Genomic DNA, 53988 nt, shown 5'->3' on the forward strand with positions numbered 1-53988 from the left:
TATCACCTTGGTCCAAGGAAAGCTTGAAGGAGTAATCAACATGCACAAGTCCTACCACCATGCACGTTCGACCAGCACTTGCATGGGTAGTCAGTAAGAGGTGGATCAATTAGCTAGAGGAGACTAAGTCAAGGTTCCCAGAGACAGCTTCAACAACATACGCGGGAATCTCTCATTCCTCACTCAAATTGATGAATTAGTTATATTTTAAATATAACTTGTAATATAAATATAAGATGAATAATAAAATATCCCTATCTAAAGGGGATATCAGTTGAGTATCCCAGGCCTATAAATAGAGGGCTTATGGGATTAGAGAGGGGTTCTTCTGCTTCTTCTTTCTAGAGAGAGAAAATTGGGACTGTGTATTCTAGAGAGAGAGAATTGGGACTGTGTATTCTAGAGAGAGAAAGTGCTGATATTTGAGAGAACTCTTGTATTTTCACAATCTGTACTGAAGAAACTCAGTTGGCTCAGTCCATCTGATCTTGAGTATAGGTCTATAAATCACAACTCTAAGTGGATTAGGCTATTACCGACAATCGGGGCTGAACCACTATAAAAATCTCTTGTGTGTTCTTTATTTTCTTTATTATACCGTCTGTGTCGTTTACATTCTCTTGAAGGCTTGTCGTTATTAACGTTCTCACGTCATTGGCTAAAAAGACAGTCAACAACATTAATAATGATAATGTCAATTATCTATAAATTAAAATGATAATAAAACTCTATTATTTTTCTTAATGTTTATAACTATATTAATTTATTTTAAGATTTGTGAGTTAAAATTTTTAGTATTTATTAGTAGGTATTCAAATTCTAATAATTATCAATGATATAATTTTGTGTAAAGTTGTAGCACCCACATTATTTTGATATATATAGCCAATAATCACATGATTGCATTGCATTACATATCATACAATATGTATAATTTGAGCATATGCATATTCTTATAAGTGTTTTCATGTATAAGTATAAAAGTTGTGTATGTGATGTCTATATGTATGCTCAATATTATTAACCTTGTGGCATTTGAGTTGTCTTTTATGGGTGTTTGATGTGCTCAAGATATAAGAAAGTATGAAAAATATGGACAAGGCATGGAATTAAGTGTTGAAAGTGAGATATAGAAGGCAAAATAGGTTAAGTAGTGGAAAATAGTACAATGTCGATTACTAGTATTTCGGTGTAAAATTGAGTATTTATGGATTTACCAAATGTAATCGAGGTATGATTAAGGTCTCATTGATGATGTAAAAATGGTTTTAGAACCATTAGATCAATTCTTGATGGGAGGTATACATAATCAGTGGTATTGATGCAAAGTCAAAACGAGCTTAGCATAAGTGCGCTACGCTCGATCGGGTAAGCATAACTATTGGGTATGAAGTCATATGGACCTAAGGTTTGGTATGAGTGTTTTACACATAAGGATAATAGGCCTAGCATATGATTAAGTCAAAATTATTGAAGTGATAAGGTTTTCATAAGTCAAAAGGTGAAATGATGAGATGAAAGGTGTCAACTTTTGACAATAAGGCTAAATCATTGAAAATAAGGAATTTTCATCAAACCTTATCACTTTGCACGACCATTATTCTGAAAAACAGAGAGAAAAGAAAACCAAAAACCATTTCTTGGCTGGTTTGAAGAAATTCTAAGGAGATCCAAGTGAAAGCAAAGCCAAAGAAGTAGATTAAGCTTAGTTCTAGCCTTTTTATGGTAAGTTCTTGTACTTGGAAGTTAAACTATGTTTTTGAATTTTTCTGAGAACTTATATATGGTGTTTTATCCTTTTTAAGATATTTCTTGGGGTTTCCAAGTGGTTTGAGGTTTAGAAAAGCTTGAAGAGATTGTTTTCGCCGAAAAGTTGCTCGGTAAGTGAAATTTTGTGTTTTATGAGGTTTTTGGGGTTCTTGGAGTACAAGATGATTTTTGGTTATTTGATTGAGTTTATAAGAGAGTATATATGTTTATAAATGTTTGAATATATGTGGAGACTCATTTAATTTGGGTGATGATCTAGGAGATAAGAATTTTATCAAAATCGGTATATGATAACTTTATGATGAATCATGTTGGTATTTGGGATATATGGTTATGGCAGGTTAATTGATGTTGATTATTGGTGTATTTTGATATTTGATGATAGCTAAAATTAAGGGGAAACTCTGTCAAAATTTCCCCAAATGTCTAAGATAAATCTAATGCTCGATCTAGGTGGTTTAAGGCATTTTAGGCATGTTTTGGGTATGAAATTTGATATGAAGTCTTATGGGTATTTTTAAATGAGAGTTCAATGTATTACTGCCATCATTATGATGAGAAATCCATGCTATTGTCAAGATAATCACATCAATACCTAAGACATCACTTGTTACACGGTGAAATATATTGTGGACAAAAGGTAAGTAAAGTACTCAACTGCAACACAAGAATTATGTGTTATGTGAAAGTATGCATTATATGAATATTTTGTGAGTAAGTGGTATTAACATACAGTGACACTTCATCATAAATTTGTATGCATGGCATAATAGTGATATGGTAAATTATTATATGATAGAAGACCATGCATGATATTATGATGATTAATTATATGATGCCTTTGCAAGTTTTGTGCAACATAAAAGAAAGTTGTAATAAGAAGTTTAAGTTCAGTGCCACTGTTTTGAAATGGCAAATGAAAGTGTTAATAAGTGTAAACGGAGGCCTATAGTAGGCTTATAGTGGCTGCCCAATAATTTGGGCTAGGTTTAGTGAACCAATTATATTGTTTGCCATATTTCCGTTTTTATTTCTCCTCCATATGAGTTATTGTTGTATGTATTGACACCACAGTGTGTGGCCGCCTTAACTCTTGAGCCTGACGGGGCAACGATGGAATAAGGTTTTTAATGTGCCCTACTGTGGTGAAGGCTAGCCGGAGGAGAACCCATGGGATTTTGTATTATATGTGTAACAAGCCCTGCAGGCATTGACCAATTCAAACAGTGTGCACAATATTAAGGGGACCAAAATTTAAAAAGAAGTTGTATATGTCCATTGATATTGGGTAATCATTAGCATTGCATGCATTACTTTGCTTACTGAGCTTTAGGCTCACAGTTGTCTTGTATTGCAGGTAGAGAAAGAAATATGTGAATGATATGAGGAGAACTGAAGCATGGTCCTGACCCTGATTTGTACATATGAACACATCGACCTTTTTGTGGGTTATTTCAGTTATCAGTGAGATGTTTGTAATAAAGTGTGAAGTTATGTTTTGAAAATAAATTGGGTTATTTAATACTTATGTATAATATGTTTGAGACACACTTTATGTTTAATGTAAATAATGTGAAATAAGTTTTCAAGTTTTAAAAAAAAAAAAAAAATGTCCAGACTTCCGCAGAAATAAATTATGATATAGTTTTAAAACGTAACACCTCAAATATGGTTTTTAACTAAAATAAGTGAGGGTGTTACAAAAGTATTGTTGAAAAGTACTCTTTCAAATATGGGATGGCCCGGCCCGGCACAAATTTAAATACAGGCCCGACCCGAATTATTCGGAGGCATGAAAATGTGGGCCGAGTCGGGCCAGCCCACATTTACAGCTCTAGCTAGGTTGGTGCTTGGTCAGATGCCCATGCGAGGGTGCAAGCTAGCGAGTATGCTTATGTCTATTTTGTACGACAGTAGCATTTCGTAAATATCTTCAATATTGCCCGGAAATGGATGGGACTTGGTAGGTTCCATATTGAAGGGTCAATGAACGCAATGGTACAATCAGATTTGGGAGATTCGGAGAATTGGCGAGCTGAGGGTCATATATGTCACCGAAGCAAAAATCATATATGTTCCTGGTAGAACGCTAAAAGCTTAGAAGGCTCTTTGTAGGGGAGCACCTGGTGTCAGCTCTCCACCACCCCCTGGCGCAAGTGCGTCAAGTGAGCTACCACTAGTTGGGAGGACTACTAGGGCTAGCATATGAGGACCACGAGGGGACTCATATGTCTACATGAGTAGGAGTACTCGTGAACAGTTCCAGTCCGCCTCGGTAGTGCGTCGAAGTGTGCTGCCTGAGGTTTATGGCCACGAGTCTCAGAACGAGATGGCACGGGAAGTTATTCATGGGACTTGTTAGCATGCAAGCATTGGAAGGTGCATTATGCTTGAGTAGGACAGCGGTCTAGTGTGTGCTACTAGTCTGGCAGCTAGTCTCGAGGGCCTGCCAACCTGAGTGAAGGCACAATGCCTTGAGGATTGAACCATGGACGTATGGGAGTCCTTGGGCTGCGATGGGAATTATTCAAATAGTATCAAATGGAGCATGACGAGAGGCGTTGGCACGTTAGCTTGGTGTTGGCTCTTGGCCACACATGCTACCTTGGCTTATGAATGTCTGGGTGAGCATCGGTGTTAGAATTTGGCTTTCCATACTGAGAACCTATGGACAATGTGAGTGTCTTGGCTAGAGAGTCTTGATGCACAAATGCACTCATAGATGCTTGAGAGGATGACTCGACAGGAGTTGTTCGAGAGACAAAATTGTGCAGAGGCACACGATCTCGCAAAAAGTGTGCCCATTGTTATCCGAACAGTTGGAAGGTTGACCTTGGCTCAGAGGAGTCAAGGTGCCGCACAGGCATTTCTGCTGTCAAAATGTTAGCCCGTGACATGGCGCACCCAATTAGGGCCACGACGCTCCCACACTTAGAGTCGCGACTCTCCCCAAGTAGATAACCCATCCCAACATCCTCTGGACACGGGTCGCAACACGATTGTGGTTCAGGCAGTTGCCCAAGCTCCTGGGTTCGTGAGGGTCGCGGTGCCCCAAGAATAGGGCTGCAGCGCGACCCTGCAAACCCAACTTTCTTAGCTCCAAATCCACCCACCCGAATTCTGCACCAAACTCACCATTCAATCTCACAACATCCCTAGAATGTCCTAGGCCACAAAACTCGCCATTCAAATGGATTAAAAGCTCACCGAACCATAAAATCCAATTCAAAACTTAAGAAACTTAAGGAAATGGAAACTCATAAATTCAAAACTTAAATTACCTCTGATTATGTCATTTTTATAGCTAAATCCTCCGGCTATCAAGCTTCTAATATTTCCTAGAATCGTTATGACTCTAACCTCGCTTGAATCTGAGCTCAAAAACTCAAGTTTCCTTCGAAAATGCTAATGACGTCAAAAAGAGAACGGGAGAGAGAAAAAGTGTTTTGGACATACTTTATGTTTCTGTTAGGTTACTTCGAGCTTAAGTAACCTTAAGCAATTCCCAAAGCTCGAGGTACCCAAAAACGTCCCCAAGGGTAGAATAGTCAAAATCCCCATAATTCCCTCATAATCTCACTAACTCCGAATATATCTCCAAATATTCATTCTCATTACCCCATAACTCGGTAATGTACTAAATACCCAAAATACTCCTTGACTCTCCCTGAGTCAAGTATTGGTCCCGTTGTGACTTTCTCGCTAACTTGCTCCCAAGGATCGCCTCGTGCCGAGTAACCCAAATATATCCACATAATGATGTGGTCCCACACATATATCACACATATGCCAAATATACCCATAACGAGCCAAATGAAGAACATTGATCTTTTAATCAGAAATGAGTCCACATGCATATTTAATACACCTAAACATGCATATCAAGTCATGTTATAATATAACTTACATAATCATATAATGATACACATATATATCACATAACACATAATTTACATAATTTGCCTTCCAGACCCCATAATCAAGGCCCGAAGCCTTATTAAGTAATTTGGGACGTTACAGGAGTCAATTGAGTTTTAGAAGCAGAGACAGAGGATACAAAAATAGCTTTCGATCCTTAGAATTATCTTAAAGTAAAGAATTACTACGTAAAAAATAATGAATTCTTGGGTCCTCTATTTATAGACTCAAGAATGTATATAGATGGGTCATGGGTCTTGCATAACTTGTGCAACAAGTAAATATAAAATAATAGGTGAATAATACACTAAATACAAATATCTCACAAATATCTGCATATTAAACTAACTCTGAACTTCAACTATTTTTTTCCAAGCAACTCTGATCGCATGTCTTTTGTTTACTTATTTTCCTGCTACTCCGCATAAGTTATGAGTTCTTCTGATAACATGTTTTCTTCTTCTATCTGGTAGTGAGTCGACCAATCCTCTGTAAATGTCTCGTCACGTATCATTCGTGTGCCTTATGTTTGTGCCACATCATGATGCTAAATTTTTGGAAAACACATATTAATAAAATTAGTAAAAAATTATGATTATATATTATCATAATAATATTTTATAACATTTAAATTTATATTAATATACTTCTTAAATATATAGTCTTGTAGTATATATTATTATAAGAATGACATTTTATAACATTTAAATTTGAATTTGAATTGATGTTAATATAATTATTATATATGTGTTTACCCAAAAATGGCTTCTGATGACGTGGCAATAATTTCTCGCACGTGGTTGGCATGTGGCAGCGTCAAAGTGAAGAGGTGTTGTTCGACTATCGACCAGCTCCTTGTTGCTTCATCAGATCTCGTGATTAGATGCGACCAGCCTGGTCGCATGTTTCAGTTTACTTCCTTTAAAGATATGTAATCTTGTAATAACTACATTTATTATTTCCTCTTTATTGCCTTGATACACTGATATTAAGGATAATTAAGGCCCATTGGCCCATGTAACCCCCCTTGAGCCTATAAATATGCATAAGAGGGCTTAAGGAAGGGACTTTTTAAAACCATTTTTCTAAATACTCATAGAAAGAGCATATAGTGTGATTATCCACCAAAAAGTTGAAATTTTCCTAAGGCTTGTGAAACTCAAGAACCCTAGTTCTTTGATCACGATATTAGGATTCAACACCAATAATAACACTAAGTGGGCGTAGGCTGTTACCACATTGTTGGGGCGGAACCACTATAAATCCTCTGCGTCATTTCTTTACCATTTGATTCCATTCTTGACTATCATCTCATTTCTTGTCGTAATTCTGACTCCGTGTCGTTGGCCAAATCGAGGGCCAACATTATGGTGCTTTCATTGAGAGTTTGGTCAAGAAGTTTTAAGAAAGTTCAAATGGAAAAGACATCCAAGAGAGCTGGACAGACTGCTGGCGCTGCATCATCTCAACCTCCTCCTCCAAATGTGGCTGAGAATGAACCACATTTGGAATTCGAAGAGGAGGAATTAGATTCGGAAATGTTGAGAGTTCACAATGGGTGAAAAAATGTTTAACCATGCAGGTGACATCTTTACCCACATTATCCCAGTGGTGCCTGTAGAACGATCCTTGCATTCCATCGGGCCCTGGTGCCTTGGCTGGATTAATACAACGAAAGTCCTCTAAAATTTTTGTGTCACTTGGAATTTCTGTAAGCATCATGTTCTGAGTTTGAGATGTACTAGGAGAAACCAAACCGTCCAAGTCCAGGGGAAAGTGAGTGCCCGGCACAGTAAAAGTGTCCCTAAACTTTTCCAAGAAACAATCGGCAATCTCTTTGCTAGATAATAACCAATTACCATGGGAGTCTTTGATAGTACAAATAAAGTTCCTCCGCCTTCTAATAATGGTCGAGGCATGGAAAATTTTGGTGCTTTTTATCCCCATCCTTGAGCCAATCTAATCGGGATTTTTGCTTCCAAAATATCTCCTCTCTCCTCAAGGATTCATTCAGAGACATTCTCAATGTAACCTCCTCCATCGAGACATGATTGTTAGAGCATTCAGCCTTCAAGAGTCGATTTTTGGCCTCTAAGATTTGGTTAGAAACTCTCCTAAATTGAGTACGATTCCAGGCAGTCGGATCAGTTCTCACTTAACACAGCTTCGCTTCAAAATTCCTCATAGGATTGGGATCGTGTACAGATTGCCAGGCTTTGCGCACCACCCATATACTTCGCTTGTCATGATAGAACATGTTCTCATATTGGAAAACTCACGACCTTTTCACTTTATCCCCCAAGGTGTCCAAAAAAATAGGGTTATGGTCCGAGGAAGTTGTTGGAATGTTTGTAACCATCGTTTTTGGCAACAGAATTCTCCACTCAGAGTTAACCAAATAGCGGTCTAACCGAGCATACTTGAGAGAACTAAGACCAGTTGATGTACAACTTTTCTTTCTCTTAGTGAACGGGGTGCCACCCGCTCCCAGATCAATCAACCCTGTCATAGAAACCATTCTCCTCATATCAAAAGAGTAGTAGGAAGTATTACCCGATTTCGCGTAATTAAGACTCTCTAAATCCTTTAGCGTTCCGTTGAGATCGCCAATGATGAGAGCTGGGGCAGAAGATTGGATGATTTCCACTCCCAGATCTCGCCAAAATTCTTCACGGCCAGTAATTGAAGGAGGTCCGTAAGTTGCATAAATATGCCAGTGAGTATGGCCAGGATCAGATTTAATTACCCCTTTGATGCAGTTCTTTGAGGAATGCAATAACTCAAAACTCACTCCTTTTTTCCAATACATACTGAAGCCACCCGAAAGACCCACAGGAGCAACATAAATATAGTGAGCAAAATGCAATTTCCTCAACACGTTTGAAAAATGTTCCTCTTGAATTCTAGTTTCAGACAAAATAAGGACTTCATGATTGTAAACTCAGTTGAGTTCCACTAGTTCACGAACTGTCGGTCCGCAGGTTAGACCTCAACAGTTCCAGGCTATGATTTTCATGAGGACCGTGTGGGCTCTTCTGGGCCAGCCTCCAAAGCCCCAAACTGAAAAACATGGGTGGTTTGTGTATGTTCTTGTACTGATGGGAAGGCAGTTCGGTCCTCCTCCATGGCCGAGTCCTGACTGCGTTCAAATGTTCCTTCAACATGCTCATTTCCGTCACTCCTCAATTCTCTAATAAATTCTTGAAATTCTTTTTGTTTAAGTGTTTCCATTGTGTCTAGAGTTACCTCAATAGGCAATCCTAAATCTTCCTTGTACACCTTACGGGGACTACCCTAGCTTTGCCACTAATAGGAGTAGATTTGGATCCACTTGGTCGTGTAGGAGTTTTAGCATACTTGTGTTTCCTGCTCACTTTCACTTTCAGCACTGCTTTAATGATGGTGTGGGACACTCTCTTTTTTGAAAAAAAATTTCCTACTGGGAAAAGTTTTTTTTTAAAAAAGAGTGTCCCACACCATCATTAAAGCAGTGCTGAAGATGGCATGGTTATCAATAAAAGGGTGGTCTTTCAAAGAACTCCATGATGGGCTCCTTATGTTTCGGTTTCAAAGTAAAAATGATGCACAAGGAGTGTTGGATCGCCGGCCTTGGTCCATCAGTGGGGCTCTTCTAGCTTTGCAGCCATGGCCTATCGATGTGGGGTATAATGAGGTGGAGTTTTCAACTACACCTATCTGGATTTTTGTACTTGATCCCCATTGGTTTTTGGAATGATGCTAATCTTCACATGGTGGCTGCCAGGGCAAGCAAAACTTATGTGATACCGGATCATGCATTGACTTACGAAACTGGTACTCTATAGTTCAGAGCTGTTATTATATTGATAAACCCCTAGTCGCAGGTTTCGAGAGAAAATATGTCCCCATTATGGCTACAATTTAAATATGCAAGGCTTTCAAAAATAAGTTTTAAATGTGGCATCATGGGTCATGACATGAAGCAATGTTTCTGTTAACCAACCTTGCTGAAGAACTACGAGCCTTCCGATGTTCGGCGAATGGATCCGAGCGGAAAGCTGGGAACGATCGCCATTCCACTCTGTCCATCCCAAGTGGTTCCTCGACTGGGCAGCTTCAAAATCTGGGTCCAATGTCGACCAGCGATGCCCTCTCGCGACGGGTGAAGCCCCACCTGAGAGCCCAAGTCTAAGATCTCCTCCGCCGAAGAAGAGGGCTGCTCGTCCGGAGAAGGATGCTCATGGTAGTACGTCGGCGACCTCAACCTTCATCACAACAGATAGAGACAGGTCAATGGTTGCTCAGTCAAGGCCAAGCCACTCTGCAATGACTCAGACCACGGTCAGCTCGTGTCCAACTACGAGGATTTCTACTTTCGGTGAGGCATTTCAGCGCCCAAGACAAAAGGTGGAAAAGGTACCCCATTTTCCCTCCTTATTGTGCAGATCGATACCTGTGAATTTTGAAAGTACCATGCAAAAGAAATATAGCCAACACGTGACCAGTCCTGATGGTTTGAATACCATTCCAGAGGAGGAAAAAGCCCAAATTCTCATAAATTTCTTTGGGCCCGAATCTGTTACTATACCGTGGCCATCAAATGAATGTTGGACTCAAGCTTTTAAGCTTTATTTGGGCCAAGAGACCATAAATAAGTTCTGGCCCTCACAAGAGCATCTAAGGAAGAGGAAGCTGGCTGGGCCCATTACTCCTTTACCACAATCTGGTATTTCTCCAACAACGCCAGGAAGTAGTTTACCTTCACCCACCACCAACGCGAGTATTGATCCACCCGTGAGCTCAACAGAAGCAATTCCTCCATCCTTGATCAAAGTTCCAGCCTTGCCCGTGCCCATTCAGAGCTTCTCTATTGGCACTGAAGAAACCCCAGCAAGCAATCAGATATCTAAAGGTGTTTGTTTGGTAGGAAACTGAGAACGAAAGTAACAAAAGTAGAATTTGGATGGAGTGCGTGGTTCAGGGAATTGTAGAGACACAGGTAAGACCCACTCTCCCATCTTAATGCTTTCTTACCAATAATTCTCTTGGAATTTAGAGATTTTCTTTTTCAATTTTGTACGAGATTTGAAGTTTGGAGGCTAACCGTTGAGAATGCTGATCTATTCATTGTCCGACGATAAATAATAAAGTTTCAATTATTTTGGTAATTTTTCCTTTTGTTTGAATATGTAGTTAATGGGTACATTGGCTTAACAGTTAAATTTATTTTTATTATTTGGTATAAGAAATCAGAAGAATGAAGGAAGAATAGCACGAGGAGCAAAAGTTTAATGGGTTAAAATAAATAAATAAATTATCTGTATACATGTTTTTGTACTTCTAGTGTAGTTTTATCATTTATGAAGCCTCTCCTGCACTGTTTTGATGTCATAACCTATCCCAGTATCCCACCTAGAGTCATCATTAATTTGAACACGAACTTAACTCTTTGGCCTAACTCAATCAGGCATTTCTTGCAATTGCTTCTGTTTTCACATGATTGGCATACTATAATGAATTGATAGAGTGCCAGTGTAATTGCTTAAGATGCTTTGAAGTTCCCATCACTCATTTCTCCTTGCATATACTCATGGAGTACTCATGATCTGTGTGTGTGTGTGTATACTTTAAAGTTTAGATTGCTATCTATATTGTTTCGTTGGAAAAAAAAATCCCTCAACAAGAGATTTCTCCGTCTTTTCATGATGCAGCATGTTGAGGCTCTTGAGATTCTTCTTCAGGGTCTTTGTGGCGTTCAAAGAGAACGGCTGAGAATCCACGAGATATGCCTTAAAAATGGCCCTAACCTTGGTAGGATAATTGCCTGACTCAGATGTCAATTCGTTTTTGAGATATACTGAATACCACCACATCTTATGCATGATAATGAAATTTATATATTGTTCTGATATTTTCCATCCAAATGGGAGATGCCTTGCTGACTAAGAGATGGTATCCTATTTTGTAGGGATTGTATCTTCTGAGGTTCGACTTCTATGTGACCTTGAACAGGCCGAACCAACATGGTAATTCTGAAATTTCTTCTCAAATTTATTAATTTGTTTTGTCTTTCTTCTTGAATATAAGCTCACGATAATGTTCAAATCTTTAGGACTGTTAGGCATGTAGGGGGTTCAATGAGGGGTGCAGGTGCTGATCAGATTTCAATTCTAGTCAGGACCGTGGTGGAAAGCAAAGCAAGCAAGAATGTGCTTCGCTTATTTTATGCACTTGGCTACAAGTTGGATCATGAGCTACTGAAAGTGGGATTTGCCTTCCATTTCCAAAGAGGTGCTAAAATTGCAGTCACTGTTTCATCAGTTAATAAAATGCTAAAGCTACATGCTACTGATGAGGCTGTTCCTGTAACTCCTGGAATACAATTGGTTGAAGTGACAGCCCCAGCAACCTCTGAAAACTATGCTGAAGTTGTTGCTGCAATGTCCTCTTTTTGCGAATATCTAGCACCGTAAGATTTCATTGTGTTTCATTTGCTTTTCTTTTTAGCTTGCATTTTAGAAATACTTTTTCTGAGTGCAGCATTCTCATATGATTGACATCGTTTAGTTACACTTACATTTGAAGCAAACAAGAATAATTCATTCATGTCAATTTTACCTAGCAATTGGTAGCCCCTTATGAATCCTAAGAATAAGAAGGCATGATTGGCTGATCACAACTGTCACTGAGTGTCTGTTGTTAAGATAAATATGCGGAGATGTGATTCAAACTAGAAAAATTCATTGGATCGATTAAAGATCCAGTTTATCTTGACCTCGGCAAGTAGATGAGGCAAAAATTGACCTCAGCAAGTAGATGAGGCAAAAATTGATCTGGCATAGCAGTATATATGCGTGTCTTCTTTTATTTAGTTTGATTTTTCAATGTAAATTCACACTTCTGGTGTTTGCTTCTCAGGCTCCTGCATTTGTCAAAACCGGGTATTTCAACCGGGGTTGTTCCAACTGCGGCCGCTGCTGCTGCATCTCTTATGTCAGATGGTGGGGGTACAACTTTATAGCAGAAATTTTAAAATCATTCGGAATCTTGTTCTTTTTTTTCTTTTTTTTTTTGAGGTGGGCTAGTTAGTGTATGTAACTTTTATCTTCGCCAAGATTCTCGTGGATGAAGAGGAAACATCGTTATAATATATAGTAGTTGAACTATGAAGTGAATTGTTGAAAGAAATTGTTAGCAATACAGAACCTTCATTTGAGATGTGTGCTCCAGTATCATCATACTATCATTAAGTTCAACTTTAGTTTGATACATCATCATATGTAATGGTTGCACAGAAGCTATTGTATATTTGCATTCACTTCTTGTAAAACGTAAAAGAGAATGTAGACAATGAACAATCCCTTAACAAAATGTTATCAATATATAACACAATTTTTTAAAAAAAAAATGTACTATGAAATATAGATTAATTTTAAAACTAATTATAATTGCATTTTTTTTCGCAGTAATGAATATTTCATTATTATAATTGCATCTTAAAAAAATGACATACAAAAATATTATAGAATAAAATGAGATAAGAATTCAATATAATACATTAAAAATAACACTTCATGAAAAGTTCTTGTATTTCAAAAAGGGATATTGGCGGAAAAAGTTCCCATTTTTAAAAAAAAATTGTGATCTATTTTATGAAAAATGCATGCATGTGGGTCACATTTCATTGTAAGGGCATTTTGGTAATTTGGCCTGCTAATGGCATATTTGTATATTTTCATGTATGTTGGTGAATTATGAATAAGACCACATTATATGTGGATTTTTTCGAGATTTTCGGCATGAGACGATCTCATAATGCAAGTTATCGATTTAGTCATAACGGGGTTTATTTCGGGGCTCGGGGTGAGTCTTGGGGTAATTTGAGGATTAGTTCATTACCAGGAATAAAAGGGTAATGAGATATGATTTATTAGCATTTGAGAATATTGGGAATAACGGGAATTGGAGGGCGTTAATTATGATTAGCGGGATTAGATGGGAAATGACTATTTTGCCCTTGGGGGCTGTTAAGGAAAGAAGATAAGCCTAGGGGCATTTTGGTCATTTGACCAAGGGATATGTTGTAATGCCCCAAATTTCCTAATAAGGTTTAAGACCTTGATTAGGAGGCCGGGAGGGCCATAATTGATTTATTATGATATTTAATGATTATATGCATGTCTATGTGAATTATATTATTATATGATGGTGAATGCATGCATATGGGCTCATATTTTAAATGCAAGGGCATTTTGGTAATTTGGCCACTGTGGGCGTAATTGTATATTTTGGGTGCATGGTGGAGATTAATTATAATTTTACCACATTGTATGTGGATTGGTTCGAGCTTTTCGACATGAGACGATCATGGGATGAAAGTGTTCGGTCTAGTCATAACGGGCTTAAGATCGGGGCTCGGGGTGAGTCTCGGGGTGATATTAATGATTAGAGCATTACCGGGAATTAAAGGGTAATGAGATGTGATTAATTGGTATTTGAGAATATGGAGATTAGTGGGAATCGGGAAGCGTTAATTATGATTAACGGGATAGGCGGAAAGTACCAATTTTACCCTTGAAATGGTTTAGAGGCTTTTGTTGGCTTAAGGGTATTTTGGTCATTTTGGGTTTTGGATATATATAACATAGGAAAGCTGTGGAAAACAGAACAGAAACAGAGTTTATCTTCATCCTTCTCCCTTCCTTCCCGTACAAGTCTTCCTCCACCATTTTCTTTGAGTTTTGAGAGCCTATCTTGAGGAAGCAAGCTAGGGAGTCAAGCTTGGGGAGGTTTAGCTTCAGTACAGCCATTGGGAAGGATTCATATCGTGTTGGAGGTAAGTTTCTATCATTAATTTCTGGTGCATACCCTGTTTTGATACTAGTTTTCAGCTTGTGTTTTTATGGAGGGTTGTTGGAATTGATGGAAGTTTTAGTTGGGGTTTGTCTTGGGTTTTGCTAAGGGTGTGGTATAGAACAATTTTATGGATTGTATTGGAGGTTTGAGTGGTGTTTAAACTGGGTTTGATGGATTGGTTCCAAGAGAAATCGTAGGGGAAGAAAACAAGGGTTTTGGCTGAATTGGGGGTTGCGCCGCGGCATGGCTAGGGAGAGCCGCGGCCCTTGGTGTAAACTGGGTTTGGGCGCCTCTGTCTAAGGGGCGGGCCGCGGCATAGCCAAGGAGGGTTGCGGCCCTTAAGGTCATTTTTGCCAGAATGGGGTTTTTAGCTTGGGGATTCAAGCCTTAGGCCTCGGGGTTGAACCTACTGCCCGGTTGTGTAGTATTTGAGGTCCCGGAGGTTAGGTTTTGGTTTGGGAATATTTTATTATTCATTTTATTGATGGTACTCTATATGTTTGGTTATGACTAGGTGACCACTAAAGGACTAAAAGCTGATCGTTCTCAAATGTCGTTTCTTTTATTAATTCTCGCTCGAACCCAAGGTAAGAAAACTGCACCCCGTGTGTGACATGCATGGCTATGATTGATGCATGTTTGATGTTTAAATGTAAACATTGATAGCATAATGAATGCTTGGCGATCTTGCCCATTTGCATATGATTATTATTGAGGCATGCTGGGTGGTTAAGTGTGATGCATGTGATGCACGAGAAACATGTGATTAGGGCATGCCATGAGTGATGAATATGAGATTGGCCAGAGCTTGAGTCTCTGAGTTTGTGCATGATCATGATTAGGCTAGAAACTGTTTAGTAAGCATGCTGAATGCCCTATTCTTGGATAACTGGCATACGATACATATTGATAGCATTGCTTACTTGGTATGGTACTGACTAATTAGTCAGATCGACAAAAGTGTTAGTATCAGCTGTGAAGCTGTGACTTATTTGTCAGGTTCGGCAGTGATACTGGACACAGGTCAGGTAGCGCTGATTTATTTGTCAGAACGGCCTTAGCGTGAATCACGCAAGCCAACAGAGATTAGATCTAATCGACTACTAGCATTGAATGACTCAAGGAGCATTAATGCCTGACCGACCCTGAGGGTCGATGAACAAAACAGAGCTTGGAGGCTGGTGGCTTACCTAACAGCTACTCTCCCGCTACAAAACAGAGCTTGAAGGCTAGTGGCTTACCTATCAGCCACTCTCTCGCTAGAAAACAGAGCCTGGAAGCTAGTGGCTTACCTATCAGCCACTCTCTCGCTAGAAAACAGAGCCTGGAGGCTAGTGGTTTACCTATCAGCCACTCTCCCGCTAGAAAAGAGAGCTTGAAGGCTAGTGGCTTATTTAACAGCCACTCTCCCGCTAGAATTATGTGGTGTGCACCCATTGGTTTGAAAACTTTATGTTCAGTGTAATTATAATGATAATCATTTGATAATGTTTATGAAAAGTGTTATGTTTTCTTGCTGGGCTTCGGCTCACGGGTGCTATGTGGTGCAGGTAAAGGCAAGAGGAAGCTAGACCATCCTTGAGTTGGAGAGCTTAGGTGATGACGTGTACATATGCAGCTGCTCGACCGCCACGGCCGAGGTTTAAAGTGGAACTAGGGTTGAACCCTGTTTTGCCGCTTAGAACGACCTGTTGTAAATATTTTCTGTAATAAACTCTTAAATTTATATTTTTGGGATCCCAATGTATATATTAAACGTTCTAATGAAACGTTACATCTTAACCAAAATGTTTAATCCCTAAACCGCTAATCATACTTAGTTCACGATTTTGGCCAAATGACTCGATTAACGAGTTTAGCACTGTTTACAAGGCACACCGTAACGGTCCCAGGAGTTGGGGCGTTACATATGTGTTATGTATGAAGGCTGTAGAAGGAAGCTTTAGGTAGCAGAAAACAGAGTGTTTCCTTCCTCTCCTTCGCCGATCATCACCTTCTCCTTCTTTTTGAATTTTTGAAGCTCAAATTGAGGGTTCAAGCTTGGGAGTTAAGGCTTAAGGGTTTAGGTTTGTGTTCACCCATTGAAGAGGATTCAATTCGAGTTTAAGGTAAGGTTTTAGTTCAATTTTTTGGTTCCTTGCTCTGTTTTTGTGTTAGTTTTGAGATTGGAGTTTTGGTCATAGGAATGGGAATTTGAGGAGGTTTTGAATGGTTTAAAGCTTAGGTTTTGTTGGTTATATGATGGATAAGTTGTGGTAATAATTGGGAACTTTGCTTTGTGGAATTGGAAGTTTTTTGATAGGTTTTTGAAATGAGTTCGAAAAGGAAAAACAAGGGTTTTTGGCTGGGTTTCAGGTGGGGCCGCAGCTCTGTTCTAGAGCGTCGTGGCCCAAGCTTATTGAAGATGAAGGGTGGTGCTGAAGGGCCATCGGGCCGCGACATGGGGATGTAGGGCCACGGCGCGTGCTAATGGCTAGAAGGTGGCCGCCTATGTTTGGGGAGGCGGGTTGCGGCATGGTGGAGTAGGGCCGCGACCCTTAGTGGCATTTTTGGCCAGAAATGTGTTTTCATCGTGGGAATCCAAACCTTAGGCCTCGGGATCGTTCCTACTACCCGGTTTAGTAGGATTCGACGTCTTGGAGGCTAGATCTTGGTCTAGGAACCTTTTATTTATTGATTTTATTGATGGAGTCCCATATTTGGTTATGACTAGGTAACCGCTAAGGGATCAAAGGATTGATCGTTCTCAAGGGTCGTTCATTTGTTATTCCACGCCCGACCCAGAGGTAAGAAAACTGCACCCAGTATGTGATGCATGTAATGCATGAGAAACATGAGATTAGGTCATGACATGAATATTGAATATGAGATTGATCAGAGCTTGAATCTCTGTGTTTGTGCATGATCATAATTATGCTAGTGATTTTTAAGTAAGCATGTTGAATGCCCTACATTTGGATATTTGATATATGATATATGTAATGCCCCGAAATCCCTAATGTGGTTTAATGGTTGGATTAGTAGGCCGGGAGGGCCATAATTGATTTATTATGCCATTAAACTGTCATATGCATGTTTATGTGAATTATATTATAATATGATGTTAAATGCATGCATGTGGGTCCACATTTTATGATAGGGGTATTTTGGTAATTTGGCCCGTTGAGGGCATAATTGTATTTATGTATGCATTTCGGTGATATATTGTTAAGGCCACATTATAATGTGGATTTGTTCGAGCTATTCGGTATGATATGATCTTTGAATATCAAGTAGCGGTTTAGTCATAACGGGATTAAGTTCGAGGCTCGGGGTGAGTCTCGGAATGTTTTAATGATTAGAGCGTTGCCGGGAATAAAAGGGTAACGGGATATGAATTATTGGTATTTGAGAATATCGAGAATAGCGGGAATTGGAGGGTGTTAATTATGATTAACGAAATAGGCTAAAAAGGACGATTTTACCCTTGGGAGCCTTTAGAAACTTTTAAATGACCTAGGGGCAAAATAGTCATTTCACCCCTAGGATATATATGACTTTGGTAACCTGTAGAAAATAGAACCAAAAACAGAGTGTTGTTCTTGCTCCTTTCGTTCATCATCTTCCTTTTTTCTCCTTTGAAGTTTTTGATCCCAAATTGAAGAATTAAGCTAGGAAATCAAAGCTTGGAGGTTATAGACTTAGCTCATCCATTGGAAAGGACTCAAATCCAACTTGAGGTAGGATTTCATCCAAGAATTTTAAGCTATACTCTGTTTTTCTTTATAGTTTTCAGCTTAGAGAATTTGATGTGGCTAGTTGGGAATTAAGGGATGTTTTTGTGTAAAATTGATTGGGTTTTGATGAGGGTGTGATGTAGATGAAGTTTAGGGGTTGAATTGGATGTTTGGGTGATGTATGGGATTGGTTTGGAGGGTTGGTTTCAAGGGAAATAGCAAGGAGGGAAAACCAGAAAGATTTTGGTCTGTAATTGGCGCAGCAGCGCCATTCCAGGCGCAGCAACGCTAGGCAGGGCAGAGAGTTGGGCCTCTCTGACTTGAAATAGCGCCTCAGCGCCATTTAATAGGGTTGCAGCGCTGGTCCATTTTCCAGCAAGCCTGAGCTCGAAATAACTTTTAAGGCTCGGGGATGGGTTCCTTTACCCCGTTTGGGTAGATTAAGATTCCCGAGAGTGCGGGATTGATCCCAGAAGAGTGGTGTTAGATTATGAACCTCTTATCGATTTACTTTATTAATGGATTATAATTGGTTATTGTTAACCGAGATTTTTGGCAACTCAATTAATGGGTAATATTTACTGATAATAATAGTGAAAAACAGAAGATTGACATGGGGTTTTTACGTGGTTGGGGCGTTAACTAGCCTTAGTCCACGAGTCTATATTATTAAAGCTCGAAGAAGCTCTCTATATCTTGACAGAGTTTCTATCTTTTTCGTGAATAGGAGACCCTGTTTACAGTGCTCTGTAGCTTATATTTATATGCTGATGGGAATACCGGGTCTGGGCCGGATCCGACCCAGGCCCGTCGGGGAAACGGATACAAGTGGCCTTTCTAGTGGAGGCCCAATACAAAAAGATACAAAATACACGAAATCCAAACCAACTAAGGCCCAATAGGTTGACCTTAGAACTACGTCTCGCCCGACAAAACAATGCTTTGGGTATGATCACTTCGAGTCACGAGGCAGATTCAGGAGACAAGACCAGTCAGAGTACTTGGCTGCGCAGTCCTGACACATCGGCGTGCAATCCCGAGGTGACCTTTTCTGCAGGTGAAAAGTGGGACAACGCCCACGTGGAATGAGGCGGCTTCAGGGTCCTGGACGCTTGGCCCCTTCAACTGGGGGTAAGGTGATCCAGGTCCGTTTACCATTGTCCTGCTTCATTTACCACAGGCCCGGACCGTATCATGGTCCGGGACCAGGACGTGTAGGATGCGATGGTCCGAGCACCCTGGACATCGCCCGGACTATCCTTGCTGAGGACGGACCCGGAGGGACATCCCGGACCCCTCCAATGGGCCCAGTCTTGAGTCCCCGATCCATACCCGTCCCCTTGGGCATTCTCCATACCAAGAGACCTTGGGCCGGGTCCACGCGCTAAGCTGGCCCTCTGACAGCGGGCCAAGACGAAGGCCCCGAGCCCATGCAGGAAATGGGGATAACAATTATGATTAGGTAACCTCTAAGGAATCTAAAGGTTGATCGTTCTCAAGGGTCGTTCTTATATTATTTCTCGCTCGAACCTGAGGTAAGAAAACTGCACCCTGTGTATATGACATGCGTGATTGTTATAGAGGCATGTTGGTTGTTAAATGTGGACATTGATTGCATATTAAATGCTTAGAAAATCTTGCTTACTTGTGTATGGCATTGGTCTCGTATTACTGACCTAAGAGCCGAAAAATGGCATAAGCGTCATGAACGCAGGGCCGATAAAAGATTAGATCTAATCGATATCAACGTTGAATGACTCTGGGAGAATTAATGCTGGACTGACCCTAAGGTCGATGAAAATTATAAGCGCTTGACTAGTCTAAGTTAGTTACTCAGAGCCAGGGCCTAAGGCTTAGGTGACTGCTTGTCACATAGCTAGGGAGCGGAATCCCACGGTTATGACTCTATGGTCATGCGGTAGGTTATATTGGTGACTAGTTCATCGAGCACCTATCTTCATAAGCTAGTGAAAGGATCACTTATTTATAAAGCCCAAGTGACCCTATCGTCATGTGGCTAGAGGAAATGGAACCCACCACAGTGACTTTTCAACTGTCACTCATTTGTTTTGGACTGAAAGTCCTGAATGATTATTATGATCATTGTTGATATTATATTCATGCTATATTGTGTTTTCTTGCTGGGCTATGGCTTATGGGTGCTATGTGGTGCAGGTAAAGGGAAAGAAAAGCTCACCCAGCCTTGAGTGGAGAGCTTAGGTGGTGCTGTGTGCATATGCGGCTGCTTGACCATCACGGCCAAGGAGTTCTCAGAGGAACTAGGGGGTTTACCCTATTTTTGCCACTTAGGTTAGCGGGTTGTAAATTTAAATAGTAATAACCATTTTGGAGTTGTAAATAACTTGTAAATGTTTTTTATGGGCCCATGAACAGTTTTATGTTTTAAATAAAATATATCATTTCTGTTATCCCAAAATTTGAAAAGGATGATGTGGCAGTAAAATTGACGCGTGGCATGGATTAGTTGGGTGATTTGGCTTAGCAGTAGCCCAATGCATCAGTGAAGAATTTGGATTGCTTAAGAGATGCCATAGTCAAGTCAAATACACCCGAGGAGAATACTTGGGCTAAGGTGTGCTTGGCTCGAACCCTTGTCCGAGAAGCCCAAGTGTTTGGTTCAAATCCAAGTCTAAGGAGCTTAAAGAATGGGTTTGGACTTTGGCTCGAGGGACAGAAGCAGCAGGTCTGATCGGACCTTAGCTTGAGAAGCCCCTAGATGCTTGGCTCGGACCATGTCCGAGGTAAGCTTCCAAGATGTTTGGCTCGGACATGTCTGAGGTGAGCTTCCAAGATGGTTAGCTCAGACCAAGTCCGAGGAGAGGTCCCATGCATGCCAAGGGATGGACTTAGATTTTGGCCAAGGAGAGGCCACAAAAGGTCCGATCGGACCTTAGTTGGAGGAACCAAGTGCTTGGCTCGGACCTATCCGAGGTGAGCTTCCAAGATGTTTGGCTCGGACATGTCCGAGGTGAGCTTCCAAGATGGTTGGCTCGGACCAAGTCCGAGGAGAGGCAAGGGTGATTGCCTCGGACCCTAGTCCGAGGAGAAGGCAAAAATAGGTCCGATCGGACCCTAGTCCGAGGAGCCAAATCACTTGGCTTGGACCTTAGTCCGAGGTATGCTCAAAGAGGTTGGCTCGGACCATGTCCAAGGAGAGCCAATGCATGTGGCTCGGACCTTGGTCAGAAGACGATAATCATCAACAAACAAACTAGACTACGTCAAATTCCCGGAAACTACTTCAGTAAGAATCGGTCTGGACATCGCGGGAATCTCTCATTCCTCACTCAAATTGAGGAATCTGTTGTATTTTAAATATTTCTTGTAATTTAAATATAAGATGAATAATAAAATATCCCTATCTGAAGGGGATATCAGTTGAGGATCCCAAGCCTATAAATAGAGGGTTGATGGGATCGTAAAAGGACTTTTTGGCAAATTGAGAATTAGTCTGAGTTCTAGAGAGAGAAAGTGTGTTTTTCTTGAGAGAACCCTTTTTTGTATTCTTGAATATTTACACTTAAGAAACTCAGTTGACACTGGTTCATCTGATCTTGAGTGTGAATAGAGTAATAAGATCTCTAAGTGGATTAGGCTATTACCGACTGATCGGGGCTGAACCACTATAAAATCTCTTGTGTTATTTACTTTCATTGATTAAACTGTATGTGGTCGTTTACATTCTCTTGAAGGCTTGTCGTTATTGACGTTCTCACGTCGTTGACTAAAAACACAGTCAACATTTTGGTGCTTTCATTGAGAGCCTGAAGAGAAGGACAAACAGTCCCGGAAGCTATATGGCGCCTTAGAACACTAATGCGGCCTTAAAGAGGGCAAGCACCTCTAAGGAGCATGCTAGATCAGAGGGTCCCAGCGTTCAAGATCGTGAGACTGAGCCTAGAGTTGTGCTCGAGGATGTAGCTCCAGAAGTTGAAGAGCTCCAGGAGACCATGAGCGCATTCCAGGAGGAGCTAGCTCAGTTCAATGCTAGGCAGGAGGCCTTTGCTGAGGAAATGGCCAGGCAGAGACGGGAGATGGACGCTAGGAGCGAGGAGATCCGTCGACAGTAGGAGGAGGCCGACAGGCGACATCGCGAAGCTGCACTTGCTCTGGAGGCAGCTACGCAACTGACCAGAGCCAATGCTCAGGCTGCGCCTGGGGTGACACCCACCCCAGAGGCAAGGACCACAGAAGCTGGTCGTAAGAAAAATGATAGACCAGGCAGGGGTGGTGATAACTCACCTGGTCATGAAGAGGAGGGAGTCCGATCGCGCACTGCCTCAACCCAAAGGGGGAACTCTAAGACCCCCTCAAGGAGCCACCGATCAGAGACTTCCAGGTCAGGGAGTCATAGGTCAAGCAGTAAGAAAACACCTTCTGAGCAGGAGCACAATAGAGCTCCCCGTGGCAAAGAGACTTCCCACTTCAAAGATGGACATGGGCGTGATGAAGCTGAGAGTCACCACACCAACCAGTCGAAGGAGAAGAATAATAACCAATGTGGAAGAGAAAATCAACCAGCTCAAACGAGAAAGCCACCACGGCATCCCAACCAGCGTAATGGCAAGGAGCACGCTCCACCTAGCAGACCTTCCGAGAAGACTCGGAGTACGGTGTTCGACCGGTTGGGAAAGAACACTGCTCAGAAGGACCTGAGGGATGTCATTGATGATAGAAGGAGGACTGTCCCGGTTGAAGGGTAGGAGCCAATCTATCCTACCAGTCGAGTAGAAATACTCGATGGTGAGGTGCCGGATAGGAGTGCCCGACCAGGCGGTCCCGAGATTGAGACCCCAGCTGTGGCCCCAGGCATCCAAGCCCAGCTTGATGCTTTGACAGCGGCAGTCCAGAGTTTGTCAAAACAACCAGTTATTGATCTAGTAGACCACATAAGTGGTAGCCCTTTTTTTGCTAGAATTAGAGCAGCTCAACCACCAAAGAAGTACAAAGCACCGGTACTGCCAGTTTATACAGAAAAGGCAGACCCGGTAAGGCACGTTGGGAAGTTTGAAGATCAGATGGACCTGCTCGGGGTGAGTGATGACTACCGCTGCAGAGTCTTCCCCAGCACATTGTCAGACACCGCCCAGGAGTGGTACTGGAAGTTCAAACCAGACTCTATCACCTCTTGGGAGAGTTTTCGGAAGGAGTTTTGCAGGCAGTTTAGTACTGCCCGAACCCCTCCTGTTTATGCCAACCACTTGGTGGATATTAGGCAGGCTAAAGATGAGTCTCTCAAGAACTACATTCAAAGGTTCATGAGAGAAGCTAACCGAGCTACCGCGGTTGGAGATGAAGGGAAAATGGTGGCAATCTCTTCCGATATTATCTATCGAAGTCCTTCATGGGACAACATCCACCGCCATCCAATTTCAACTTTACAGCAGTTTTTAGACCGGGCAAACAAGTACATGAAGTTGGATGATGCTATTGAGAAAGGAGAGAATGGGTTGAACAAACCAAGTGGATCATGTGATACCCCCAAGGATGGAGGAAATGATCAAGGTGGTAGTAAGAAACGTGGGAATAACGGGTCTGACCGCCGCAATGAGAAAAAGGCTAAGTCGGGACCAAACGACAAGCCAACAAAGTATGAGCCTCGATTCACCAACTACACCACTATTTCGGCGACCCGGGCGGAGATCTATCTAGCCAGTCATCAGGAGGTCTCTTACCGGAAACCCCCACCAATCAAGAAGGAGATGAGTAAGAGGGATATGAACAAGTTCTGTCGTTTCCATGGAGACTATGGACACGACACGAATGAGTGTAATCACCTTAAAGATGAGATAGAGTTTCTCCTCCGGTCGGGGAAGCTAAAAAAGTACCGAGCAGAGAAGACCCAAGGAGAGGGGAGCAGCAATAATCCTGGGTTCAAGCGGCAACGGTCCCCACCTTTGCAACCTGAACCTGTGGACTTCACATTAGATACAATATGTGGAGGACCACATCTTGCTGGGGATAGCAACAAGGTGAGGGAGAGGTATGCTCGCACCCTTCGTCATGAGTTGGGTGCGGCATCCACCTCCGAGGTTATGAAGGTGGAGGAGCGACCATCAAAGAACCCAAGGTATGAAAGTGAGTCCCTCACTTTCACTGAGGAAGATGCTAAACACGTGAGGTATCCTCACAATGGCCCTCTTATTGTGACAGTCCAAATTGCTAATATGAAGGTGAAGAGATGTTTGGTCGATACAGGAAGCTCTGTAAACATCATTTATAAGTCCTCCTTTGAGAAAATGAAGCTATCTATCAATGACTTGAAGCCATGCTCTCACGTCATTTATGGGTTTACTGGAGAAGGATTGTCACCAGCTGGGACAATCAAATTACCAGTCACGGCGGGGGAAGCCCCCAAGCATGAAATCGTAATGACTGAGTTTTTGATTGTTGACTGCCCGTCCGCCTACAATGTGGTTATTGGTCGACCACTACTCACCAACTTACATGCGGTAGTTTCAATTTGGCACCTATCCATGAAGTTCCCGACCAGCGCTGGCATAGGCTGTGTCCAAGGAGACCAAAGGGAGGCTAGGGAGTGCTATAATGCCTCGATAGCTAAGGCGAAGAAAGGTGCCAAGGAGAACAACATGATTGTATGTGTTGAGAGAGAGGAGGTGGATGAGATGGATGTAGACCAAAGTCTTGTAGTAGTGAATGATGAAGAGATGTTAGAGGAGTGTGGCCAGGAGAGCACTCCTAGTTTGAAAAAGCAGAAGATCCCATCCGGTGATGAAGTCACCAAATAGGGCGTTGCCCAAAGCGAGGGAAGAGATTTTGATCCTTGCTTTGGGGATTATGAGAGTGATGTGGGACCGTCTGAGGAGTTAGAGGAGGTCCCTATAGATGAGAATGACCCGACGAGAAGGATCAAGATTGGAAAGAAGTTGAAAGCTGAGGTGAGAGCACAGCTGATAGAATTCTTGCGAAGGAATCAAGATGTCTTTGCCTGGTCTCACAAGGATATGGTGGGTATCTCACCAACTGTGATCAGCCACGTGCTCAACGTGGATGAAGGATATCCAGCGGTGCAGCAGAAGAGGAGATTGCTTGACAAGGATCGAGCAAAGGCCCTTAAGGAGGAGGTAGAGCGATTGAAGGAGAATGGGTTTATCAGAGAGGCATACTACCCAGCTTGGGTTTCAAACCCAGTGTTGGTGCCCAAACCCAATGGAAAGTGGAGGAATTGTGTAGATTTTATTGATCTAAACAAAGAGTGCCCGAAGGATTGCTTTCCTTTACCAAGAATAGACCAGTTGGTAGATGCAACCTCTGGTCACGAGACCTTGTCCTTCATGGATGCGTATTCGGGGTACAACCAGATCAGCATGCATCCTCCTGATGAAGAGCATACCAGCTTCCGAACAGATATAGGGCTATACTGCTATAAGGTCATGCCCTTCGAATTGAAGAACGCAGGAGCTACCTATCAGCGTTTGGTGAATGATATGTTTCGAGACTTAATCGGCAAGAGCATGCAGGTATACGTAGATGATATGCTGGTGAAGTCAAAGGAAGCTGGGGGGCACGTGCGAGACTTAGAGGAGTGCTTTGCAATATTGAGGAAGTATAACATGAGGTTAAACCCCCTCAAGTGTTCATTTGGAGTGGGTTCTGGAAAATTCCTTGGGTTTATTGTTAACTCCCGAGGAATAGAGGCAAATCCAGAGAAGATCAAGGCTCTCATAGAGATGAAGTCTCCGGCAAGAATAAAGGATGTGCAAAGCTTGACTGGGTGGATTGCGGCTCTCAGCAGGTTCGTTTTGAAATCAACGGACAAGTGCGTCCCGTTTTTTAACCTGCTTAAAGGAGGCAAGAAGTTTGAGTGGACCGCAGAGTGTGAACAAGGAGCATTTGGCCCAACCTCCTGTTCTTTCCAAGCCAGTTGATGGAGAAGACCTATTTATGTACCTAGCAGTCACGGAGCACGCTGTTAGTGCTGCCTTAGTACGTGAGGAGGATAAGGTGCAGCACCCAGTATATTATGTTAGCAAGCGATTGATAGGAGCGGAGTCCCGGTATCCCATGATCGAGAAGTTGGCTTACTGCTTGGTACTTGCATCACAAAAATTGCGGCCATACTTCCAAGCACACCCCATTAAGGTCCTTACTGACCAGCCTCTACGCCAAGTTTTACAGAAGCCGGAGTCGTCTGGTCAGCTACTTAAATGGGCAGTTGAGCTAGGCCAATTTGAAATCAAGTACCAACCGAGGACTGATATTAAAGGTCAAGCTTTGGCAGATTTCATCGCTGAATGTACCGGAATCGCTAATGTTCCCAACCAACAAGAGAGTGTTACTGGGCAAAAAGAAGAAATTCCTACTTGGCAACTTTTTGTTGATGGGTCGTCGAATGAGCACCATTCAGGAGCTGGGATTATACTAGTCACACCAGAGAAGCACCGAATTCATTGTGCACTAAGATTCGGATTTAATGCTTCTAACAATGAGGCGGAGTATGAGGCCCTCTTAGCAGGCTTGCGACTGGCTAGAGATGTACGTGCCCGGTCGGTAGAGATAAATAGTGATTCCCAATTGGTGGTCTATCAAGTATTGGGGGAATACCAGGCAAGGGGCCTACGCATGGTGGCATACTTAAACAAAACCAAAGATTTGCTAGCATAGTTCGAGGAGTATACCATCAAGCTAGTACCACGGGAGCAGAATTCCAATGCAGAATCTCTAGCAAAGCTTGCTAGTGCAAAAGATGCCAACACTCTGAATATAGTACCGGTAGAATACTTGGCGGAGTCGAGCATTGATAAACAAGAGGCCATGTCGATCACGATAGCCGACACCTGGATGACTCCCATCATTGCTTACCTTGAGCAAGGGACCCTCCCAGATGGTCGTAATGAAGCAAGGAAGGTTATGAGGCAAGCTGCTAGATACACCATGGTGGATGGAGTGTTGTATAGGAGAGGGTATTCCCTACCTCTACTCAGGTGCATAACGCCCGACCAGTCAAAGAACTTATTAGCTGAGGTGCATGAAGGGTTTTGTGGAGATCATGTTTGGGGGCAGAGTCTATCTAAAAAGATCTTGAGGCAAGGATTTTTCTGGCCTACCATGAACGAGGACTCTATGGAATATGTGAGGAGGTGTGACAAATGCCAAAGATTTTCTAAAGTGCCCAGAGCGCCCCCAAATGTCTTGAAGCAAATGCAAAGTCCGTGGCCTTTTGCAGTGTGGGGTATTGATCTGATCGGGAAGTTGCCCAAAGGAAAAGGAGGAGTGCAGTTTGCAGTGGTCGCGGTAGATTATTTTACTAAGTGGACTGAGGCCGAGCCATTAGCCACGATCACATTGAAGAAAGTATTGGACTTTATGGTTAAGAACATAATATGTCGCTATGGACTGCCTAAGAAGATAGTGTCTGATAATGGCACCCAATTTGACAGCGACATATTTACCGATTTTTGCACTCGGCATGGCATCACCAAAAGTTTCTCCTGGGTAGCACATCCTCAAGCCAATGGGCAGGTTGAAGCGGTAAACAAAACATTGAAGGACACTCTGAAAAAGCGCCTGGAGCAAGCTAAGGGTGCTTGGGCAGAAGAGTTACCAGAGGTCCTTTGGTCATATAGGACTACTGCTCGGACGGCAACCGGACATACCCCATTCTCTTTGGCATATGGGTATGAGGCCATGCTACCTGTGGAGATAGACCCACCATCTCATAGAAGGACCATGTACAACCAAGAGGAGAACCATCAGTTGTTAACAGAATCATTGGACTTCCTCGAGGAGAGAAGAGAGGAGGCAAGCCTCAGAGTTGCTGCTCATCAGCAAAAAGTGGCAAGCTACTTCAATTCCAGAGTGCAAGATCGAAAGTTCCAGGTCAGATATTTGGTCCTCAGAAAGGTGTTTGTAAGAGACCCAACAGCTGGTGTGCTAGGACCAAACTGGGAAGGACCATATCAAATTGAGCAAGTCTTGCCACCCGGCACCTACAAGCTTGCTCGGTTGAATGGAGAGCTGATCAGGAACTACTGGAATGGCGAGCACTTGAGAAAATATTATCAATAAATACTGCTTGCAGAGTAGTAGCTTTGTATCAAGTGCTTAACTTGTTATTTAAGTTTTTGTTTGTGAGCTGGTTATTTGCTACTCAGTCACATTATTTTGAACAATGTTATTTTGTTTGGAACTCGTGGTTAGACACGTTTTGTCACTTATTAATACAAGTAATAAAAAAGACCACGCACAGCGTGGTCGAATCTTGCTACAAATTTTGCATATGTGTTGATTATTCTTGCTTGGCAGTGTTCAACTGTCATAATGATTTAAACAAAACAGGTCTTCTAAAAACTAAGTGTAAATATATACCGGACAGTGTTCAACTGGTCGGTATCATGATATGAATGACCAACGTTTAAATAATGTTTTTGTAGTGGTCAACTACCGAAATATGTTTGTGTATTTTATGTGTTTCACGAGTAATGACTACTCGGACAAATTCGATCAAGTAGCAAGTGATCAAGGATTTATCAACCCTCAATCACTTGGGGGGCACATAGGGTATACTGGTTTGTACTTCAACACAGGCAATAAGAGCACGAGCAAATATATCTGTTTTTGGGCTGACTTGTAAGTTTGGAAGTCTAAAAAGGCCATTAAGCTAACTTGTTTAACAAAGCTTAAGTAACTTAGAATTTTTAAAATTTTAAGTTAGAAACAGATATTCGTGTAATGATAAAATTTAGGCTCATAAAAGGTTAGAGCAATAAGAGCATGAGGAAGTACATTTAGTATGGACTTATGGAATGGTTAGAATTTCTAACTTAGAAAACTAAATACTCATGTGAAATTTAAGGCATCTAGGAACTTTACTATTCACAATAAAGACTTACAAGTTTGGAGTTAGTCAAAAAAGAAAAAGTAAAGTACTAAGTGTCAAGATAGCTCACTCATCCGAGCAAGAATATACAAAATTAAGTAAACTATGATAAAAACTAATAAGGCTACAACTAGTCATGCAGATGTGCTCTAGCAGGGTAAGGAGTCACTAGCTTGCTTCTCTGGTGGGTTGATCAACCCCCTCCTCAGCTTCAACTGCTCCTCTTGCTCGGAACGATAAGATAGAGGAGGTGGGTGCAGGTCCAGGAGGATTGGCAGCTTCTTCATCAGCCCTTGCTTTGTATCTAGCAAGCTCCTCTGCTTGGACCTCTTTGGTGAAAAAATCGAGCTTGAGAGGTTTATTCAGCTTCCAGACCTGATAAAAGCAGTCAAAGCTAGCCTCCTCGTAGCGAATTAAATCAAACTCATTTTCTTGTTTTAAATCTTCATTTTCGCTGATCAGTCTCTCATTATCCCGAGCTAACTCCTTGTTCTCGAGGGATAACTTCTCCAGTTGGGCTGTCAAGGAATTGTTGTTTTGAACCTGCTGCTGATTCTCATCAGAAAGTTTCCTAAGAGACTCATCCCGTTCAGCTACGGTTTTCTCTGCCTGCTCCAACTTGGATTTGGAGTCTTTTTCTGAAGTCGTTAAAGTCTCTACTTTAGCTTGGGCCTCCACCAGTTGATCGTTTAGTACCTTGATCAACTCCTTGTAATCAACCGCTCGGAGCTGAGCATGACTGATGGTGACAAGTGACTGCATGAAAGACAAGAGGTTATTGCAAGCAAAAATATTAATAACAAATTGTCTTAAGACAAAATACCTACCTTCATCAGTTGAGCAAGCCCTCTTCTTAGGACGACTTCAACGCTAAGCCGAGGGAAGGATTCAAAGCTTTGGAGCATTGAAGCGTCATGGTCGATCTCCTCAAGTAGTCCTTTTCCTAGGTCACTAGCAGCACGGAGGACCTCACTCGAGCTAGCCAGGCGGGTAGGAGTTAAGCTCGCAGAGGGAGGAAGCGAAGAGGGAGTCAGCGGTGGGAGTGTAGTCGGTCCCTCGGGTTGTCTCCCTTGGCTGGGCGGTACTACCTTCGAAATCTTCCTTGGGGGCATGGAGCCACTTCCATCACCGACTTTCCTCTTTGGAGCAGAAGCAATGCACTGTCTGAACATGTCTGGATCTGCAAAAGAGGAAAACACAAAGTTGTTAGAGATATAAACATAAGAAAATGTACATGAGTATATACTACAATTTTGTTACTCTCGAATTACCAAGTTATTAAAAATATTCCTATGGTCACTAGACATGTGTTACCTGTGTTGAGGATCTGATCGAGGAACTCATCCTCATCATCCGAGGATGAGCTGAGTTCCCTCTCAACCTGGATAGCCTTTCCTTTCCCGGACTGAGCGGGAATGGCAGATCTGCGCTGAGGCTCAGGCTCCCTAATGACAAGGTCACCAGGTCTACGAGAGAGCGGAGAAGGTCCAGGAGAAAGCTGATCAGTCACTAGCTCCGTGCCCGCGTTGGACTAATCAGTCGTGTTGTTCTCCCCAGTGGTACTTTCCATCGCCATATCTTGGCCACACGGTATCAGGCTTACCATCTGAAGGAGGTCCACAGTGACCAGCTTTTTCAAATCCTTCTCCCCAGGACTCATGCTAGCCAACTTCTCTGCTCGTTCAAACATCCCTTTAGTAGGCAAGGGTCGCTCGAATGGACCCGCATGTGTAAAGGCCAAGTTGTTGGCCGTAATGTCCGATGTAAGGAAGTATTCTTTGTGATACTTCTCGGGGTTCTATTTGTGAGAGATACCACTGAGGTATGTAGTCCCTCTTTGCCTGTGGTAGAAGTGAAAGAAGCCCGTGTTGTTGTGGGAGGGATTGGTCCTCTGGTCAAATAAGTAGTGCACCTCGTGAGGGGTGGGCTCGTCCCAACCATGCAGGAAGTAGAGGATGTACAACGCAGAGAGTGCCTGGATCCCATTCGGTGCGATCTAGAATGGGGAGATATTGAAGTAATCCGCTACAGACCGGAAATAGGGGTGTAGCGGAAGTGTCGCTCCGGCGTGCACATGATGCCTGGACCAGGCACAGTATGTTCCACCAGGCCTATTGGCTCTCTGATGAGAGCCCGTGCATATCACGTTTGACCAGGCTCAAGCCCAAAGCCTCGATGTGTTTTTGGAACAACGCATGATTAAGCCTTGAAGCTTCGGCAATGAACCAGGAAGGTTCTTCTTCTCCCCCCTTACGTGGCCGTTGAACAGCCAAGTCCTGGATCACGGTAGCAAATTTCTGAGAAGGTTCTTCTGAAGGAGTGGCAGTGCGAGCGTGACTGCGCTTTACCACCTTCTCCACCGCTCTGCGAGCAACCTGTGGATCACGTTCCTGAAGAAGTCTGTTGGATTGTTTCACCCTCATCGTCGACTGAGAAACTTGTTGAAGAAACTGTTCCTTGTGGAGGAGATACAAGGCTGAGCGAGGGAGGATCTGCTTGAAGCGACGAAGGCGGTCCTCTGGAGTACAACCGGTAGACGAGTTTGGTGAGGAATCGCTATTTAGAGGAGTCTCGATTGATTGCGGGATGGATGTATCAGAGTCCGTATGGTTGTCACCTCCCCTATAGTCAGAGCGATTCATCTACAAAAATGAATAAAAAATGGGGAAGTGAGTAACCATATAGAGAAAATTCAACAAGAATAAAATTTATTTTTATACTTAGAAATTTTTTTCTAAGTTATAAAAATATAGCACATAAGGAAAAAAATTATCTTAGTGCCCAAAAGTGCCTATAAAGTACTTGGAGTATTTAAGGTCACTAAAGTTTATATAAGTGGAAAATTTTGAGGTTTTCCAAAGAGGCTAGATTCCCTATGTGTGCGTGTGTGCATGCCAAAGGGCTGGGTATGCGTTTAAAAGAAAATGAAGAAGGCCGAAGCCTAGGAGAGTGAGTGTGGTCCGATCGGACCACATTGTGGATTCTAAGCCAAGGGGAGTGAGTGCATCCGCTCGGATGCCTAGGTACTCTAAAGCGTGCGACTGAGGAGATGTTCAGCAGCCTTGCTTCCGTGCGAGCCCAGCGCCAAGCAATCCACAATACGTCCGATCGTACATGGCGCGACAGAGGAGATGCGCACCCCACGGTCCGAATGTCCGAGCACCTAGCGCGCCTTGTGCCTCCGAGGATCCTAGCCACTAACAGCCCACTGTGTCCGATCGGACATGGGCATCCAAGAAGGTTAAAATGTGGTCCGATCGGACCACATACTTGCCCAGAAATTCAGTGGCTGATTGGCCACTTTCCTTAACTATACATTTTTCATACCCCAAGCCTAAACATAAGACCCAAACCGTACAAGCAAAGCCCTAATATCCCTATCATAAACACACTTCTTCATTCACACATACAAAAGCAAGATCAAAGCATGGAAGTGGAAAGGTTTTCTCATGTTCTTGAAAACCCACTATACTATCAAAAACCCCAAAACCCATACTCATGATTTATGTCAAATTAACCCATTTTCCTTGAAATCCCTATGAAATTAAAGGTAATGTTGGGTTACCCATACCACAAACATCATCAAAATAACAATCTAACACATTATACAAGCATTTATATGAGATTCAAGAACAAGCTCAACAATAAGTTTCGGCCATGGCATGAGTTCTCATGGAATTTTTTTGAAAAATTACAACAATGTAAAGGCATGGGAAAGAAGACTTACTCAAGGTTGGAGAACCTTTGGCTTGATTGAAGATTGCTTGAAGATGGAGAGCTTCCCTTGAAGTTCTTGAAGATTCGGTAAGAAGAAGAGAAGTTTTGGGGGTTTCGGCCAAGAAATAAGGAAGAAGAAGAGAGGTTTTTTAAAAAAAAATGTGATTTTTTCTTGTGTGAAGAAAAGTGTGTAAAGTTAGGTTATTTAAAGGGAAAAAAGTGAGGTTTATTGTTTATTTTTGGACCCTTGGCATTTCGGGACTATTTTTTCTCTCCATGATCATGGGCAATTTTTTGCAGTGATCGTGGGTCTGCTGCATGGAGATGAACAGTTATTATTTTTTATAATGACGTCACCTGGAGAAAAAGTTTATTATGTGAATGTATCATATAATAAACTTGGGGGGCAAATGTTATCCCAAAATTTGAAAAGGATGATGTGGCAGTAAAATTGACGCGTGGCATGGATTAGTTGGGTGATTTGGCTTAGCAGTAGCCCAATGCATCAGTGAAGAATTTGGATTGCTTGAGAGATACCATAGTCAAGTCAAATACACCCGAGGAGAATACTTGGGCTAAGGTGTGCTTGGCTCGGACCCTTGTCCGAGAAGCCCAAGTGTTTGGTTCAAATCCAAGTCTAAGGAGCTTAAAGGATGGGTTTGGACTTTGGCTCGAGGGACAGAAGCAGCAGGTCCGATCGGACTTAGATTTTGGCCAAGGAGAGGCCACAAAAGGTCCGATCGGACCTTAGTTGGAGGAACCAAGTGCTTGGCTTGGACCTATCCGAGGTGAGCTTCCAAGTGCTTGGCTCGGACCTATCCGAGGTGAGCTTCCAAGATGTTTGGCTCGGACATGTCCGAGGTGAGCTTCCAAGATGGTTGGCTCGGACCAAGTCCGAGGAGAGGCAAGGGTGATTGCCTCGGACCCTGGTCCGAGGAGAAGGCAAAAATAGGTCCGATCGGACCCTAGTCCGAGGAGCCAAATTACTTGGCTCGGACCTTAGTCCGAGGTATGCTCAAAGAGGTTGGCTCGGACCATGTCCGAGGAGAGCCAATGCATGTGGCTCGGACCTTGGTCAGAAGACGATAATCATCAACAAGCAAACTAGACTACGTCAAATTCCCGGAAACTACTTCAGTAAGAATCGGTCTGGACATCGCGGGAATCTCTCATTCCTCACTCAAATTGAGGAATCTGTTGTATTTTAAATATTTTTTGTAATTTAAATATAAGATGAATAATAAAATATCCCTATCTGAAGGGGATATCAGTTGAGGATCCCAAGCCTATAAATAGAGGGTTGATGGGATCGTAAAAGGACTTTTTGGCAAATTGAGAATTAGTCTGAGTTCTAGAGAGAGAAAGTGTGTTTTTCTTGAGAGAACCCTTTTTTGTATTCTTGAATATTTACACTTAAGAAACTCAGTTGACACTGGTTCATCTGATCTTGAGTGTGAATAGAGTAATAAGATCTCTAAGTGGATTAGGCTATTACCGACTGATCGGGGCTGAACCACTATAAAATCTCTTGTGTTATTTACTTTCATTGATTAAACTGTCTGTTGTCGTTTACATTCTCTTGAAGGCTTGTCGTTATTGACGTTCTCACGTCGTTGACTAAAAACACAGTCAACAATTTCCTTTTGATTGGTTTTCCACCTTAGCATGTTAATAATACCTAGAAGCACGTTTTTAATCAAAGGACTCGGGTAGCGAGTTAAATTTCCGGTTCACCGTAACTGTTCTGGGGTAACCAAGGCGTTACAATATATGCCTGGTTGCACTGCTTACTTATGTATGGCACTGACCCATGAGTCAGAAATCGGCAATGGTGTCAGTATTAACTGTGAAGTTGTGACTCATTAGTCAAGTTCAGCAATAGTACTGTGCATTGGTCGTATGATATTGGCTTAAGAGTCAAGAACAGTTTTAGCATATTTAACGCAAGCCGAAAATATTAGATCTAATCGACATAAGCATTGGATGATTCATCATGAACATTAATGCTGTAACGCCCCAACTCCAGGGACCGTTACGGTGTGCCTTGTAAACAGTGCTAAACTCGCTAATCGAGTCATTTGGCCAAAATCGTGAAAACTAGGTATGATTAGTGGTTTAGGGATTAAAAATTTTGGTTAAGATTTAATGTTTCACTAGAACGTTTAGTATACACATTGGGATCCCGAAAATATAATTTCAGAGTCTATTACCAAAAAGATATTTACAACAGGCCGTTCTATGCGAAAAAACAGGGTTTAACCCTAGTTCCACTTTAAACCTCGGCCGTGGCGGACGAGCAGCTGCATATGTACACGTCATCACCTAAGCTCTCCAACTCAAGGATGGTCCAGCTTCCTTTTGCCTTTACCTGCACCACATAGCACTCGTGAGCCGAAGCCCAGCAAGAAAACACAATATAACATGATACAATATCAACAGTAATTGTAATGATTATTCAGGACCAACAGTCCAAACAAATAAGTGACTAACACAAGAGTCACATATGTGGGGTCAGCACCCTTTAGCCATGTGACGATAGGTTCACCAAGGCTTAACTGGTAGGTTGTCCTTTCATAAGTTCGATCAGGACAGGTGCATGGTGAATGGTCACCAACATAACCTTCCTCCCGACTCTAGAGTCGTAACTATGGACATCGTCCCCTAGCCATGTGACAAACAGTCACCGGGGCCATATGCCCTGGCTACAACATCTGGTCTTAGACCAGGCAAGCACTTATAGTTTTCATTGACCTTCCGGTCGGTCCAGCATTAATACCCCATATGAGTCATTCAATGCCGACCTCGATTAGATCTAATCTTCATTTGGCCCGGCATTCACAATGCTCTGCCATTTCTGACTCTTGGGTCAGTAAAACACGACCAGTGCTCAGCCCGTTGTGAACTTAACTAATAAGTCACAGCTTCACAAACGGATCTGACACCATTGCCGATTTTGACTAATAAGTCAGCACCATACACAGGTAAGCCATGCCACCAGATATATATCACATGTCCAACATCCATAAACAAGGTATTCAGCATGCTTACTCAACAAGTATTGATACAATTAGGACCATGCACAAACCCAGAGGCACAGGCTCTGTACAATGTCATATTTAGTACTCAAAGCATGTCCTAATCACATGTTCCTCATGCATCACATGCATTATACTTAACAATCCAACATGCACCAATCATAGCCATGCATGTCATGTTTAATAACCAACCAACATGCATCAAGAATAGCCATACATGTCATACTTAATTATCAACCAACATGCATCAAGAATAGCCATGCATGTCACATATACACAGGGTGCAGTTTTCTTACCTCAAAGTCGATCTAGAATGATTAAAAGAACGACCCTTGAGAACGATCAACTTTTAGTCCTTTAGCGGTCACCTAGTCATAACCAAATATAGGATATCATCAATAAAAATGATCAATATAAATTCCCAAACCAAAACCTAGCCTCCGAGACATCAAACACTACTCAACCGGGTACTAGGTTCAACCCCGAGCCCTAAGGCTTGAATCCCCAAGCTAAAAACACTTTTCTGGCCAAAAAGACACCAAGGGCCACGGCCCTCCACAGTTGCGCCGCGGCGCGCCCCTCAAACAGAGGCTGCCTTCCCTGACAGGCACCTTGGGCCGCGACTCACCTATGCCATGCCGCGACTCAATATGCAACTCAGCCAAAAACCAGCAACGCACCAACTCGACCCCCCTGTGTTTTCCCTTGGAACCAGCCCTTCAAACCAACCCAAAACACCAACCTAACACCCAATTTAACCCCTAAACTTTATCTACAACTCACCCTCATCAAAACCTAAGTAAAACATCAACTTAACTCCCTTTAATTCCAACTATCCACCAAATGATTACAAGCTGAAAACTCAAAGATAAAACAGAGTATAACCAGAAAGTTAATGGATAAAACTTACCTCAAACCTGGAATTAAACCCTCTCCAATGGCTGAACTAAGTCTACAAACCCAGCCCCTTGATTTCCTAGCTTGAAATCTCACTTTGAGCTCCAAAAACTCCAAAGAGGAAATGAGAGGAATGGATGTACAGGGAGGGAATTTCTTGCTCTATTTTTGTTCTGTTTCTATAGCCATCTAAAGCTTCACATATATCCAAACCAAATGACCTAAATACCCCTAGGTCATTTAAGGCTTCTAAAACCATTTCAAGGGTAAAATTGGTACTTTCCACTTATCTCGTTAATCATAATTAACGCTTCCTAATTCCCGCTAATCTCAATATTCTCAAATACCAATAAATCATATCCCATTACCCTTTAATGCCCGGTAACACTCTAATCATTAAAACACCCCGAGACTCACCTCGAGCCCCGAGCTTAAACCCGTTGTGACTAGACCGAGCACCTACATTTCATGATCGTCTCATGCCGAATAGCTCGAACCAATCCACCTTATAAGATGGCCATATAAATTAATCACAACCATGCACCCAAATACACAATTACGCCCACAACGACCAAATTACCAAAATGCCCTTATAATCATAAATACACCCATATGCATGCATTTACCATCATATAATAATATAATTCATGTAAACATGCATATAATCATTAAATAACATAGTAAAACAATTATGGCCCTCCCAGCCTCCTAATCAAGGTCCTAAACCTTATTAGGAAATTCGGGGCATTACAAATGCTTGACCGACCTCAAGTTCGATGAAAACTAAAAGCGCTTGTCTAGTCTAATGGCTAGTCACTTAGAGCCAGGGCTAAAAGGTCCAGGTGACTACATCGTCACATGGCTAAGGGTGTGGAACTCACATTAGTGACTCCATGGTCACTCATTTGGTTTATATTAGTGGCTCACTCATTAGTCACTCATCTGAGCCAGGGTCAGAAGGCCCAAGTGACTGCATCGTCACATGGCTAAGGGTGCAGAACCCATATTAGTGACTTACTCCTTAGTCACTCATTTGATTAGGGCTACACGCCCCAGCATGGTTATCAGAACCTTAAGTGTTAATCACTCATCCATACAGGAGGGCAGGGCCCACAACCATCATTATTTGGACTTATTTGCATGCATGGATGGGGTTACTATTGCTAGGCATGCATGTTATGATTTGGTAACATATTATTACTGTTCATGAACATATTAAGTTTTCTTGCTAAGCTTCGGCTCACGGGTGCTATGTGGTGCAGGTAAAGGCAAAAGAAAGCTGAACCATCATTAAGTTGGAGAGCTTAGGTGACGATGTGTACATATGCGACTGATTGACCGCCACGGCTGAGGGTTGAAAGAGGAACTAGGGTTAAACCCTATTTTGCCGCTTAGGTCGGTTGGTTGTAAATATTTTCTTGTAATTAACCTTTAAATTATATTTTTGGGATCCCAATGTATACAGTAAACGTTCTAATGAAACGTTGTATCCGTAACTAAATTTTTTAATCCTAAACCGTTAATCATACTTAGTTACACGATTATGGCCAAATGACTCGATTAGCGAGTTTATCACTGTTTAAAATGGTCACCGTAACGGTCCCTACGGTAGTAGGGCGTTACAGTTAAAATCTAATCGAGTGTACATGCGACATGTCCTAATTGGTCCAATTTATAATATATTTAAAATTTTAATTTAAATTAAATTTAAAATAGAAAAAATATTTTTTAAAAAACATTTTAAATATTAAAACTAAAATCTAGAATTTTAGAAAACTTCCTTCATTATTAAATCTTCAAAAACAAAATATTATTTTTATCAAAAAAATACAAAAGATTAATCTTATAAATTAAAAAACAAATCAAAATTTATAATATAACTTAAAATTCTAAACCCAGAACATTCAACATTTCTATCAAACCTAGAAATTGCATCATATATACACAAACATTTCAAACATACATATAGCAATAGTTATACTAAACACATAAATTGCAACAGTATCCACCACCATACCCGTCAAAATTGTTAGATCTACGCCACCCTGTGCTCAACCTTTTTTCTTCTCGTCGTTGGACCCAGATGTGGCAGAGCCGAGCTGGGTAAGGGGCTGCGCTGGATTTCCGCCTAGACGTCGATCCTCATGGGTTGAGCTCTGCATGGATTCCAGCGAGATGGTTTCGTCGCCTCTGGTGGTCTTCAACTCCTCTTGGCGTGGGGAGCAAAGTTGCAACGACAGTTTGGACAAAAAGAGCCTCCATGAACAGTTGTGGAGCTCCAAACATTCAGTGTGGTTCACGACTCCCACTCACGACGAAAATGACAAGTCAAGCATCCAAACTTTGGGATGGAGTTCACGATGTTGAGAGGTGCACGGTGGTAGTGCACGTGTAGCCAATAAGTCTTACACGTCGGAACTGCCAAGGCTAGCAATGGGGAAAAAGGAGAGGCAGACAAGTGAGAAGGAGAGAGAGAGTCGACAGGAGAGAGAAAGAGAAAGGAAAAAAATTAGGGTTTTGATTAGTGGTGAAAATTGCATTATTTATTTATTTTAATAGCCAAAATAAATTAAGTTTAATTAATATTTTCATTAAATTAATATGATTTATTTTATAAATGAAAATATTTAATTATGATTTAATTTATTGTTATTTTGTAGGAATTAAATATGCATTTTGTCACAAAGAAGAAAGAAATAAATAAAGTTGAAGAATGGAGGAAAAGTTGGCATTTTTGCAAAAATTGAAGCCCAGAAATTCGGCCCAAAGCACCATAGGCCCGCAGCTTTCCCTTCTCTCCAGCGCGCCACTTGTCGCGCCCCTTGCATACCACGCGTCCCAGCAGCCATCTTTGACCTTTGACTCACCTTTGACCCAGCTTTGACCTTTTGTTAGTCCTTGCTTCATTTCTTCAGCAAGCTCCCCACGTGACCATTAATCCTCCAAAACTCATATGCACATATATGCATATCCTTCAGCCTCCATCAATTAGCAATTCTAATGCATGCAACCTTGTTTCCCTCCAGGCCCAACGGCCCAATCCGCCCAAAGAGCCTAGCTCCTCTTTTCAGCCATCCCAGTCACGTGCAAGCCCAACTCTCCCAGCCACAACATAGGCCCGTGACCCAATGACATCTTCCAACAGCCTGCCTACGTGGCACCCCCTCATTGGCTAAAAGTGGGTCAAAACCCTCTTGTGTCTTCAGCCATATTTTGTGGGTATTGGGTTTGTAAAATTTCCATTTTGAGCTTTAAAGCTCATGTTTTTGTGGTATTTTAGAAAATGAGCATTTTGACTATACACAAAAATAGCTAGGGTAATATTAATAATAAGATTTGATTTTTCAAAATCATATCTTATTATTAATATTTCAGATTTATTTTGTAAACCCCATTTTGTTGTTTAATTTCTTTTTAGTCATTTTCTCCATCTATAAATAGGGACACTCTCTTCACATTTGGTATGTAATTTTTAGAGTAGAGAAACTATAGCAAAATTTCCACTCGCTTTCTTCTCATATTTTCTTCTTAGAATTTTGTGAGAATCATGAGCATAATGGCCTAATCTTCCTAGGAAGGTTAGGGATGATTCCATATGCAAGTGATGTTATTTTGCTACTTTGATTTACTATGTTCTTAATGTAATATATTTGAGTTATTTATGTTCTTTCATCTCTATCTTTATTTTGCTATCTTTATTTACTTATGCTAATAGTATATAGGATTAGTCATGCTCTTTCTATGTGCTTCTAATTGGTAAAAGTAATATTGATACATAATTTTATGTCTAATCTTCTATTGCATTATTGCCCTTGGGTATTTTGTCATTTTTAGATTTTTCATAAGATTAACATTGTGCTTTTAAAGTAAAGAACTTTATAACTCAAATGAACTTTTGTTAGAAAAACTATGGACTTTAATGTTAGATTTTCCAAGTAAATGTTGGGATGTGAACTATTTACTTGTGTATTTTTGTAAATCAAGTAACCAAGTAACTAAACAAGCATATGGATGATTCTTGAAACCTTTCATTTTCTCAAACTCTTGATTACATCTTACCTTTATTTCACTTATCTCATTTCATCACTTTATCAAAATACAATACCAAAATCTCAAACATCTTTCCATTTACAATTTTATTTACTTCTTGTTACTAACTTTTTGTGCTATTTTCTACTAACCTTTTGATTTTAGGTTACCTCCTTGTGGATCGACCGCCCGATCTTACTACAACTACCGCTTAGTGTAGTCACATTTTGGGCGTTAAACAAATTTTGGCGCCGTTGCCGGGGAGGTAAATTTTCAAAGGTTTAGTGAAATTTTTACAAAAATATTAGTAACCTTATTTGTGTTTTTGTTAGAATAAATATTGTGTTAGTATAGTTTCTATTATTTACTAATTTTTAATTAATTATTATAATTATAACAAAAAAAAGAGAAAAAAAAATCATAAAAACAAAATTTCCTTTATTTATATATTTACCTTTTCTCTTCTTTTTTTTTTTATTCTTTTTTTTTTCGGTACAATATATATATTTATATTATAAACATTCATATATATATATATACATAACTATAAAAAAAAAATCCAAAAAAAAAACATTTATATATTTATTCTTATCTTTTTCCTTTCTTTTTAAATTTCCTTTCTTTTGTTTAAAAAAAAAAACCATATATATATATTTATATAATCACTTTTTTTCCTTTTTAGTTCATTCTTAGTCCATTTTTCTTTCTTAATTTCTATTCTATTTTTTTGTTTAATACATATTAAAAAAAAAAAAGATTAAGCTTGTTATTCCATCTTCACTTTAATTCTCTTTTCTTTATTTTATTTTTGTGTTTTTTTTATTTTGTTGCTTAGTTTAGGCTTTTACTTTCTTTGCCTTAATTTTCCTTAGGATTTAGGTTTTTTTTTAAAAAAAACATAAAATTGCATAAAATTGTTCATAAAATTTCAATCATAAAACACTTAGTATTGGGAACAATTGTGTAATATTACAAATGGTAGAAACCGATATTGTTCTGTCTAGAAAGATTGGTTGTTAAATAAGGTTTGTGATAGCGTTACCCTCCACACTTACCTGGGAACCTCGGGGAGTTCTGTCTAGGCAAGTGTGGGTCTAAAGCGGTACCTTGGCAACCTTCCCAATCGGCCTGGGAACATTTCGAGCATCTACCTTTGCACTATTACATTGTTGAACTTATTACTATAAGAAAATCAAGCTTGTTTTGTCAAAATAAGCAATTTCACTCTGCTTAAAGGTTGTTTGGTCGAAAAGGTTGACTTGTGATCCACCATACTTACTCAATAACCTCGGGGAGTTCTAGTAAGGCGTTGGAGATCACCCGAAAACCTCCAAATCTACCTGGGAACAAGTTTAACAAAAAAAAAAAAATCAAAAAAAAAAAAAGAGAAACATAAAATCCATCTAATTCTGATTTCCGAGAGTGGATGAATCATCACGAAACTTCCAGTGACACTTCTTCCAATTCATCTGCCACTCCTACCGGAACTCCTTCCACCAATCCAGCTTCTCCACAAACTTTCCCTGATAATAACCCATTCGCAATGGCTCGCAATGATGAAATCCAACCAAGAACTCTCAATGACTACCTCCATCCTACTCGCACTTCCACGCCTTCATGCATCATCTTCCCTCCTAATATGCCCGCATTAGACTTTAAACCTGGCATGATTCAACTCCTGCCTACATTTCATGGAATGGAAAATGAAAGCCCATACGTGCATATCAGAGAATTCGAGGAGGTGGTAGCCACGTTTTATAACCGAGCCGACAATGCCGATGCTGTGCGACTGAAGTTCTTCCCTTTCTCCTTGAAGGACAAAGCCAAAAGCTGGTTGTACTCTTTGAGACCTAGGTCGATTGGAACATGGGAGGAGATGACCAAATCTTTCTTTCTAAAACACTTCCCCAGCCATAAGACCAACAGTCTAAAACGACAAATTTCCACATTCTCCCAAAAAGACAATGAAACGTTCTATCAAGTCTGGGAAATATTCAAAGATCTGTTAAATCAGTGCCCGCACCATGGCTATGAGAACTGGCGCTTGGTCAATTACTTCTATGAAGGCCTCACGAGTCGTGAGCGCCAGTTTGTAGAGATGCTATGCAATGGTGAATTCCTCGAAAAAGAGCCAGACGATGCTCTTGAATATCTCGAAGAAACTGCAAAAAAGTCTCACACCTGGACTGGTCCAAGTGCTACTGACAGCACCAACCGACACAAACCATCTGTGATCTATCAACTTCGAGAAGAGGATAGTATTAAGGCCCAACTTGAAGTTTTGAAAAAGCAGTTTGAGGTCTTAATGACGAAAAATGGGAAAAAGTCACACATGGTCACTCAAGCGGAACCGCAAGAACCTTGCTTTGTTTGTGGAGGGACGGAGCACTTAGCTAAGGACTGCTTAGCTTTGAATGAAATGAGGGGGGTTTATGAGGAGCAATGCAATGCCTTAGGGGCATATAACAAGCCATTCTCCCATACGTACAACCCTGGTTGGAGAAACCACCCAAATTTTAGTTGGAGAGATTCCAACCAAGCTCAATCGTCTGGAGGCCAATGGAGAAATGAGCAACAAGTTCAACCATCAAAGGCGTATTCTGCACCTCATTACAATGCTCATCCACAACGAAATTCTCTCGAGAATACTCTTCATGCATTCATGGAGGAACAATCCAAACTGAATTGCCAAATGATGGAAGAAATCAAGGACATGAAATATCAATTCTCAAAATTGACTGAATCCTTGGCTATTCCGGAAAAAGGCAAACTTCTTTCCCAACCAAAATTCAATGTTCAAGGTCAACACATGGCCCAATCTTCAAATTCAAATGATCAAAATATCAAGGAAGTGAATGCCATCACGACGAGAAGCGGTAAAACTTTGCCAGACCCACCCATAAAATCCAACTCTCCCAGTATTCCAAAAGTCATTCCTGAAAATCCACCACTCAATGCCACTCCAAAGGTACCATTTCCCCAGGCTTTGAAACCTGTTGGGAAACTTCCCGATAACCGAGCTGAACTCCTTGAGCACTTGACACAAGTGAAGATTAATCTTCCTTTGCTTCACATCATTAAACAAGTGCCTGCTTATGCCAAAATCATCAAGGATCTTTGCACTGCAAAAAGGAAGCACCATGTCAAGAAGACTGCTTTCTTGACTGAACAAGTGAGTGCGGTGATTGAACAAAAGACACCGCCAAAATACAAAGATCCCGGTTGTCCCACCATTTCTTGCAAAATTGGGACCCATGAAGTCAGCCAAGCCTTACTTGATCTTGGCGCGAGTGTCAATCTCATGCCTTATTCTGTATACTCGCAACTCGGTCTTGGATAAATGAAGCCAACATCTGTTGTACTACAGCTTGCTGATCGTTCCACCAAAAAGCCTAGGGGTATCGTTGAGGATGTATTGGTTCAAATTGAAAAATTCTATTACCCCATGGATTTTCTTATTCTTGATACCCAATCTGTGGTAAACATGGAGTCTAAAATTCCTATTATCCTCGGAAGACCATTCCTTGCTACAGCAAATGCTTTGATCAATTGTCGGAATAGTCTAATGAAGATATCGTTTGGAAACATGACTCTTGAAGTCAATATCTTCCACATCGGGAAACAACCCCGAGAAGATGATGAATGCTACCAAACATTCATGATTGACTCTTTAATTCCCGAGGAGGTTCAATTGCGAAACAACTTTGATAATCTTGACGAACTCCTCCTTCTGTCAGAGAATGAAAGTCCCAGTTCTATTGAGTCTACTCTTGCAATATCAGATCGCATAGACTCACGCCATAGAAGGACTCAGTTTTGGCAACCTCGCTTTGAAGAGCTACCTTGCGAGAGGGCACAGCCGAAAACTTCAGCCGAAAAGGTTCCAACTGTTCAATTGACCCAACTTCCCGAGGGTTTGAAACATGCCTTCTTGGGAGACGGTGAAACCTTTCCAGTTATCATCTCATCCAACCTTCAAAATTCTCAAGAATTGCAGTTACTCGAGCTACTGCGAACGCATAAATCTGCGATAGGTTGGATGCTTGCTGACATCAAAGGTATTAGCCCTTTAATTTGCTCCCATCGAATCAATCTAGAGGATGAAGCCATCCCTCGAAGAGACCCTCAGCGGCGACTGAATCCCACGATGAAGGAAGTTGTAAAAAATGAAGTTTTGAAATTGCTAAACGATGGTATTATTTACCCGGTAGCAGATAGCAAATGGGTCAGTCCTACTCAAGTCGTGCCCAAGAAATCTGGTGTCACCGTTATCCAAAACGAAAAAGGGGTCCTTGTCCCCACAAGAACGGTGACGGGGTGGCGCATGTGCATTGATTATAGAAAATTGAATGCCGCTTCCCGCAAAGATCATTTTCCACTCCCATTCATTGATCAAATCCTTGAACGTGTAGCTGGTCATCCTTTCTATTGCTTTCTTGATGGCTATTCTGGATATTATCAAATTGAGATTACATTGGAGGATCAAGATAAGACCACTTTCACTTGTCCCTTTGGCACTTTTGCTTTTCGACGTATGCCATTTGGCTTGTGTAATGCACCAGCTACTTTCCAAAGATGCATGATGAGCATCTTTAGTGACATGATTGAAAAATCAATGGAAGTATTCATGGATGACCTAACCATTTTTGGAAACTCCTTCGAGACATGTCTTCTTCATCTTGAAGCTGTTTTAAAACGATGCATCGAGAAGGGACTTGTCCTCAATTGGGAGAATTGCCACTTCATGGTATCTTCTGGCATAGTCTTAGGTCACATTGTTTCTGAAAAAGGAATTGAGGTTGATCAATCCAAAATCGACCTTATCTCCAACCTGCCGACTCCTAAGACTGTCAAAGACGTTAGGTCATTTCTTGGTCATGTTGGGTTCTATAGGAGGTTCATACAAAAATTTTCAATGATTGCTCGTCCGCTTAGCAACCTCCTAGCCAAAGATGTTACCTTTGAGTGGACACCTAAGTGTGAGGAATCATTCCGAGCGCTTGTCAATTCGCTCACTTCCGCTCCCATCATTCAATCACCCGATTGGAGTCTTCCTTTCGAGATCATGTGTGACGCCAGCAACTTTGCTGTGGGAGCTGTGCTAGGACAATGAAGGGAGGGGAAACCTTTTGTTGTCTATTATGCAAGCCGAACTCTCAATAGTGCTCAAATGAACTATTCCACTACTGAAAAAGAGTTGCTTGCCGTTGTCTTTGCCCTTGACAAATTCCGATCTTATTTGATTGGATCGCCTATTACGATCTTCACAGATCACTCCGCCCTTAAGTATCTCCTTTCCAAAAAGGATGCTAAGGCGCGATTAATACGGTAGATCCTTCTCCTGCAAGAATTTGACATAACAATCAAAGACAAGAAAGGTGTTGAAAATGTCGTCGCGGACCATTTGTCCCGACTTGAATTCAGCGATCCCGCTGACGGTCCACCTATTCATGATGATTTCCCCGATGAACAATTGCTTTCTGTTGCTAAGTTGCCTTGGTACGCTCACATTGTAAACTACTTAGTAACATGTGAACTCTCATCTGAATGGAGTTCACAAGACAAACGCAAATTTCTGGTCGAGGTGCGCAATTTCTTTTGGGATGACCCATACTTATTCAAGTATTGCCCCGACCAAATCATGCGAAGATGCATCCACGACGATGAGGTGTCTAGTGTGCTGAATTTTTGCCACAATGATGCTTGTGGTGGTCACTTCTCTGTGAAGAAAACCGCTGCAAAAATCTTGCAATGCGGCCTTTACTGGCCCACCTTGTTCAAAGACACCAATGATTTCTGTCGTTCATGTGTAAGGTGCCAAAAGTTAGGATCCTTATCCCGTCGGCACATGATGCCCTTGAACCCAATTCTTGTTATCGAAATATTTGATTGTTGGGGGATAGACTTTATGGGACCGTTTCCACCTTCTTTTGGCTACCTTTACATTCTTCTCGCTGTGGATTATGTTTCCAAATGGGTCGAGGCTGTACCATGTCGAACCAATGATAACGCTACAGTTGTCAAATTCTTGAAAGAAAATGTGTTATCAAGGTTCGGTACCCCTCGCGCTATCATCAGTGATCAAGGCACTCATTTTTGCAACCGATCCTTTGAGGCTCTTATGCGCAAGTACGGTGTAATTCATAAAGTTGCAAATGCCTATCATCCACAGACTAATGGTCAAGCTGAGTTAGCCAATAGGGAGATTAAACACATTTTGGAAAAGACGGTAAATCCCGACCGCAAAGATTGGTCTACACGTCTTCTAGACGCTCTTTGGGCATACCACACTGCTTTCAAATCCCCTCTTGGGATGTCTCCTTATCGGCTTGTCTTTGGAAAAGCCTGTCATTTACCTGTCGAGCTCGAGCATAAAGCATACTGGTTTATCAAAGCCCTAAACTTTGATCTGAATGCCTCAGGTATCAATCGCAAACTCCAGTTGTCCGAAATTGAGGAGTTGAGAAATGATGCATATGACAATTCCAGGATTTATAAGGAAAAATTGAAAATCGCTCACGACAAACAAATCCTGCGAAAACACTTTGAGCCAAATCAAAAAGTGCATCTGTACGACTCTCGCTTGCACTTGCATCCCGGTAAACTGCGATCGCGATGGACTGGTCCATTTGTAGTGAAGCAAGTATTTCCCAACGGTTCGGTGGAGGTCGAGGACCCAACCGATGGGAGAATTTTTCGCGTCAATGGCCAAAGGCTGAAGCATTACATTGAGAGTGTGAGTCATGTTGAAGAGGTCCTTCTTGAGGACCCAATCTACACACTCTGACGTTCTGAATGGTTTGTTGTTGTTCTTTTTATTTTTATTTTTCATTATCTTTATTTTTCTGTCTTTCTTTTACTTTTGTATGCTTTTCGTTTTTGTATTTTGTTTTGGGGTTTTGTTACCAGGCTATTTTCGCTCTCACCTCATGGACATGGTCATCATCCAGGTGTTCTCTTTCCTTATCTTTTTCATTGCTTATTCATTTTGACATTGAGGACACTGTCTGATTTTTGGTTGGGGGTGGTGAGCATGCATTGGCTTTCATTTGGAAATCTTATTGTTACGTCATTAGCATTCATTTGGAAAACATTATTGTCTTGTTGAATTTTAAGTCAAATTTTCTCAAAATTATCCAAGCATGAGTATAATTTGTTGGTTTGAGTCAGTTCTTACTATGTTTAGCTATTAAGAAGTGATTTTCAGAGTTCTTATGTGCACTTTCCAAACATATGATAAATAAATTGGTTGTTAACACAAATAGTTGAGAGAAATTTCAAGTTAAAAGTTTTTCATTTCTTGGTGAGTTATGAGAGTTGAGAAAACAACTTTTTGATTTTTTATTGATCATTTGAGTTGGTAAAGTCACATATTTGGAATTTAAAACATGACATTTACTAGAGGGATATTTTTCATTTAAGAAAAGTCTTTGTAATAAATTTGTGTTCTATTTATTGTATTGTATTTGTAATTTCCTTTTTATTTTTGTGTTGTCTCTTGTCAAAAAAAAAATAATGACAAAAAAAAGTAAAAAAAAAAAAAGAGAAGAAAAAGAAAAAGAAAAAAATAAATAAATAAAAAAAAAAGAAAAAAAAAAAGAGAACAAGAGCAACACTTCCTTCTATTATTTTGTAGTTGTTAAAAAAAAAACAACAAAAAAATATATATATTTCTATTACTATTATTTTGTGTAAATGTATAAAAAAAAAATTATCATTATAGTTCACTTTCTTATTTATCATTGTTAGTTAGTTGTCATTTTGCTCTTAGAGCCTTCTCATGTAAATCCCAAAGGTTGTTTGTCATTTGAATTCCAATAAGTTGATTTGCCTATCTTGTGATCAATATTTGTTCAAATTGTTTGTCCTAAAGAGTTTATCTTTTCTCATTTGAGCGTAAACTGTTACATTTCCAACTCCAAGAGTGTAATCCTTCCCCTACAATACTTTCAATGCCCGTGAGGAATTTGGAGTTTAGATCTTTATACTTTTGAGATTTTTCGATACTATTTGTGTTATGACTTGTGATAAAAAGAATATGGTTTGGTGCACACACACACAACTTTGAAATCGCAACTATAGTTGCTTAGATAGTAAATTCTAACTTCTTGATGATGATTTGAAAATGCTTGGATGATTTTGCTTGGTTTGACTTGATTATTCAACTTGATGATTTTATTTTTCGCTTGAATTGCTAGGGACTAGCAATAAGCTAGTTGGGGGTTGTGATTAGTGGTGAAAATTGCATTATTTATTTATTTTAATAGCCAAAATAAATTAAGTTTAATTAATATTTTCATTAAATTAATATGATTTATTTTATAAATGAAAATATTTAATTATGATTTAATTTATTGTTATTTTGTAGGAATTAAATATGCATTTTGTCACAAAGAAGAAAGAAATAAATAAAGTTGAAGAATGGAGGAAAAGTTGGCATTTTTGTAAAAATTGAAGCCCAGAAATTCGGCCCAAAGCACCATAGGCCCGCAGCTTTCCCTTCTCTCCAGCGCGCCACTTGTCGCGCCCCTTGCATACCACGCGTCCCAGCAACCATCTTTGACCTTTGACTCACCTTTGACCCAGCTTTGACCTTTTGTTAGTCCTTGCTTCATTTCTTCAGCAAGCTCCCCACGTGACCATTAATCCTCCAAAACTCATATGCACACATATGCATATCCTTCAGCCTCCATCAATTAGCAATTCTAATGCATGCAACCTTGTTTCCCTCCAGGCCCAACGGCCCAATCCGCCCAAAGAGCCTAGCTCCTCTTTTCAGCCATCCCAGTCACGTGCAAGCCCAACTCTCCCAGCCACAACATAGGCCCGTGACCCAATGACATCTTCCAACAGCCTGCCTACGTGGCACCCCCTCATTGGCTGAAAGTGGGTCAAAACCCTCTTGTGTCTTTAGCCATATTTTGTGGGTATTGGGTTTGTAAAATTGCCATTTTGAGCTTTAAAGCTCATGTTTTTGTGGTATTTTAGAAAATGAGCATTTTGACTATACACAAAAATAGCTAGGGTAATATTAATAATAAGATTTGATTTTTCAAAATCATATCTTATTATTAATATTTCAGATTTATTTTGTAAACCCCATTTTTTTGTTTAATTTCTTTTTAGTCATTTTCTCCATCTATAAATAGGGACACTCTCTTCACATTTGGTATGTAATTTTTAGAGTAGAGAAACTATAGCAAAATTTCCACTCGCTTTCTTCTCATATTTTCTTCTTAGAATTTTGTGAGAATCATGAGCATAATGGCCTAATCTTCCTAGGAAGGTTAGGGATGATTCCATATGCAAGTGATGTTATTTTGCTACTTTGATTTACTATGTTCTTAATGTAATATATTTGAGTTATTTATGTTCTTTTATCTCTATCTTTATTTTGCTATCTTTATTTACTTATGCTAATAGTATATAGGATTAGTCATGATCTTTCTATGTGCTTCTAATTGGTAAAAGTAATATTGATACATAATTTTATGTCTAATCTTCTATTGCATTATTGCCCTTGGGTATTTTGTCATTTTTAGATTTTTCATAAGATTAACATTGTGCTTTTAAAGTAAAGAACTTTATAACTCAAATGAACTTTTGTTAGAAAAACTATGGACTTTAATGTTAGATTTTCCAAGTAAATGTTGGGATGTGAACTATTTACTTGTGTATTTTTGTAAATCAAGTAACCAAGTAACTAAACAAGCATATGGATGATTCTTGAAACCTTTCATTTTCTCAAACTCTTGATTACATCTTACCTTTATTTCACTTATCTCATTTCATCACTTTATCAAAATACAATACCAAAATCTCAAACATCTTTCCATTTACAATTTTATTTACTTCTTGTTACTAACTTTTTGTGCTATTTTCTACTAACCTTTTGATTTTAGGTTACCTCCTTGTGGATCGACCGCCCGATCTTACTACAACTACCGCTTAGTGTAGTCACATTTTGGGCGTTAAACAGGTTTCCTTCTTTTAATTAATTCTAGATTTTAGTTTTAATATTTTATATTATTTTAATATTTAAAATGTTTTGAATTATTTTTTTTATTTTATATTTAATTTATATTAAAATTTTAAATATATTATGAATTGAACCAATTAGGAGATGCCACATGTACACTCGATCATATTTTAACCGAGCTATTAGGGTGGGTATTGACAGATACCAACGAAACTTGACATTGGGTATTTTTCCCACAAAAAAAAAAAAGAAAGATTGGATACTGAATCACGAGTTTTTAAAAAGAATGGGTATTTTTTTGTTGAGATTGGTTAAATACTTGGTGGAATTGTTTAAGCACGAAAATGTGCTAAAACAATAACGATTTCACAAAAGTCAATATGTGAAAGTTGACTTTGAGTATAGGTATTTTCAAATCAAACTTGTGGGTCCAAAATGTTTATTTGGAGTATATACGAGTACCCAAAAAGTTTGGGAGCATTTGGAGGTGTTTTGAGACACCTCATGGAGTCGAATTATAGAGGCACTGGTGATACGTTGCCTCCTAGGAGGCAACGTGTCGCCTGGGCTCTCAAAACCCTAGAGAGAGAAAGTACCTCGCGATGTGTCGCTTGGCAGGCGATGCGTCGCCTGGTCCGTTATGGAATGTTCATACGGTTACGTGTTTTAATTCCAAAACTTAATTTTAAATGATCTAATCTCATTGATTGATTAAAATGAGTTAATTGGTGTAACACTTCAAATTACCTAATAAGGCTTAGAGCCTTGATTAGGGGATCAGGGTGGAAAATTATGGAAAATTGTGTGTTTATGTGATATTTATGAGTATCATTGCATGATTATGTGAGTTGCATTATTATATGACTTGATATGCATGTTTAGGTGTATTAAATATACATGTGGGCCCGTTTCTTATCAGAAGGGCAATTTTCGTAATTTGGCCTGTTATGGGAATATTTGACATATATGTGATATATGTATGAGGCCATTATATGTGATACATATATTTGACCATTATTATGTAGATATATTTGGGTTACTCGACACGAGGCAATCCTAGGGAGCAAGCTAGTGGGAAAGTCACAACGAGACTAATACTTGACTCAGGGTGAGTCAATTGGTATTTTGGGTATTTAGCACATTACCGTGATATTGGCTAATGAGAATGATTATTTGATGATATATTGAGAGTTAGTGAGATCAAGAGAAAATTATGGGAATTTTGACTATTTTACCCTCGGGGGCGTTTTTGGGACCCTAAGCCTTGGGCTTTACTTAAGGTTACTTGGGTTCGAAGTAACCTAACAGAAACAAATATACGTTCAAAACACTTTCTCTCTCTCCCATGCTTCTTTTTACCGTTCGTTGCATTTTCGAAGGAAACTTGAGTTTTAGGACTCGGATTCAAGCAAGGTTAGAGTTGTATCGATTCTAGGAATGATTAAAAGCTTGTTAGCCGGAAGATTTAGTGAGAAACGACATAATTAGAGATAATTTAAGCTTTGAATTTCCAAGTTTCCGTTTCCTAAAGTTTCTTATGTTTTGAATTTGGATTCTATGTTTTGATGAGTTTTTGAGTTGTTTGAAGCTTGGGTTTGATAGTTTTGGGCCATTGAGATGATTATGGACTTTGTTTTTGGGATTTGGATAGGTTTATGGAGTGTTTTGAAATGGGAAAAACTGAGGTTTATGGCTGGGTTTCAGGTCGGGTCGTGACCCGAAATTTTTAACCCTGGACCATTAATCACACTTAGATGCACGTTTAAGGCCTAATGACCCGTATAGCGAGTTAAGCACTATATAAATACACAATGTAACTGTCTTGGCTAACCAAGGCGTTACAATTGGTGACTTGATCACTCACCACTTTCTCTCATTAAAGAATAACTCTCACTCTCTCTAGCTCCAAGATTACAAGTTTTCTCCAATATCTTCATCAAGAAAGCTTGAATTGTATGGAGATCCAAGGCTTTTTGAATTTCAATCTCATTTCACTGGTTGTAGCTTCAAGCATTTTCAAAGGAAGGCTGAGAATAGAGATTTTGGACAACAAATCTTCATTTGTGTTAAGCCTTGTCACTTTTGTGTTTCAAATAAAGTCATGGCTTGTGATTTTATGTCCCTAGGGTTTTGTTCTTCAAGCAAGGTCTACTCTAAACTTTATCCATTGTGTTTATGTAATTTGTGTTCAACTATTTGATGAGATTGATTTACTTGTATGATTTTGTCATTGAGTTGTAATACAAACAAAGGTTTGTGAAGCCTAATCCCAACACTTTTGCTACCAAAATCCCTTTAAAAAATGTTATATAAAATCAAAAGTTAAAAAAAAAAGCTTACATAAATATGGGAAAAATAAACATGGTTTCTATATTTATGGGAAAAAAGTAATTATACAAAATATGACAAGTTTTGAAAAAAAATGGTAATTCTTTAAAATATAAAAAATAGATTACCATAAGCCTAATTACACAAAACTCTATATCACTCTCTCATCTCTTCTGTCTCCCTCACGATTTCTCTCTCTTTTCTCATTTCTTCCTTTCTCTCCTCCCCCATTCGATTCCCTCATCTCAGTCCTCCGCCGATGACACACCTCCGCCCCTACCCTTGACAGACGCACCTTTGCCTTTTTGGTTCTTCTTCTTCTTCTTTTTCTTCAAATCTAGTTTTATTCTTATTTGTTTTTTGTTCTTCTTCTTTTTCACATCTGATTTTGATATTTCAAATATGCTTCAAATAAGATTTTGAACTTCATATTTGATTTTTTTTCTTTTAGACCTAACTGTAACCGGTTACTATCACGATCTGTTGTGATTTCTAGATTTTTTTTTCTTCAGATCTGTTTAAGTAACCAGGTATTATGACGCCTGATTCTTTTTATGTATATATTATTTTGTTTAGACATAACTGTAACCACTTACGATAATAATTAGTTTGTTTAGATTTGACTTTGTTTTCACACCTAAACGAGTAACCAGGTACCATGGCGACTAGTTTTTTTTTTAGATTTGAATTTTTTTTCAAACCTAGCTGTAACCAGTTATAATTATGATCAGTTTAGATTTTTTGTTTGAATCTTATTTTTTTCCAGGTCTAGCTAAGTAACCGGTTACCATCAGAACTTGTTCTTTTTTTATATCTATTTTTTTTTAGACCTAACTGTATCCAGTTACCTTTAAGATCAATTTAGTTTTTTTTTTTCATATCATATTTTTTTTCTTCCAAATC

General features: G+C 40.4%; 1 protein-coding gene and 1 non-coding gene across 2 annotated transcripts; one reads left to right on the plus strand and one right to left on the minus strand.

Annotated features, from left to right (window-relative positions):
- Positions 1–10384: 10384 nt before the first annotated feature.
- Positions 10385–12883, plus strand: LOC133796852 (mediator of RNA polymerase II transcription subunit 18). The gene is made up of 5 exons (XM_062234537.1): positions 10385–10666; positions 11379–11478; positions 11636–11693; positions 11780–12136; positions 12586–12883. Exons 1-5 carry the CDS (start codon positions 10631–10633, stop codon positions 12686–12688), a joined length of 654 nt encoding a protein of 217 aa, XP_062090521.1. The 5' UTR covers positions 10385–10630; the 3' UTR covers positions 12689–12883.
- Positions 12884–42702: 29819 nt separating this feature from the next.
- LOC133799102 (small nucleolar RNA R71) lies at positions 42703–42809 on the minus strand. The gene has a single exon (XR_009876305.1). It is a non-coding gene; the product is annotated as a small nucleolar RNA R71 (small nucleolar RNA).
- Positions 42810–53988: the final 11179 nt, after the last annotated feature.

This window comes from Humulus lupulus, chromosome 8, assembly GCF_963169125.1.
Source record: "Humulus lupulus chromosome 8, drHumLupu1.1, whole genome shotgun sequence".
NCBI lineage: Eukaryota > Viridiplantae > Streptophyta > Magnoliopsida > Rosales > Cannabaceae > Humulus > Humulus lupulus.

Coding starts and splice junctions, on each gene's coding strand:
- LOC133796852 (XM_062234537.1), top strand. CDS start 10,631: ATGGAGTGCGTGGTTCAGGGAATTGTAGAGACACAG. Junction 10,667..11,378: donor AGGGAATTGTAGAGACACAG/GTAAGACCCACT, acceptor TTCATGATGCAG/CATGTTGAGGCTCTTGAGAT. Junction 12,137..12,585: donor TTTTGCGAATATCTAGCACC/GTAAGATTTCAT, acceptor TTTGCTTCTCAG/GCTCCTGCATTTGTCAAAAC.